Raw genomic sequence first — 55,000 nt, 5'->3', positions numbered from 1 at the left:
GAGCCGTAATTGAATAGTTGTAAGTGTACACCCACACTAGCAGCTTAACCCTCATGACTACATGAATTCCAGGCTTAACTCTATACACACTGGCCTGGTGGACTTGTTGGTGAGGTTAACCTAAACATGCCTGCTCCAGGAGACTGAACAAGCGTGCAGCGTGCTCCATGCACACATGTAGGAGCGCACAAAAATGGTCCTCTTCCATAATATTTATAACTTGCTGTTTTCTTTCCCCTACTCTTTTTGATCCTGTTCCAGGTTTGTGGCAACCAGAGGATATTTCGAAAGTGCTGGTTTTCCCATCTGTGTGACCTCGGAGCGCCACCACTTTCTCTGCCTCTCTCTGCCTCTCTCTGCCTCTCTCTGCCTCTTTCACTACTTCCCTCTCTCTACCTCTCTCTGCCTCTCTCTGCCTCTCTCTGCCTCTCTCTGCCTCTCTCTGCCTCTTTCACTACTTCCCTCTCTCTACCTCTCTCAGCATCTCTCTCGTTCCATCAATCAATGAAGATGAAGTAAATTACTGTCTCACTCTCCTCCCTCTCTCCGCCTCTCTCTTTCTTCTCTCTCTCACGCCCCTCAGTCATGTCAATACCAATTATAGGAATAAGAGTTACTCGACTCATGCCATTTGCTGAGGATGATAACAATGAAATGGATTGTACTGGATCGTAATGTGTGGTGAAATCAAATACAGCCAATCCAACAGAACTGAGCCGTGTTTCTGACTGACCCTGGCGACAGAGGGGCAGAGGAGGAGGAGGAGGAATGATGGAGAACCTGGTCCAATAACGCCTGCTCTATGTGTCTCACACAGGAAGAGGAGGAATAAATAGAGAGAAAGAAAGGAGGGGCCGAAAGGCAAAGACGGAAGCGTAGAAAAGAGGGAAAGAAGGAGTGAGGAAAGGGGTTGGAAGATTGTTATTGGAGCCGTAGAAGTCTTAAAGACTTCCAGATGTGGGTCTGCCCTGCTCTGCGAGAGAGAGAGCACGAGAGAGACAGAGAGAGAGAGAGACTAAGGGAGAGAACGACATAGAGAAACCGAAAAAGACAGAGAGGGAGAAACGGTGAGAAAGGAGAGGGTTGCCCCTGTCCATGCCTGGTCTACCCCTTTAGCTGATAGATCACCACACTGCACCCTCATTTCCCCTTGTTTGGTTGTTGAACGGGGTGTGGGGGAGGTGTAGGGGGCGGGAGGGGTTGTAGGGCTGGTGGGCGGGTAGTGGCTGTGAATGTGTAAGGAACACGTTGTGAGGTGAGAGAGTGGTGTGTGTGTGTGTGTGTGTGTGTGCGTGCGTGTGTGCGTGTGTCACAGGGGCATGGTATTGCTCCTAAAAAGAACTAGGTGGTCAAGAGAATGGACTGTTGTTTTTACACACGCTGCTGGTTCTCAAACACATGACCTGAGTCTCAGAAATAGGCCTCTCCCTTTCCTGACCTGCCTGGCTGACATCTGCTAACCCAGCCTGGCTGAGAATAGAGCTGGGCTGAAGAGAAGCACAGGGCAGGGCTAGTGGAGAGTCATGTGGCACACAGTTGTCAAAATCAATTGATTAACATTTCTATTCCATGCACTCTACCTGTAAGAGTTCAACCCACACGCAATTGAAATAGAGTCCAATTGTTTTTTGTCCCTGGAGAAAAATACCATATTTGACGGTAACAGTACATTAAGACTGATAATAGCTTATCTCATCATGCATTTGCTCTTCCACAGTTATTACAATACATTATGTTTAATCAATGAAACCAGTGTCAACCTGCTGCAGTGTGTGAGAAAGGTTTGAGAGAGGAAGACAGAGAAAGACAGAGTGAGAGACAGAGAGATATAGCGAGAGAGTGATAGACAGAGAGAGAGAGAGCATCTGTGTGTCTATTTGCACGTGCCAGAGAATGAGAGTGTTTTCGTCCCCTGCTTAGTTTTCTCCCCCTGTGCGTTGGCCTAAGCTGCCTGGGATCAGAGAGGAACAAAGCTCTATTGTGTTCCCTGTGTGAAAACCCTGCTCTGGAAAGCTGCTGGTGGGCACAAACATACCTACCACACAATGTCCCAACATCACCCCAACCCCGGCCCAACACTGCCCCAACATTACTAACACTGCTCTGACGACGCTGACCTGGCCGATCGTTCATCATCCGACTGGGAGGGGCAGAGAGTCATAGACAGGTACTGAGGAGAGGGGGGGAGAGGGATAGAGAGAGGGAAGGAGACAGAGGGGGGAGTGAGGAGAGTTGAGCAGGGTGCACAGCAGGAGGAGACGGGGGATTAAGTCGAGGTGAATGGAGGAGAGGGGGAGTGGAGAATGAGGAGAGTGGAGAGGACAGCAGGAGGACAGGAAGTGAGGTCAACGGAAACAAAGAGGTCGGTGGACAGCAGGATGACTGACCTGCCACCCATGCTCCCCTCAAACACCAGTCTACCTATGGACAACCAGCAGGCCAGGAAGGACACTTCCTGCACCAATCCTGACACACTGACACATTCCTGTCACATTCCTGTCACACTGACTGGTCACACTTTCACTGATTGACAGGGTCTCTTGCTGACTCGGATGAGCGTGGATCAGAGTTCCCTACTGACTGACTGACTGACTGACAGGCCAATCTTTCATGTAGCCTGTTGACATGCGTTCAATGGTCATTTCCCCCCGATAAATCCATGGCATGTGTATGAAGAGAGAAAATGCTAGCTTTGTTCAGATAAAATCCTGTTTCACTGCAAGTTTTCTTTTCTGACAGGGTGAATTAGTGTGGGAACATCAAGCCCTCACACATGAAGGAGAGCCATTGTGTTGTGCTGCAGGTCGGACCAGAAGCTTTTCCACACACACGAGTGCAGTGAGTGTGAGTGAGTGGAAAGTGGTGCAAGAATTTCTGGCTAGCAAGGATCGAGGGAGAATATGGCAGAGATATATGGGGTTTTTTATGTAGAAAATGCATACAGGTGTGTGCTCACTCACACAACTGCACACACACACACACACACACACACTACCAACTTTATGAAGCACCATAGGACTTATAGTCAAATTTGGCAATCATTTGAAACATGGCAGGCAGAAAAGTAAGCAGTCATTCCCTATTCTTACCGTTGGCGTTCTTCCCGCAGATCAGGTGCTCATAATGCTGCAGAACTCCCCACAGCTCGGCATCATTGTTCACCACCCCCTCCAATGCTTCTGCCGACACTATGGCAGACCCCAAGTCCGGCCCGCACTGCCCCCGCTCGGCCATGAGCACTCGCGCTCCGATCTCCTCCACCAACGCCTCCATGCAAGCGGTCAGACAGATAGCCGCGTACTCGTGAATGCGCACCGAGATTCGGGTGTCCACCATCCAGCGGAAAAACCGTCCCACGGAGAAGGACAGGCCGCAGCGAGCAGACTTGCCTTTGCGGAGCAGCTCCCCGGCGCTCATGCTATACATGGAGATGGCCTTGACGGTCGCCGTTATGCAGTGGTCGGCCAGAGCCCAGCTCAGCACCAGCCTCATGGCGCTCTGCACCTCGAAGCGAGTGCAACGGCAATGCATGACACTCAGCCGCTGAGCCTCTCTCGAAATGCGGATCAGGGATCTGCGAAGGAGGATGGAAAGTTTCCGGACGGCCTCGGGAGAAAATGTCGGCGCTGGTGACCCTTTGGCGACACCATTCCCGGCAACTTTACGCAGGATCTTGCCAACCTCATCTTCGGTCCAGGGGAACTCCTCGAGGTCGGGTAAGCGGGGGCATTTGGAGAAGATGTCCTCGGGATCTTCTGGGAGGACAGTGTTGACCGTGTCCCAGCTGTTATTCCTGCTATTCATGGAGCCGGAGTAGTACCACCAGTTGCCCCGATGAGGGGCCGTGATGAACGGCTGCGAGTTGGACTTGGAGGAGGAGAGGCTAAGTGACTTACAGGAGTCTCCGGCTCCATAGCCCGAGTCCAGAGTAAGGTCCTCCAAGGTCTTCATGTGGGAATTGCTCATCCCGGCCATGATTTACAACTCTTTTGGCTACGATGTTGCAGTAAATAGTTTATCTGAGTCTGCGTTACCGACTCACGAAACTGGCCGTCAAGCTGGTTCAACTGGTTAGGCAGAGCTCTTGAGATGAGACATGTTGAGATGTGCGTCAGGCAAGCACAGAATGACACCTATCAAAAATATACACAAAGTTGTCAACTTCGCCTATCAACATAAAACATAACATAGCACGACTAATTAGATAATATGATAAGTAATAGGCTACTCACCACCTCTCCCTGCGGTAGACGAGGCGAAATCAAAGATGTCAACTTTTTCTGCACCTCTCAAGCTCTGGAATCCGAAATGAAGGTAAAGTAGTTCGCCTTTTCCTTTAGAGGAAGTCCATTTGAGAAAACCAAGGATGGGACATCGATTCAGAGAGAGGAAAATAGTCTGATAAAGTCTTAACAATAGTTTAAGCAACAGCGTGAGATTTCCCCTTAACCACTGCGCGTCAGCTCAGTACTGAAACGCTACAGATGTGAGGGGCCGGACTGTGTGATTATAATACCGAAGCTGCCGACGGACCAATCAGGATCCGATAGAACTCTGCGAACCAATCCTTGCAAGTTTGACATTTATCGAAAGTTAAGGTAAATTCCCAGCTTGGAAAATCTTGATGTTTTGTAAAGCTTTGAATTTAATGCAAAACATTTGAAATCCATGACCCACATTTTCGATTTAATTGAAAACATTGTAAACGTATAACACACATCATGTAAACGTGTGAAATATTGGTAAACCGCGGCTGTAATGCCTGAACCCGAGACTGTCAGAAATACAGAAACAACATCTCTAGCAGTTTTTCTCTCGGGATATATATATATTTTTGCTTATGTATTTAATTCTCTCATTTAGCTAATGGCCAATGGGGAAGTACTGCTGGCTCGGTGTTTCGCTGCGTATTGCACACACATTAAACTCACTTAAGTTATCACTCCATACAGACTTCAGGGGGTCTTGGCAAGCTTCCCAAATATGAGCAGTTCCCTCATCCAAAGCCTGGTATAAATTGAATTAAGAAATCCCTTGGCAGGGAGAGTATGTTGGGTAAGAGCTTGTGTTTGCCTCAGTCAGATAAGGCTCTGGTTATAGTCCAAATGTATATAAACTATTTGTAATCACACATTAAGAAAAGTGGTGTTTATAAGGAATAGTAATTTATAGGCTATAGGCTAGTTCACATGCAATGGCCACTGTCTGTGTATACACTCAGAGCAGCAAGACTGTATGTCACCATCTTTTCTAATACCAGTCCACCATTGGCTGCTGGCCAGCTGGAGTCGTTCAGGCAGGCTTAACGAGATTCAAGAAGCAATCCCTGTTAAGGAATTGATCCAAAAGTTTCTCCAACTTTTGGAGTTTGTTGATTCTGTGTAAGTTGTTCCACCACAGTTGATAGGAAACAAACCCAAACGAGGTGTGTGTGTGTGTGTGCATGTGAAATGCTCAAATGTGTGCCCATCTCTCTCAATAGTCAGCATGTGTTGACTCACAGGGAGACAGGTTGGGAGTGGCCCTCTGTACCTGGCCTCGCTCCAGATTCTTCCGTAATAGTTCTGTACTTGGTTCACACACTTCCACTAGGCCTACTTGGTTAGCACCTCTCCTGTTTGACGTGGTTAATCAGTCAGCCAGACCGCAGCTGTATAGCTGGTCTGATGACGTCACAGAGAGAGGAGAAGACATGAAAAGATCACAGGACGGCAGCGCCTGTCTCATGTAGACCATGACTGTGGACAGCAGCACTTACCTCACTCATGGCGTGCTCATGGAGGGTATGGTGCATTTAAGACCAATTCATCCAGTCTGGAGGGAAACCATGGAAAACTAGAAGCAACACACAATCTGCAGCTGATCAGTCTGTTCCAGAAACGCTCTCATCAGATTAGCTGGGTTTCTAGGCAATTTGATGTTGCCTGTTATATTTCTATTAGCTTGCGTTGGGTATGGCTCAGTGTTAAAGGATTTGATTTCACATCAAGAGTTTCAATTTTGAATTCCCCCTGTCCTTTGCTTTGGATACAATTGTCTGTGTTGGCCATGCAAGAGGGGGTAGGAATAGTCTGTGAATGTGTATATCTAACAGAGCAGCCAGCATGCCCAGTCATGTTTACCTGGCTGCCATTGCACTGAGCTGATAATGGCAAGAGCTGATTAGGAGAGTTTGCATACAGTCAGACATCTGAAATTCCTGCTGGTGTGTGTGTGTTTGTAGAAGATATGAGTCTGATTTGATTATGGTAAATAGTATTGTAATCAGATGCTTTGTGGTCACCCCAGTGTGGATATTACATTACTGTAGTATGTTCACTCATATGTTCTTACACAAAGTTGCAACACTGTAAGAGGCTCTTTAGCTTGACTGTCCTTGAAGGTGAGCATGTTGGGGTGTTGGAGGGCCCCACTGTGGCCTGAAGTGGAACTGCGTGCCAATAATGTCTATTCCCAGTACTACAGCTGGTGTAGGGACCAGGTTTTGACCTATGGTTTTGACAGGTGTCATAGTAATAATAGAAACCACTATGCTGTTACAGGCCACTGTTCTTGAGCATTCCTCTGAGAGAACCATCCAAAGAATTTTAAGACTTTAAGCATAAAATTTTATTTGCAAAACAAACAAAACCAAAAAAGGATAAAAATAAAAATACAATACATTCTTAAAAGTTTTTCTACAAACAATTTCACAGAAATTACCTTGGAATGCCTATTCCTGTTTTAAATTTATATACTCATATACTCCGTGTTTTAATATTTTTTATTTAAATATTCCTGCCTCCATGGTAAATGATGTACAGTATAGACCTTGCTTTCATGAGAGGGTCAAAGAGAGCTTTAAACAATCATAGTCAAGAACCAATCAGTAGTGGCCGCCCATATATGTCCATGGGCGAGCCTTCCTGTCTGTTCCTGTCACAATAAGAGTAGCATTTAGGTAAACAGGAGCATTAGGCCTGGCCCGCAGCTAAACTACTCGGAGCAGGTGGCCTCTTGCAAGACTCCAGCAGCTGCCAGAATATGTCCCTCACACCCTCTATTTACCTCTCTCCAATTCTCCCATCCCCAGAGCCTGGGCAACCCTAGTCCTCACTGACACACCCATCCATCCATCCATTCGTCCATCAATTTGTCCAACCATCCATCCGTCCATCCATCCATCCATCCATCTATCCATCTACCCATCCTACTCTAAAGAGAATCATTTTCCTATGTACATATCCACTTATCTACAAGCTTGAGTACCAGAAATCGTTATTTCCTCTTCATGGCTGTCCCTGGCTGTCTCCTTGTCACAGCTTACATCATGTCTGTCTGTTCCCAAGCCCACATAAAAGGCACACATAAGTGAACTAGCGTACCCTCTCTCCATCCCACTCCATCTTCATAGAGGCCCAGGGTTTCACTCAAACACTCTGGAATGATGCCTTTGTAAAGCAAAACCCAAACCAAACTCAACTCCACACATGTTCAATTAAAGGCATGAATGTACTAAAAACAAATCGAATATTATGATGACTCGGTCCCCTCTCCTAATACAGTCGGTTCTTGTTTAGTTCCAGTTGCAGTCAGCACACAAGGTTAGAGGTGTTCAGAGAACAGACCATCAGCAGGATCAGAGAATGAGGAGGGGGGAGGTGGGGGCTGTGTACCAATTCAGTGTTTAAGGAAGGGGAAAAAAAGATTAGTGCTCCCGCCCCCTCCGAAATATTAGTGCATTTATGCATCCACACATCAGCGAAAAGGTTTAGCAATGTCAGCTTTTCAATTAGGGCAGCCGACCCACCCGGAGGACCTGAAAATCAAATCAACGTAAATAGATCAAGTAACTAGAGTGATGGCTAGCCTGACCGAAAATACAACAGCAGCAAGGCTACAAGGCTATATACATTGCTTCAACACATACAAATACCCGACTGACTCAAACAGAGAAACGAGAGATAAGCCGACTGCAGGAGACAGAAAATCGAGTAAAGTAGATCAGAGCAGAGTAGAGCAGAGGAGAATGGAACAGTGAAGAAAGAGACAGAGAGAGAGAGAGAGAGAGAGAGAGAGAGCAAGTAACAGAGGAGGAACAAGGTAGAGAGAGAGAGAAACAAAGACAGAGAATCGAGACAGAAAGAGATGACGATTTATGTATTTCACAAAGTTCTTTGTAACCAGATGCTTTGTGGGTGTGGAGCCGCAGTTGTGTCCAGTGTCTGTGTTCTCAGTGATGTCCACCTTCTCGAGCTGCCTCCGGAGACACCCTGACGCAGTCGGCCGCCGTCGTTACCGGACGTCCAGACCTCAGCTGCTAGGAAATGACCTACTGAGTGGTCACCCCCAAACAGAGCTGCACCAGGACAACAGAAATCCCGTCGACACTCAGATACTCTGTTCTTAGCCCAATGCAGAGGGAGAGAAAACATACTGTTGTACAAACTCTCGTTTTCGGGCATGTGCACACACACGTACACACACACAAGCACGCACGCACACAACAAAACTCAAACACCATCTGTGACCCTACAATTGTTTCCTCTCCAGGGCGTTTTATAAAATCTTAGGTCGGTCCAGCCCCTCAGTAGGAAAAGGCGTTTTCTCCCAAAGACAAACAAACAAACAAACAACAGATTTTCCAGTCTGTCAGGAAACAGTGCACCGAAGAGGACATCTGCCTCTGTAGATGTGTTAGGGAGACAAGGCCATGAGTCTGCGTGGACAAGGTTCAGGCACCAGTGTTCAGACTCCCAACCGGAGACCATCCCCAGGAACGTGAGGGGGGCCTCGGACAGACAGAAAAAGGCGTCCCTGAAAGGTGCCTGTCTCAAAGGTTGAGTCAAGCAGCCAGGGAGCTCCTTCAGGTCTCTCTCACATACACACAGTGGAGCTGTAGCTAAATGAGTGGGTCCTCCTGGCCCACGGAGGGCGCTATCCTTTGGGAGTCTTCTTGTTCTGGGTGTTCCACATGCCACGTTTAGAGTGGTAGTAGTGGAAGAAGTTCCTTAGTCGGAGTCTCTCCACCTCTAGACCGTTCTGCAGCACCCTGAAAGAAAGAAAGACAGAGAGAGAGATTGAATGGTCAGGAGATTCAAGAGACCTTCATCCAGTCTGAAGTGCAAGACGATAGCATGTCATGTGACGACATCATACAAAGACCCTACATTCTGTGCTCTTCCATTGTGACGGTTGCTGGGTTACCTGTCCAGTAGTTCCCAGTCCTCTCCCCCCCAGCGGTCCTTGAACTCCTCCGTGTTCATCCCTCCAATCTTGTCAAAGTCGGACTTATAGATGCCAAAAAGGCCAAAGCCATTAACCTCCCAGTAACCTGAGCCATGAAACAGAGGTGGACAAAGACAAAGATTTCAGCAATAGACGTCTGTACAATATGTGGGTGTGTGTACAGTATAAGTGTAGTTGTGTATGTGTGCACATGTGTGTATTTGTGTACGTGTATTTGTTCCTGTGTGTGTGACTGTGTGCGTGTATGTGAGAGTGTCTATGTGTATAGTGTGTGTGTACAGTACGTGTGTGTGTGTGTGTGTGTGTACCGTCGGGCTCCAGGGGGGAGCTGCCACAGCCCAGTCTCATGACGATGGGGGCGAAGGCCAGACGCCCCTCCACACAGTGCTTTCTGATGCTCTCCAGGATGTTGGAGGGGAAGTGGATGTGCAGGTCACACAGGAACACGATGCTGTGGTTGTCCTGGCAACACAAACACACACACATTCAGCTCTGTATGGGATCAATGGTTTAAATCACTCAGTCGATGGCACTCTGGCACTCCTATTTGTCTGTTTGCCCGTATGTGTGTGGGCCTGGGTGACTTTCTGATGAGAGGAAGAGATGGGAAGGATGACTATCAGAGAGCCATCGTCCTTATCTACTCACAGCAGCCGCGGGTCAAATACTAGTGCGTATCTGTGTGTATGTCAGTGTGTGTGCGTGTGCGCGTATGTGTGTGAGTCTGTGCGTTCGTGTGAGACTGTGCGTTCGTGTGAGTCTGTGCGTTCGTGTGAGACTGTGTGCGTGTGCCTGTGTGCCTGTGTGTGTGTGTAAGTCCGTTTACGTGTGTGGTACTGATCAGAGACAGAGTGTCCTCAGCAACTCCTCCTCCACACCCAGCAGCAGTAGGTCATCCCCACGTGAGTGACACCACGCCATCCCCGTCAGACAGACCCACTCTCAGACACCAGATTACTGTCTGCCAGAATCCTCCCCGCCCCGCTTCGTGTGTGCGTTTGTGTGTGTGTGTTTGTTTGTGTGCGAGTGTGCGAGGGGCGGGGGAGGACAGATAAAGAAAGTATACCGCATGTGGCAGCTATGACATCCATAATGACAGTCAAAAGTCAAATGACAGGAGACTGTCACTGGCTCCAGAAAGCTCCAGCGCATTACACAGTGAGAGACACACAGATGAATAATTCATGCCCTGTCTGTGCATAAGCTTCTGGTGTCGGTGGAGTGGTGTCAACGAGAGCTCAGTGCCAGTAACAATGTTTGGGTAAAAACATGGTAGGCTGGATGTTTCGGTTGTCGTACCTCTATTGTGTCCACTCCAATCTGTAGACCAGCCGAACGTTCAAAGTTCCCCTCTCTCCTCAGATACTCATACCTGGCGCGCGCACACACACAGAAACACACAAACACACAAGCACAGTTGTTGTGACTATGACATTTGGGCAAGGACTTCATACACACATGCACACACATCCACACCCGTGCGCGCACACACACACACACACACACCTGGGTACAGTGCTGTCTCTCAGGGCCTGCTCTACATCCATGTCTTCGCTCTCAAAGTCGACAACGATGATGCTGAAGTTGTCGTCCTTGGTCTCGCGGTGGAGGTCCTCCATGTCCGAGATGAACTGCTGCACCCAGCGAGCCTGGTTCTTTACTGGAGAGGGGAGGAGGGGGAGGGAGAGGAGGGAGGGAGGGAGGATGCGGAGAGGCAGAGACGGGCGTGGAAGGGGAAAAGAGTGGAGTGGTAGAGAGATGGAAGGAAGGCCGAGAGTGGCGGTAGAGAGATGGAACAAGGGAGAGAGTGGAGTGGGGGAGTACAGGGAGAAAGCGCGGCATGGAGGACACAGGAAAAGGCGAGGGGGGAAAGGGAGGAGAGCAGGAGAGAGAGGGGAACGATCAGCAAGACTGCTGCCGACCTACGGATGAAGGTTGACAGGATCTCTGGTGCTGCTCTGCATTACAACGACTGCCGGACCAGCAGTAACGAACGCCCTCCTCCGCCAAACACCCCATGTCTTCCCTCCCCTCTCACCCCTCACCCACCTGGCACCACAAAGTGCACCATCACATCCCTCCTCCACTGCAACATGACAGGCTGGCACAGCAGGGGCTTGGCGTAGGCCGTGCCCCAGGGGGTGGCCCCGGGCTGGGCAGGGGCCCGGGTGGAGGCCGGGGGCGCCTGGGTGGTGAGTCCGGGCGGAGGCGAGGCGGGGGCAACGTCGGTGTTCTCCAGGCTGTCGTCGCCCAGCCGCCCGCGGTGCAGCAGGAGGTAGATGTACTCGGACAGGCGCACCACGCTGCGGCCCCGCTCCATCAGCTCCAGCTCCACCAGGTAGCGGTTCCCCCGCGCCGAGTCGCGCCGCTTCTCCACGTTGATGATGCGGAGCAGGGTGTAGATTCTGGGGGGGACGGGAACAAACACACACAACTCAGTAGTGATTTCACGGTTAATGGACTGGTTTTATGGGCTGAATAGGCTATTATGCTGTTTTTATGGTCGCAAAACATAGAGAAGCACCTCTCACTGATATCTATCTCTCATTCTCTTTTTCGGAATCCAAACCCCCCCCCCCCCCCCCCCCCCATCTCACCCTCCGTTGCGCTCGTTGAGTTTCTCCATGTACTGCGCCAGCACGTCCACCACCTCGCTCTCCGCCAGCTGCAGGTTCCCCGACACGTTGCAGCGCAGGTCGTTCCAGTCGGAGCGCAGCAGCTCAAAGTCCATGGGGTTGACGGAGAAGGTCCTCTGCCAGTTGATGCTCTCCTCCGCCCAGCCCGGGCGAGCCTCCGCCTCCTCGTAGCTGTAGTCCGACACCCCGCCCTCCTCCGGCTCGCGCTCCTGCTCCGGGTTGGACCGGTTTGGGTCGGGTTCGATGTCCGGGTCGGCGTCTGGGTCGGGATCGGGGTCGGGGTCAGGGTCTGGGTTGGGGTCAGAGTCGCGGGGGTGGAGGTTAGGGTCGGGGTCGACTTGCTGCTCGGACTCTGTGATCTCAGAGGTTCTGAGGTAGGAGGTGACCCTGGCCTCCACATGGAGGACATTGTCTGAGGAGTTGAAGCCTGGATGGGTGGCCGGGGGAGGAGGGGGGTCTCCGTGTGGGAGCAAGGGGGCCACAGTGCCGCCTCTGTTGGGCAGAGCAGCGACGTAATCAGCCTCTCTACCTGGAGCCTGGAGCTCTCCCCTCTTCCTCTCACTGCCTGGGGGTCTCACTGCTGCCGCTCTGCTGGCCGCCCGCTCCACCACACCCTGCCTGCTGGAGTTGTGACCGGGAGACTTGCCCTCTCTCGTGGGGGGTTTGGGCCAGAGCTGGGGGGCACTCACCAGGCCCCTTCCCCCTGCCCCCCCTGGCCCTGCCCTGGGTCTGGAGCTGAGGTTGACCAATCTGGTGGTCTTACCGTGCTGGTAGAGGAAAACTCCGGGAAAGACTTCTCTAGGGTGTCGAGACACCAGACCCCTCCTCTCCCGCTCCCTCTCTCTCCTCTCCTCCCTCTCCTCCCGCTCCTTCTCCCTCTCCTTGGCAGGGCGCGGCCTGGTGATGTAGATCTTGTTCTCGTCCTTCTTCTCCTTGTCGTTGCCAGGGGCTGCGTTGTTGTTGCTGCCGCCACGGAGACGGGTATTCCCGTGGGCGGAGTTGCTGAGGATCTGCTTGGCGCGGCTGGCGAGGGCGGAGAGAGAGCTCTTCTGGGGGAACAGCAGGGCGGACTTGCTCAGTTTGGGAGGGGTCTCGGCGCCCCCCCTCCTGCCAGGGCCGAGTTCCGAGGGCCCCGTTCGGATCCAGGAGAGAGAGCGGCCCCGCACCAGGCTGTCCGTCTGGGGGGGCAGGGCCTCCTCTGGCCCCTCGCTGTCCCCATCGGGGGCCCCAGCCTTCCTGGAGGCGCGGAACCCCCTCCGCCTTTGCCTGTCCTCCTCCGCCGGTCCATCTCTCGGGGGGAAGTGTCGTCTCTCCCTGCGGACCACCACGCGGTTGACCTCCTCCCCCTCCCCCCCCCGCTCCGGGGCGGTGGGGTCCGAGAGGTGGACGGGTCTGGAGGTGTGGCTGGTCTGGCTCGGGCGGGACGTCCTCTTGGGGGGCTGGGTGCCCACGATCTCGGCCTCGTCCTCTGGATCCACCCCTTCCTCCTCTTCCAGGAAATCTGTCGCGGGAAAGGCCAAGGGGGACACGTTCTTTCGTTGTGAGCGCAAACACTTTAAAGCGTGGGAGTGCGTGCACAGTCATGTGCGTGAGTGGATGCGTGTGGCAGTTGTTCCCTGGCGCTCACCATCTGGGTTGGGGAAGAAGAAAGGCCTGTCGTCGTCGTCCTCATCCATCTTCATGTACTTGTAGAAACCAAACCTGTCAGGCAGAGAAGGACAGCGGAACACTGGAGATGAGCAAACACTCCCACACACACTCCCACACACACACACACACTTTTCTCTCGTAGTCTCCCCCCCCCCCCCCCGTTCTCTATCTCTCCGTCATCATAGACATATTTCGCCAGAGCAGCAGAGAGGTCCTTACTTCTCCAGGTAGATGGGCGACTCCCTGTAGAAGCACTTGTTCTCCCTCTCCATGTGGGTGAGGCGGGTGAAGTCGTTGGGATACACGAAGGAAAGGTACACCTGAGGGCGATAAGGCAGACGGGGTCATGACAAACTTTTCCTCCGACGAAGAGAGACCGTAGAGTGGTCCTAACCTGTCATCAAACCGGACCACAAATGGGTTTTCCTAGTTTAAGAACCTATGTGGTTTGGATGGTGTAATGACGTATACTGGTCTATAGGGGGCAGCAACATTCAACTTCCACTGGTGGTGGTTGAGGGGCTGTGGTCTGCAGCTGAACACAGCACAGGAGAGGAAGATGGAATAGACTCTGGAGGGCCCAGGCTTTCCTCTCATCTGTTCCCCTTCCAGCCAATCTGAATATGCAGACTGGTTAATGTGCTGCTTTGAGCAGAGTAGAGGGTCAGGAGTTCTGAGAGACTGCACTTTTAATGACCTTGCAGGGGCCAAATGTTAATGAGAAACCCCCATTAACCTTTTACCACACACACATGTACACCTAAAACACGCGCACACCCTCCCTCCCTCCCTCCCTCCCTCCCTCCCTCCCTCCCTCCCTCCCTCCCTCCCTCCCTCCCTCCCTCCCTCCCTCCCTCCCTCCCTTCCTCCCTCCCTCCCTCCCTCCCTCCCTCCCTCCCTCCCTCCCTCCCTCTCTCTCTCTCTCTCTCTCTCTCTCTCTCTCTCTCTCTCTCTCTCTCTCTCTCTCTCTCTCTCTCTCTCTCTCTCCCTCTCTGTTTATGCCATATGTCCAAAGTCCCAGAGGGAAGGAGCTAAGGGGGTCAGTCACTCACAAACTGCAGGCCCTGGTATCTGGCGATTGGGAAGTCTTTGACCACATAGGTGGGGGAGTAGAGACAGGCCGGTAGCACGTTTTGCAGACGAGAGGCCTCAATCATGGGGGCTGGAAAAAGGGAAGGGAGAAGAAAAGTGAAGGGAAGTAAGAAATGCGTGATAAACTAGATTAGACGAGAAAAGACTGGGAGACAGACACTTACTGCTGTAAAATGTGTCTCTGGGGTCTGGCTTCAGCATGTCAGCTCCATGCTGACTGGCAGGGCTGTGACCTGGGTCTTGACCCTGGCCTGGACTGTGAGCCTGGCCCCGGCCTCGAACCTGACCCTGGTCCTGACCTTGATGATCTCTGGGTGGGCGAATGTGACTGGCCAGAGTCTGGGGTATGTGATCCACACCGTTCATCTTCAGGCTAGACTCGTCTGGAGCACACATACAAACACAGACACACACGCAGAGACATACAAACAAAGGTGCACGCAAAAATGGTCACAAAAATGTGTTGATTATCATCCAGACACATGAACTTTAGATAACAGAGCTTCGGATAACAACCCACAACAACTCCTTTACCTAGAGAGGAGAGGAGAGGAGGAGAGAGGAGAGTTATAATTACACCAATCGATTGGTGGAAGGAAGGAGGGAGAGCCTGTGATTTATGGGGTGTCAACCGCAAAGGCCTGATGGAAGAAATACTTCATAATTAACAGGGAGGCCAGGATCCCTCTTCTCCCAGGAAGGAAGAGTAGCTCAGGTCTGAGCTGTGTTCAAGCCCCTCCTTTGGGGGTGAGTACGGCCGCCTGACTGGGTGGAAGTTCCTGACCGAGAGGGAGGAGCCGACCAGGGTTGGTGTGTCTCCAGCCCAGTGTGAGTGAGGGATGGTGGGGAGATGTGTGTGTAGCGACCCTGGACTGGTGATGATGGGCAGGGTGGAGGCTGTGCATGTGTAAGTGTGTGTTTAGTTGTGATTACTGTAGCAGCTGTTATGTTACTAAAGAACCGTGACCCATGGTAGTGGAAATATCAGATCATTTATTATGTTTGCAACACACACACTGTGTAAAAGGACACCCTGCACCAGACCAGCAGTGGGTATCCTAGCAACCTTCTTCATTTCCATGAAATTCTGTTACAAAGCTAAGTAATGAGTATGAGGCCATACATTCATAATGGAAGAATTGAATCCAAAGGAAGTAGTAAATAAGAGCGATGACAAGCATTGTAGAACGTTAACAATGCATGAAAAATATGCAGACAATTAGGTCTGTTTTCCAATGGACGTCTCGTGGAGAGTAGGGATCGTATTTTATGCTAATGTGATTGGGTACAGTGCAGTTATGTCATGGATGAGTTCTTGCAATTGATCTAGATCTGAACATGAGCATATTAAAGTCTGCACTGCCATGGAAATGTAAAAATGCCTTCTCTTTGTTTCAAAACGATGTACGTGCAATCAGGAAAGTATTTTGATATGGAAACGTTGTTGTCAAGCATAGCAGGCCATGATTCTAAAGACGGCATCAGGTTGTCAGTCCTGTCCAGCTACCATATCAATGGGGTCGCTATGGTAACGCAGCTAAGACCCAGGGTGGGGGTAACATTGACTTCATACAAACTCCCAATAACCCCCATCCATCTCTCTCTCTCCACTCCAATCCATACAAGGACCATTCCAGATGCATAGCTGGGGTTGTGAAGCCACTGTACTTTTCACTGTCTTTGATCAACGCCATTGATAACTTGATAAATGAGAGATTGTAAGCTGTTTCTGAAGCTTCTACTGACCCTGACAGGTCAGAGGTCAACATTACCCAGAGGGAGGAGCTTACTGCCTTTAAGTATGACCAGCTTACCAGTGTAGAGGGAGATGTAGGCGGAGTCAATAACCTCATACTTCAGACCAGGCAGGAACGGACGCCACTAAGAGAGAAAGAGGGAGAGCGAGGGAAGGGGGGGGGATAGAGAGAGTGGGAGATAGAGAGAGTGAGTGGCAGAGAGACAGGGGGGGGTGGGAGAGAGAAAAAAAAGCCACCTTAAAGAACATGGTTTGTCTTGTCTGTGAAGAACCTGTACCGGTCAGTTAGAGTGATGTCCTGCCTGCTCCGCCACTCAGTAATATTGATCCTGACACCACCACTGCTGACCGTGAGAGCGAGAGAGAAGACGAGGGGTCGAGGAGGACAGGATGGAGAGCAGACAGGGAATAAGAGGAGGAGACCAGAGAGGAACAGAGAGATGAACTTGGGATGGTGAGAGAGGGGTTGAAGGAGAGAACACAGGGGATAAGTCCGGGTGATTGGAATGAATCAGAGGCTTCAGGAACAGCGATAGACCACAGAGAGACAGGCTACAATTCCTTTAAAGAGATTCTGCAATTACCAAGTCACTTCTACTTACTCGCACTGTAATCATAGGAGACAGGTCATTTTCCACTGAGGGAACAGGAAACACAAATATACAACCTGCTCATACGCTGACAAACACACACACACACACACACACACACACACACAGACACAGACAAACAGGCGGTCACACGCACGCAGACACACACACATTCCGTCTATTCTGATAAACGGAATCAAATACACCTATGTATGTTGACTGATTAGTTTAAAGAAAAACAGACAGACACTCACACACACAGTGTGGAGTGCTGTACAGCAGGGCACAAACAACAGTAGCATTCAGCTAGTGTCTGTGTCTCTCCCGTCAAGGTCGAGTCTGCTTGTCCTGTGCCTTTCAGGGATCAATGGAGCTCGGCGCCCAAGCTCTCTGAGAACAGGCCAGGAGACACACACACGCACACACTGCACAATAGCACACACACACAGTTGAGCAATCACAACACATTAAAACACGTGTAAATCATTTCAGTGGTATCGCGGTACACAGGGAATGCTTTCATTCGCATTCACATGTAAAACTGTGTAACCATGCTGTGACATTGACACATGCGTGGTAACATGTCAGACTAAAGGTCTTTGATGTGACAGGCTGCAGCAAATGACTATTAACATTCACATGATGACAGCTGATCAAACCTGTGAACAGTAAAAACCCTTCTAAAGGGCACCCAAGGGTATATGCTTGTAACAGGTATAAACCACACAAAAAAAGATTTGCGTTTGGCGTATATATGTGTGCATGGGTTAGGGTTACATACTGTATGTATTTTGGTGTCTGTGTGCGTCTATTTGGGTGACTGTATGTGTGTCTGTGTGTGCTTGTCTATGTCTATGTGTGTGTGCATGTCTGTGTGTGTGTGTGTGTGTGTGTGTGTGTGTGTGTGCATGTCTATGTGTGTGTGTGTGTGTGTGTGTGTGTGTGTGCATGTCTATGTGTGTGTGTGTGTGTGTGTGTGCGTTTGTCGATGTCTGTGTTGTCAGACTCTGGAGGATGGACCAGGGGCCTGCTTACTGGCCCAGTAAGTTCAACAGAGAGGAAAGAAAATCAATATCTGAGGGGAAATAATAAAAAGTAACAATTGCTGAGCAAAATGGTGCCCTGCTGCCAGGGGTGTTTCATCATGTTTCATCAGGCCCCGTCCGCCCGGTGACATGTGGGCTTCTGATGTTGTTTGGGCTTTGCAGAACGAGTGTGTGATTGTGTGTACCATCCTCTCGGCAGTAGCAGGCCTGGTTTCACACTCACAGCCACACACACAAATCTGCACGGACACACCGACGCACACGCTGACAGACGCGCACAGAGGAACGCACGGCCTTTCTCTCAGAACGCCTTTCTCTTCACTGGGTTTCTCGCTCCGATGTTGTTTTTTCTCTCTCTCTCTTTCTTTCTTTCTCTCTCTCTTTCTCTCTCTCCCCCTCCCTCCTTCTCTCTCTCTCCTCCGCTCCCTCGAGGAGATGAAGGAGTTGTTAGCATCACAGAATAGATACCCTAATGAAAACTTTAATAAGAATGTCTAACTCTCTTAGTATGATTCAGCATTCTCTTCAGCTTTAAAAAGCAATACTAAACACTAAGCACCAGCTCTACCAGGCCCTATTAGATAAACAGTAGGAAGAAAAGCTTTTTCTTTGCGTATTCTTTACTTTTAGCAGGGGTAAAGAGAGGGAGTTTCTCTTTCTCTCTCTTTAGATCTCTCTCTCCCTTAATCGATGTATCTCTTTCTTTATCTCTTTCTCACCACTCCTTATCTAAACCTTTTCCTCTGTCTATTTTCCTATCCCTCCCTATTTCTCTCTGTCTTTTTTTCTTCTCTATCTCTCTCACATCACCTGGCTCCAACTATGTGCCCTAATTGGCATGGTGGCAGAGGCCTGTGGCAGAAAGAACAGGAGAACAAGACAGATGTGTCCAGTCATGCCGGAAGACCACACAGGACTACGACAATACTCTGTTAAACCAGTCAGAGAGAGACAGAGACACAGATAAAGTGACAGTGACAGAGAAGGTGAGGGAGTTGAAAGATGAGTTTCACTGTGCAGATTAAAACAGTAATGATGTGACATCCTTTTCATTTTAACTGACAAAACGGCGCGTAGCCTGGAGATTACAAACCAAATTTCCCCCAAATACACCCATGACATGGCAGCAAGTTCCTGGTTGTAACTGGGGAAAGAGGGAATGATATTTGAGGGGAAGTGGGGTACAGGGTTTGACTTAGTTTCTGTGATGAATTATACATTCAGTCAAAGTGTTTCAGACGAAGTGTTTTGGTCTGACAAATGAGTTCAAACAGAGACAACCAGTCATGGGGTGGTGCTCACACAACCAGAACAGTCTGGTATAAAAACGCTTGAAAGCTGTGACAGACCAAAGACTGTGAAGTCTGCATTACTGGTAAATTGCATTTCATATTTAAAGCACATAAATGCAAGAACATACATTCACATGTCAAAGGACTGAGACAGGAACATGAGATGGATGTTAAAGACATGTGTCTACGTTTAAGATGAGGTCATGGGTGAGGTGTGTACTATACGCTTTGGAAACACTAGTTTTACTATTGTAGCAGAGAGTCAAACCGCCAACACAACCATTTCTGATCCACTCAGTAAGACACAGTACTGACCACCAGGATGACTGATTGCATTATATGATGTCTCATACAATGCTACTATCTTCTGGATAAGCCTCAAATGGGCTGATGCCATACCTGGTGTTCCCCTCTCCAAGGGGGGGAAGAGCCAGCCAACGGCCCACCTTTCTCAAACGCCTGGTCAGGTAAACTGACCAATGAAAGTTCACCCTCAAAAAAGGGATACCCCGCATTTCTTGGATTATAAAAACCCAAGATGAACAATCACACCCTGCTCTTTCGCAAGGATTCACCGGAAGTGTTCGCGGCACATCTGACCTATCCTTCTCAATCAGCAACTCACTGGACCACTAGAAACTTGAAAGAAAGATTCCTTTGCTCTAACCGTTTGACAACGACAAACGGAACTTTGACTCTTCTTCTTCAAACTGACAACAGTAACTGCGATATTGCTACATTTCTTACTTGTGAACATTGGCATATTGTGATTTAATTTGTTACGTTTGATTTTAGTTTGCAAATGATTTAACCTAACTTTCGTTAGGATTAGTTAACATACTCTCCCATTGTTCTCCAGAAGCTTATCTCTCTCTCTCTTCCCCCTCCCCACGCGCTCAAAACCTACCATCTTGTACCAACCCTCATCATAGTTTAGGACCTACTGTATACAGTTCAACTCAACTCACTTTCAACTAACCTATAACTTCTCTGGTATTTGTTCATCCCAATTACATTTCCTTAAATAAATCACTGTTTATAATACTCGCGTTATCCCTCACGTTATCTGATCTGCTCTACTTTCATAGAAATTCACTAGGCCTACTTAAGATTAGACTGATTATTACGAAGGCTATTATTCAATAAGGTTTCCTCTGTCCCTTTAACAAATAAGAGGTGGTGCCCCCAAGAACTACATACTTTATTATAAATTAAGTATTGCTAATCTTAAACTAGCAAACCCCGCTACACTATTATGTCATGTTATAAAACTCACAGACTGCACCCCAAACATGAACAGAGATCAAGCTAAAACCAGGCATATTACATCTTCACAACCATAAATAAACCAGCAGACAGGACTGAACCAGCCGCAACATAAAAATCTTTAAATGTTTTACAGCTACCAGGTGCTAGGCAGAATAGAGCAGGGTGGTAAAACACCAAGGACCAAACATGTAACCTACATACAACATGCTAAGGGCTAAATTCAAACGAATACAAAATAAATATGTACAGTTCCAACTTTAATGTGAGCTGAATGTGTATACGATAGGGCTAACATGAGGGGCAGGCTGCCCGCTAGCCTAGCCTGGCGCTCTGAGGGTGGTGGAGATGGAGGGATAAGAACGCCATGGCGACAGGGAGACAGCACGGCTCCCATGACAGGGAGCTAGCGCTAAAGCTAAAGGGACAACGACACACCGTGTGCGGGGACACGCGCTCCCAGTGGCACCGAACGCGGTGAGACGTGTCCAATGAGATCTCCACAGATGGAGGGAGCAGGGAGCCAGAGGAGATGAACGACAAGGAAGAGGAGGGAGGTGAGGAGGAGGGTAATAGAGAGATGAGAGGAGGGGGAGGAAAAGAAGGAGGAGCGGAGGGTGGAACAGAGAAAGAAGGAAAGCATACTCAAGGACATGTCAGTAGAGCTGATCGTTTGGGTGTGAGATTCAGAACGAAATGAAGAGAAGCCCATAAAGGGGTCCTGTGTTTGGGACTGAGCCTGTGAAGCAGTGCAAGTGGCTAGATGAAGGAAATAAAGCCTAAAGGAGAGAAACAGGTTCACGCAGAAAATACATAGTTGGGTTCAGTAGTTCACTAACATATCTCGGCTGTGTGGTGGGAGAATTAGGCTGAATACAGATGTATGTGTGTGTGTGTGTGAGAGAGAGCGAGAGAGAGAAAGTGTACTAATTGGTGGAGCACTTCTAGAAGTAGCCAAATGGGAGTGATAAAGCAAGCAGCCCATTAAAACCAAACATGTAAATCCCAGACCTCTCGCTCTCCATAAACGTAGCAGGACTAATTAAGGTCTGGCTTCTTCTCTCTCTCCTACACCAGTCACTCTGTTTTACAACCAACAACTTCCTTCTCCCAGTCATGGTGGGGAGGGGGCCTTCAACAAATCTTTCATTGTTTGTTATATGTGTGTTTATGTAATGAGTCCCAACTGTTCTCACAGTTTTATCTATTTTAAAACGTGAAAAAAATATGTTTAACAGGGCTGAAAAGAGGATAGGATGTCACCCTAGAATGGACTAGGTGTTGCGTATACCTGGGGCATGTGTGTGTTTGTGCCATTTTTTTCAATAATTCTTTCATGAACCACCACAGACGTAGGCCTATCTTCCTCACTCTCTCTGTGGAGCTCCCTATCCTACCTAGAGGCTGAGTACTCTAACCCTGCCCTATCAAAGTATCCGCTTCAGATGACCTGAAACAAACATCTCTCTTTTTTTCCCTACCTCTCTCTCTCTCTTCTCTCTTTTTCCATCTCTCTCTCTCCATATGCAGTCTCCAGAGGACCTGTACATCTTTGTGCAGGCCAGCAAGCTGTTTGGGAAGAAAGACCAGTGGATCTATGCTATCTCTTCCCCAACAAACAGAAGTGTGCTTCTGCCAGATTTATCTAGGCTGAGGGCTAGTGGTGAGACAGCCCAGTCACACTAAATCTGCTGCCTCTGTCAAGGTGTGAAATGTATGCAGCTATTAAATCACAAGCAAGGGCCTTGCTAAGACAGTGTGACCGAGAACACACACACAGAAACACACACACACACTTGATTTGCAGTGTAGCTTTGTCCTTTTCCATTAATTTATTTATCACAGTTGAAACTAACTCTAATGGCTTTTAAGGCTGGTTTTCTCCCTCTCTCTCTTCTCCTGGCATGTCGTGGGAGGAGGGTAATGCCCATGTGATGTGCTATCTTTGTCGACATCATCACAATGTCAACACTTCAGAAAGGCTTTTGAGATTACAATGTACAACATCAAATGAAAGCTTTGCTTAGTTCCATTGACCAGATTTTTATCTCCCTCAGTCTTGTTTATTTGGTTCGCTCCCCTCCCCTCTTCCCAACTCTGCTCTCTTCTCCTCTCCTCTTCTTTTTTCTTCTTCCTCTCCCGTCATCTCTTTTCTCCTCCTCACCTCCTCTCTAACGCAGGTCTTTGTCTCCACAGAGAGCTGTCCAGCTGTGTCTGAGAAACCCATCATTACTAAACAAGTGTGGAGGCGCACATAAGCCAACACACAAACACACACACATACACACCCACACATTCATTCATACACAAAACACACAGCACATCAGCCACTCCCCCCCCCCCCCCCCCCCCCCTCATACATTCTAGATTGTCACATTGTCACGCCGCAAAAGGAACCATCACATGAGCCACAGAGAAGGGTGTCAGTTATGCCTTTACGGCGCCATAGCAACAGGGAGCACACCTGGGTCTGAATGGAGGCAGAGGAGAAGCTGCAAGAGTTAAAGAGGGGGGAGAGGAGCAATAAGAGAGAGGCAAAGAGAGAGGGAAAACCGACCTACAGAGGGCGAGACTGTGTGTGTGTGAGAGAGAAGAGAGAGAGAGAGAGAGAGAGAGAGAGAGAGAGAGAGAGAGAGAGAGAGAGAGAGAGAGGGAAGGTAGACAGAGAAATAAAGGGAGACAGAAGGAAAACACAAGGCTACTGGAGAGGTAGGGAGGGACTAGAGAGGTAATGAGAAAGAAATACAAGAAAGAAAGAAAGAAAGAAAGAAAGAAAGAAAGAAAGAAAGAGAGAGAGACACAGAGGGAGAGATCCGTAGAGCGAATAGTATATCTGGAGCCTGTAGCTCATTCCACAGAAACACCGTGGCATCCCTTATTCACATCAGTGCCCTCACAAACACACACTCACACACACACACAAATACACATATCATAGAGCTCAATGCTTATTAATAGTACCTTAGATACAGCACCAACCAGCAGATAATATACACTAGAAAAAGAACATAGAGATGGAAGGCTGAAGGAGGAAGAACGGAGAGAAAAGCAAAGAAAAATGATGATGTAGCCGAGGCAAGGAGACGGATGGCTTGAATACAACAAAGAGGGTTTAAAGTCCTGAACTAACCACACCAGAGACGTGGGCTCCACGCTATGACATCACAACAGGACCTTTGATCTTTCATTGGCTGAGGCCATGACCAGATGACCGCATGGTGTGGAGACAGGAGAGGAGAGCAGGGTGTGAAGACAGGAGAGGAGAGCAGGGTGTGGAGACAGGAGAGGAGAGCAGGGTGTGAAGACAGGAGAGGAGAGCGGGGTGTGGAGACAGGAGAGGAGAGCGGGGTGTGGAGACAGGAGAGGAGAGCGGGGTGTGAAGACAGGAGAGGAGAGCGGGGTGTGGAGACAGGAGAGGAGAGCGGGGTGTGGAGACAGGAGAGGAGAGGAGGGTGTGAAGACAGGAGAGGAGAGGAGGGTGTGGAGACAGGAGAGGAGAGCAGGGTGTGGAGACAGGAGAGGAGAGCAGGGTGTGGAGACAGGAGAGGAGGGTGTGGAGACAGGAGAGGAGAGGAGGGTGTGGAGACAGGAGACGAGAGCAGGGTGTGGAGACAGGAGAGGAGAGCGGGGTGTGGAGACAGGAGAGGAGAGCAGGGTGTGGAGACAGGAGAGGAGGGTGTGGAGACAGGAGAGGAGAGGAGGGTGTGGAGACAGGAGAGGAGAGGAGGGTGTGGAGACAGGAGAGGAGAGCAGGGTGTGGAGACAGGAGAGGAGGGTGTTGAGACAGGAGAGGAGAGGAGGGGGGGTTGGAAGGTAGAGGAGTAGCTGGAGCTACAGTCTGGCAGTTACTAGTCTGGCAGCTCACCACTCTGGTTGAAAGCTCTGGGCGGCAGTCCACCTCAAATATAGGGCATTTTCCTGCTTCGCTCTCTTCCCTCCGACAAAACACCTGGTGTGAGCAACAAGCCCCTCCCTCTAGTGCCCCCCCCCCCCCCCCCTCCGGTCAGTTCAGGTCAGGTCCGGTCAGGTCAAAACAGGTCGGGTCAGGATCTGACTGGTCCACTTACCCCCACCTCCACGTGGTCTGAGCCCTTGTCATCCTGCTTGTGGAGAACTTCAAAGTAATAACGTCTGGACGAGATGAGGCTGGGGACAGACAGAGGAGGAGAGAGAGAGAGACAGAGAGAGACAGAGAGAGAGAGAGAGAGAGAGTGAGAGAGATGGAGGAGAGAGAGATGGAGAGAGGGATAAAGATTGGTTAGACAGGTCAACTGAGCTGGACCAAGACGTTTATCATTGCGATGGTGTGATCATAGCTGAATCTGCTAAGGTAAAAGGAAGACAGAAGCTATTACACTGAACATCAACACACCCCTTCACACACATATTGCAAATTCACCCCCCCCCCCACACACACACACACAAACACACTCACACACTCACCCACACACACAGACACACACACATGTACAGGCAGTCTACTTCCCTCTCAGTGATGAAGCAGGGCCCTAATCAAAAACACATCTTCTCTAATAAGTCCACATCTGCTGTGGGGAAAGGCACAGAACAACACCACAGCGCTGCTCCACACTTCATTAGCTCTATGTGTGTGTGTGTGTGTCTGTGTGTGTGTCTGTGTGTGTCTGTGTGTGTGTGTCTGTGTGTGTGTGTCTGTCTGCATTTGGGTAGGTGTGTGTGAGTGTGCCTGCATGAGTGGGCATGGATACTCTGTATGTGTGTGTGCGTGTGTGTTTGTGAGTGATAAAAAGGTCTTGGGAGAACCCCTTTGAAATAACCATAATCAGGATAATGATGGCCATGTTTACTTGGATTTCATTATTGCTAAACAACACTGGCCCTACTGAGCATGGATAAGTCATCACTTATCATACAGTTTGTGTTTTATTAACAGAGATCTCTGTTTTTCATCTACCTCTCCTTCTTTCTGTGAAGTTTCCCTCCCCTCATCTGTGTTCCCTCCCAGAAGGAGAAAAAAAACTGGGATCCTGTTTGAACCTTTATCTACAGAAAACCCTGAATTGAAAACTCATTAAAAAAAAGAAAGAAACACACTCCTGAATATTCCGGAAGAGATTGAGATTGAAGGTGTGGTTTTAATACCGGATGGTGAACGTATGACAGTGATCCGTGATCCATCCACCAAACATGCAGGTCTCGATACAGAGCGTATGGGAGATCACTACAATGGAGGCTGGTGTCGGAGATCCACCAGCGTCCGCCATGTTGGGAGAGAAGAATGCTCGCTGGAGGGAGATGGTCACATAGCCATGCACAGGATCACAAACACCCTGCATCACACGGTCGGGCACCCAGGGTTCCGTATCCCATCATTCAGTGTTGAGGGGCGTTGATAAGGCTGTGAGGTCAATCGTTCATGAACAGACACGTGAGAGAGAGTGACTCTGGATCCTTTAAGCTTACAAAATGGAATCACAACATTGTAGCAACCCACTTCCAATCACAACAGTAAAAAACATCCACTCTCTCTGTCTCTCTCTCTCTCTGTCTCTCTGTCTCTCTCTCTCTCTCTGTCTCTCTCTCCTTAGTTTAGTGGTCTTATGTCAAGGTTCTAAGAGATCAGTTACTTGTCAGGTTTAATCTGGTGCCGTCTGGGAGGATAATCAAATCACTGTCCTGCTAGTCTGGCCAATGAGAACAGCAGGACAATATGTACTCCAGAGATCTGATCCACCAGAGAAACAATAAGAGGGCAAAACAGAGAACATACAAGATATCACACCACATCCTGGTGCTGAAATAAGCCTCTGTTTATTGATCGGTACCCATGCACGCACACTGGCTGGTACCTTATCGCCTTCATACTGGCTCGTTACACACGGCCCTGCAGTAAAACAGCCTTCCCACACTTCTGTCAGATAGGAATGACAGTAAAATAAAGGCAATTTACAGGCTGTCTTGTTAGGCTATGTCTGGATGAACCCAGAGACGGACAGATGTGTGTGAGAGTGCGTGTGTGTGTGTGACATGTGTGTGTGTGTGTGTGAGGTCACACCAGACTCTGAAGTGCGCCGTGCGTGAGGTGAAGAAAGAGGGAGGGATGGAAGGAGAGATGCTAAACAGAAACAGAGGCAGACAGAGGACAGAAGTAACAGGGCGTGAGGAGAGACAAAGATGGAAAGGTGCTAGAGATGAGGAGCAGGGAGGGAAGAGAGAGAGAGAAGTACAAAGGTTGTCTTTTGCAGTAGTTTTACTCAGTGGTAATAAGATGATGAGTCATGTCGGGGAGAGTAAACGAGTGCCTAGCAGTCTGACTAATGACAGTCTACGGTTCTTTCGTCTGTGACTAACCTGAGCAAAAGAGGGAAACTGTGAAGCCCTGTTCTCGGTAACATCGTCTGTGGAACTTCACTAACTTCATACAAGAAACTCCACAGGGTGTATACACACACAAACATACGTACACACACACACACACGTAGGCACGCACACACCTCTGACACCTTCTTTGCAGGGGCTGAGGCTTATGCCTTCCCAGCATGCACTGGGAGTGCCAGACAGACTAAGGAAGGGTACAAGCGGGACCCTGAGGTACAAACTCCGTCTTCTTTCTTCCCCCGCTCTCCCTCGTTTCTCCTTACGTCTATTCTGCACATCTCTCCCCTCGTTCTTTTCCGTCCTTTGATTTTCACTTTCCATCCAAAATCCCCCTCATGAATGTACGTCTCTCCTCCTCTGCCTTTCATACTTTCTCCCTCCTCCCTCCCCTCCCTCCGCCGTGCCCACAGGTGGAGTATAAATAAAAGACTCCATAGAGGGAGCACCCTACTCGCTCACACACTAATGATACAAGTCTTTAGACCTGCCTGGGGATGCTGAATATTCTCTCTTCTCTCTCTCTTCTCATTCTCTCATTCCTTTCTCTACCTCGCCCTCCTCCTGTCTCCTTCCATCCGTCTCCCGTGCACTCCCCTAATCCATCTGAGAGCCATCCCGCTGCTCGCCCCCTCCAGCCTTGATAAATCCTCTCTTGTTCTCTCTCTCCTCACCCTATGGTCCTCTCCTCTATCCCTCTTTCTCGCCTTCATCTCTCATTATGCATTTCCTCCGCGGTACACATTTCTCCCCTCTATTTCTCTCCTCATCAATTTCCCCCAGTTCTGCCTCTCCTCATCCCACGCCTCTCGCCTTTCTTCATCCTATCTTTCTTCCCTCTCTCTCTCTCTCTTTCTCTCTCTTTCTCTCTCTTTCTCTCTCTCTCTCTCTCTCACTCTCTGTCTCTCTGTCTCTCTCTCTGAGTGTCTTTTTCCTCAACCCTTTCTCAAATGTTCTCTCTCTGGCTCTAGAAGTCAAACAGTGAATGCCTGAGCCTCAAGCTGCCCACAAGGAGTGTCCTCTCAAAATCTCTCTATGAGCTAACTCAAAAGATCACTCTCTCTATTCAGAAGGCCGAAAAGAGAATGAATTGCTGTATCCACCAACAAGAACAAAGGGGACTTCAACAAGCTCAGTTAGAACGTGCAGTTCTTCACCAGTTATTGTGTGTGAACCATCATTCATCCACAAAATGACACATAAGAAAGGAATCTTCCGTCCTCTGTAGCGGCAATATCTAAATACACTCTACTGGTCCTCTGCTTTCGTCCGCCCTCCAACCCCCTGACGGACCACTTGAGGACCGTGATCTGGCAGGTCGGTGATATTTGAGCCTTAGCTTCAATCAGAAGTCTTTCTGGTTGCCATCACAATCTTTCAAGAGCTCTTCATAGCTGCTGCTTATGGTCTGGCCTGCCCCCATCACTCCCACACACACGGAACATCATCCTTGAGGGCAAGCAGGCAGATCAGCCAACACACACACACACACACACACCCGCCCGCAGACACACACACCCACACAAGCTTTATTGAAAAGGCGGGCCAATTACCTTGATGGGCGACGAGGTCGAGGGTTGAAAGAGATTAGGCTGATTTAAAGATTCACACACGCACACAACCTCAAAGGGTGTTATGAGCCGATGTGAGTGCCTCTCTTCATGAGAGAGGTGAGCGCTCCATCTGTATTCCTATGATGTCATCCCTAGCATGGCTGGATAAGCCGAGGCATCCTTCCCCAGTCTGGATCCGGGCCAGCACTGTTTAAATGATTCAATTATAGATACCAGCCGATCTCATAGCTTCATAACTAGTCATTAAACGCCATTGTTGTTGAGCGAAGAGTTCACCCTCTGCTCTACCTCCCTCCCTTAGTCCCTCACTCTGAAAAACACTGGATGTCCTTCAGAGAGGTTCTTTTGTCCATCCGTAGATATACTGAATGCATACACGAGCAGAAAGACAGATCCAAATGTGCAAACTCGTACACACGGACATAAATACACACATGGACACGCATACAACATACGCGCTCACACGCGGTCCAGAAGGGTTGGTGCAAATGCCATTCCCTCCTGTAGCTCGACAGAAAGCTGTTCCCCCCCAAATGCCAGCTGTATCATCAAATACCACCACACATCTGATCTCAATCTCCATATCTCCCTCCGCAAATGTCAAAGGTCACCAGCGGCCATCTTCAAAGACATTCACCATCACCTCTAAATGTGGACCTTTTACACTCCTCCTCCACACTCACCTTCACACTGAATGTTCCATTACAACATTCTCTACTACAGTACAGTCTCTCATACAATGAGACTCTCTGAGACTCAGACTGTGAATTTGAGACAATCCTATTGAATCTGAAGGTGAGTGATAGTCAAACAGTCAGACAGGCATTCAGATAGATAGACAGGCAGACAGGCAGGCAGACAGACAGACAGACAGACAGGCAGGCAGGCAGGCAGGCAGGCAGGCAAGCAGACAGAGAAGAAGGCAGGCAGGCAGCATGTATGAAAGGATGGCAACTTGTGGAAAGATGGCAACCGTCACAAGATGGGCCGTTCCAGTGATGGAGGGCTGCACCATGTGCAACAAGACACGCACCATGTGAACGACAACTTGCCTTCCCATCAGCATTTGCTCTCATCATTAACTGTTACCATGGTAACAACTGTCCATGCACCACGAATGCTGGGAATGGGTAGAACTATGCTGACAGTAAGTGACCCTTTCTTGCTGTCAATGCTGCTCTATTAGGCCAACAGGCTACAGCTCTCTCTCACACACACACACACAAAACACAAAATAGTTTCCCAAATCAAAATATTCTTATTTATTTCTTTAAATATAACATTTTAAGATTTCCATGTCCTGTCTCCTGTACTACAGCTACTTCCTGTCCTCCCTGTCCTAGAGACTTTCTGGTTCTACCTGTACAAGACAAACTTCCGGTATACCTGAACTACAGCCTGTCAGAGGACCAGCCCTCATTCCCAAGCCCACACAAACCACCCATCAGCAGTAGCCTGGGAGAAACCACACAACGACAGTCCTCATACTCCACACACATCCACATTAAAACAGCAGGAGAAAGAGAGAGAGAGAGAGAGAGAGAGAGAGAGAGAGAGAGAGAGAGAGAGAGAGAGAGAGAGAGAGAGAGAAAGAGAGAGAGAGAGAGAGCGAGAGAGAGAGAGAGAGAGAGAGAGAGAGAGAGAGAGAGAGAGAGAGAGAGAGAGAGAGAGAGAGAGAGAGAGAGAGAGAGAGAGAGAGAGAGAGAGAGAGAGAAAGAAAAAGTGAAGATATAGAAAGATAGAAGGGGAGAGAGCAAAAGAGATAGAGAGCAAGAAAGAAAGAAAGAAAGAAAGAAAGAAAAGGAAAAAAGAAAGAAAGAAGGAAGGAAGGAAGGAAGGAAGGAAGGAAGGAAGGAAGGAAGGAAGGAAGGAAGAAAGAGAGAAGAAGATCCTACTCTTGCTTCTCAGAATGGAATCTGGAGGATCAGGGCTTGAACACACCTCTCCCTTGAAGGTGTTGAGGGCCAATGAGAGCCTTCCCCAACCCTACTCCAGTCCTCCTCACCCAGCCTACAAACAGAGACAGCCTCCAAGAATGGGAGAGAGAAAGAGCTCTGTGTGTAATGTTCCGAACATGCATCCACTGAGTGACTGACAAACTAATTGCTGTCACCACATGGTATTTCAATAAAGCCATCAGAAGCAGAGGCAGTTTTAAACAGTGCAGTGTTTAATAAATGTGCACATGTGCCCGTGCGTGTGTGTGTGTGTGTGTGTGTGTGTGTGTGTAGACCAGGCTATATATGTTCTGACAGAGCGGAAGGCAGCTCTCTCCCAACAAAAACAGCTTCCCTGGAGGGAGCCATTACAGTACTGCCAGTACGGCGCTGCGTGGTTTTGTCCCCCATATCACACACACGCGCACACACACCATGCTCGGCGACAAGCTTTACATTGAAATGTATCTGAACGACACCAACACGTTGGCAAAAACACACACCATCACGTCTATTACGTACTGGAAATGCCCGAGAGTTGGTGTGTTAGCATCGTTCTGAAAAAAGGAAGGAAAGGAACTAGCGGAAACATACACTGTGTTTGCAGAAAACAAGGGCGCTGAGTTGAGCAATTATTTCTGAGAAGAAACGAAGAGATTGGTTTCACTATGCGATGTGTCCAGTGCACGTTCAGGAGTGTGGACACCAATCAGTTTTTTCCAGACCTTTCCTCCTGTTCTCAGACGCGGAGGGGAGGGGGGAGGGGGGAGTGTATTATTCACATGAATAATACACACAAGTCAAATGCTTTTAACTGACCTTAGGGATCCTTGGAAAGAGAGATTGTGTGTCTGTCTGTGTGTGTGTGTGTGTGTTCCTTCTTATCTGTACCCTCCATTGGGCTGTGGGAGATGCTAGCTGTTCTGCCATAAAGGTATTCCCCCCCAGGCTCCTACTTCTAGCAGTTATCCCACCTCAAGTGACTGCTAGTGAATTTGTGAGTATATGTGTGTATGTGTGTGTGTGTGTGCTTGTGTGTGTGCACAGGTGAGTGAGTGTGTGTAGGTGTGCGTGTGTATGTAAGTTGATGCTAGAATATTCAGGAAACTGTGCACATATTCACTTAACCACAGGAAGTGTGTGAATTATTTATAAGGTACAGAACGCAACAGTTAGATTTCTCCCACCTTGCACTGAGGAATAAACACAATCGCCAATCGCGTCATACTGTAGGAGATAGCATTCTGCTGAAATTAATATGCACTCACTCTCTCTCTCTCTCTCTCTCTCTCTCTCTCTCTCTCTTCTCTCTCTCTCTCTCTCTCTCTCTCTCTCTCTCTCTCTCTCACAAACGCACACAACGCACACTCACAGCCAGACAAAGCACACACACACCACCCATTTATCAAGTGTCTAGTCAGCACTCAAGCCAACCACTTCCTGTGGCGTGCGTGTTAAAAGCCACTTGTGGAGATCCTGTTTCAGCAGAGGGAGGTAGAGGGCCCGACAGGCCTGACTCGCGTATGAACCACAGCCGAACACTTCACAGGAAGCACTGGAACAAGCCAGCACTCCACGTGGAGTGCTGGAATGGAGGGGTGCTTCAAAGAGGATGCAGAGAACAGGAGCACCAGCAAGAGGCTGGAGGAGAACGGGACCAGCTGGATGAGCACCGACAGTACGATTGGGCCTGAAGCCATTTTCTGGTTAAATAGCTATACCAAAAGTGTGTGCGTGCGTGTGTGGGTGGGGTGCGTGTGTGCGTGTCTGAGGTACTTACTGCACAGACTTGGAGGACTGGGACCTAAACTTGTTGAACTCCCCAGGAGCTGTCCACTCTGTCCCGAGCTGCAACACACAGAGAGAGAGACCCAGTATCAGAGGGGACGGAGAGAGGAAGAGACGGAGAGAATAGGAGAGGAAGAGATTGAGAAAGACTTGGATGAGCGAGAGAGAAAGACATATCAGTTGTGCCAGTAACATATTGCAATATGTTAGCAACATATCCCCAGACTCATGCAGCTGAACAGCTGAAACAGGGGGAGGAGGCTAGGGAGGGAGGGGAAAGCTGCTCTCCTCCCCCTGTCTCTCCTTCCTCCTTCCTTCCCTCCCTCCTTCCATCCTCCCCCAGTCCTTCCTTCCTTCCTCCGCCCCCTTCTTCCTCATCCCCCCCGTCCCTCCTCCCCCCCTTTTCAATGAACAGATGGATTCTGAGGAAAATAAGGCGGCAGAGATGAGGAACAGAGGGTGAAAGAGCCCCAGGCCCGGCCTCCATTCACACCCCCCGCCCCCAGCCTCCTCCCCCAGCCTCCAGCTACATCACCAGCCTCCAGCTACATCCCCAGCCTCCCCTCACATCTCCAGCCCCAGCCTCCACCTACATCCCCAGCCCCAGCCTCCACCTACATCCCCAGCCCCAGCCTTACATTTTACATTTACATTTAGTCATTTAGCAGACGCTCTTATCCAGAGCGACTTACAGTAAGTACAGGGACATTCTCCCCGAGGCAAGTAGGGTGAAGTGCCTTGCCCAAGGACACAACGTCATCTGGCACGGCCGGGAATCGAACTGGCAACCTTCTGATTACAAGCCCGCTTCCCTAACCGCTCAGCCACCAGCCTTCCCTCACATCCCCGGCCCCAGCCTCCCCCTCACACCCCCGGCCCCAGCTACTAATGAGAAGCCCTGCTGCCTCTGATCCCCTATAAAAGAATAAGGCCAGCAGCACAGCGGGAGTGCCTTAATTGTTTGTGTTGGCCATCTTTCTGTTTGGGAAGCCGTGAGGCTCATTGTTGCTGGAGCAACTGATCATGATGGCTCACAGTATGTTCCAGAACAGCTTCTGATTCAGGATCTCAGAGCTTGTTAAAAAAAAATATAGAATACACACACATACAAAAATATGATACACATGTAGGCTTGTACACAATTTTCCATTGATGTTACAATTACTTTCTTTCACATACACACACACACACAAACACACCAAAGACTGACACCATACCGAGGGGCAACCTTTGCATTTAAATATGTCTGAAAGAATGCAGCACCACATATTAGACTGTGTTTACTGGCATGGCAACAGAACGGCTGGGGTATACACAGCAACTGACAAGCAAGCAGTGATGTTTGGCCAACACACACTGCTCTCCAGACCAAGTCAAACTCTGTCCAGGCTGTGTGTGTGTGTGTGTATAGGTGTTTGTGTGTGCATGGTTCTGGTGTGTGTGTATATGTCTGAGTGCCTACCTACGTTCCTGTATGTGTTCATATCGGTGTGTGATTAAGTTTGTGTACGAGCATGCATACGTGCGGGTGTGTGTGTGTGTGTGTAGCGGAGTACACAGTGTACCAGTGTCCATTCACACCAAGCCCTCCTCATGGCGAAGCAGCAGTACATTTCCACAGCGACGTTTCCTGTTGTACCTTCTCGTGCTCAGAGCCAGGCGGGGGCCCTGAGGCCAGATGGACGAGCCAGTTCACGCCTCAGCGGCCTCATCACTCCTCTCTCCTCAACATAACCCTCCGCCCTGGCTCTACCCTCCTGCTGCATCACAGGACACGCATGCTGTTAGTTCTTTTGCATTCAATATCTGAGATTAGTCATCTGCAAGACAAGCAGTGCTAAAGATCAGAGATATAGTTACCACAACACACACACAATATGAATCACATTCTCCAAGTTCGACTACTACCAAAGCAGCAGGTATTATCAGTTGCTGTGAGATGTACACACACACTCGCACACACACCTGCAAACACACGCACTGTTTCAGTGAGAGTTAAATTTAGAAGAGAATGAGTCACCGAGATACAGAATGTTCTCAAGCGTGGGAGAGAGGTCAATTAGTCAGAAAACAGGTGAATGGCTGACTGCAAGCCTTGGAAATAGGCAGGGGGTGTTACAGACACACACAAGAACATGTCTACTTCACACACCAATACGAGACCTGAAAACCGTCATACACACAAGTGCACACACACACACAGCCAGATTTATACTTAGGTATGCCCTCCTTCTGGCTGTTAGGCTGTCACATTGGCCCATCACCTGGGGAACAGCGAGGTTTCCACAGAACTGACACAGACAAACAAGCCTCTCTCTCCTTTATCCTGCTCCTCCTTTCTCCCCCCATCCACCCGCACTTTCCCTGTTTACCTCCTCACTCCCTGGATGTCCGTCTTTCGATCTTGATCTCTGTGCTTCCCGCACGCTCTTTCTCTGTCTCCCTCTCTCCCGCACACCCTTTCGCTCTCTGTCTTTGCTCGCTGTCTCTCTTTCTCTGTGGTGTGAACTTTCACCTAACAGGGGATTACCTAGAGAAAACTCATTTCAGGTGCCTGCTGACCCTGAAACACAGCAGAATGTCAGAGGGCCAGAGGAGTACAGATGCTCCAAAGGCACAGAGATATTATTGGCTTTTTTTCCCTTCATTTCTTTCTCTCCCTTCTTTTCCCTTTGTATTCCTAAAGTGCTCTCAGGTGTCTTTGAGGGGAGGGAGGACGAGAGAAAGAGCAAGTGTGATTGCAGAGGGTTCTTTTTCTCCAGAGATGGAGGGGTATGCCCTTCAATGGAATAGTTGAACACCAGTATGACCTCAACTAGGTACAGACATAAACACACTCACACATACATCACCCCCCCCCCCCCCTTCTGTTGTCTCTCTCTCTCTCCCTCTCTCCACCACCCACCACACAGTGTCAGACCGTGTTTCTCCAGTTAAAGTGTGTAAAGGGAGGATGTGTCAACAGAGAACAGTATGACCAGGTAACCCCCCCCCCCCCCCCCACCCCCCCCATGTCTGAGGATAGTCTGCTCCTGTGTTCTGTCCTATTGATCACTCCTCCCTGACCAGCCACTCGGGTCTGGATCTGTATGTGTGTGAGTGTGTGTGTGTGAGAGTGTGTGTGTGTGTGTGTCAGTGAGAAGAAATTCTGCTCTGCTAGACAGAATCAATACCACTCTGCTTTAAGTCACACAGCAGGGTTTACTCCAACTAGCCCCCCACACACACACACCTACACACACAGGCCCATAACTGTCTGATACTTCCATGGCACTCTCCTTAATCAGACGGCCCTTGCTCCCCTGGGTGGCAGACCCTGTGGGACACAGCTAGCCCATCTGACTGAGGGAAATCTTATTACAGATTAGCTGTGGGCACACAATGAGATTAATGCCATGGACACACTCTGCCCTCTCTCTCTGCCCTCTCTGCCCTCTCTTTCTCTCTTTCTCTCTCTCTGTCTCTCTCTCTCTCTCTCTCTCTCTCTCTCTCTCTATCTCTCTCAAACACACACGTACAAGTGTGATTAATGTCACAGCGGGGTGATAGAGAGGGCTTCTATTACACAGATAAAGCCCCCTGATGGTCTGAGGTCTAATTGAGTGAAAGGCCAAATGGGAGATCAGAAACCAAGAGCAAGTTGCTAGAACTAGGAGCTAGGTACAGGATCTCAAATCACCATAGAAACCATAGAACGTCGCAGATTGCTGACTCTAATCCTTCTGATGCCTGTAAATGCCATGCACAGTATAGAGCTACTCTATGGTAAGAATTAGTAGAGCTCAAATTGTTCGGATGTAGGCTAATTTGTTATATTTTCTTGATATATTCTCCACACCCTGCCTACAGTAACGCTTCAGCTGATCTCATATAACTGAGCCTGAGGTGGGAGAGAAGTCATTACTGAACTTGTGATATGAGTACAAGATCAGTGACATCTGATAACATCTATGTTACTCAATCTCGCTGCTTGTAAGAGCAGAGAATAAATTATTGCTTGAGGGAACATTTGAACGATTTTATAATACGTTCCTTCATTTTGTGATGAAAAACCAACCGTCAATTTTTTGACATTGTGTTAATTTAAAAAGAAGATAGATATTTATTAAAGCTGACTGGCAAATAGGTGTTTCGAGGAATAATTTGACAAATCGTTTAATAAAAATGAATAATGTACACACTTCTAATGTATCTTTCCTTATTATTTGGAGAATTAACCTACAGTCAATAAATAAACCATTATTGTTTTCAAGTATGAGGTGTCTCTCTATCTCTATTTTACAGTTTTTGGAGGATGGCGTGTTGGTTGAACACTCTTTTCTGAGTGATTAGCAGGCTTGTATTTATCCACTGGCTGCCAACCTAAATGTCACATCAATATTCCAGACTGTCCCCTTCCCTTGAGTATTCATGGCATCATGCAGGCTGTTTGAATACAGAGGGTTCTGGTTCGGTTAGTTTACCGTGCAGCACAGTAGGAAAACAGACCACACCTGGTTGCAAACAGACTGGAGATTGGAGAGATTTAAGAGATTTAATTGGAGAGATTTAATTTTAATCAGTAATGTTTTAGCAACTGAATGCATGCTGATTACCTGGTCCCAGACACAGACCTAGAACCAGACCTCAAATGGACTCAGACCAGAACCAGAAGCTGACACAGAACCAGTATCAATAGAAGAACCAGAACCAGACCCAGAGCCCAAAACCAGACCCAGAGTCCAAAACCAGACCCAGACCATACTCAAGACAAAGACCCATATCCAATACCAGAACCAGAACCAGACCTAATACCAGATCCAACCAGACCAGACCCATACCCATACCCAGATCCAGGACCAGACAGGCTAACTCAGTGGTCTCTGTAAAGCATGTCTTGAGGAGGCTTCTTGGCAGGTGTTGCTCAGGCTGTTCAAGGGTGCCGGAGGTGAGGCTGGGGGTGTTATGGTGTTGTTACTGGTGTGACAGGAGGCCCCAAGGTGATTACAGGGGGCCAACAAGGTACACCTGCCCCTCCCCTCCCTCTGCTTCCTGAAGTGTCAGGCTCGGAGACAGGCAGCTTACTGAACCAGCTCCAGGATCGGTCCTGCTTACCTCACGACCAGATCAGCGTGGCTCTGTTCGACTCGTAATGTGTGTGGCGAGGTCACGCACTGCTTTGCACTGCCCCCACGTAGCGAGAAGGTCCTGGGTTTGATCCCCGCGTGGGGCCTGTCAGTGCTCAGGGGGACTATCTCACAGGCCTTTCTGCATGAAATGTACATGTTCTCCCTCAGGTAGGGTTTGGAGGTCCTTACCCGTCCTACGTAGACCAGGAGCCGGGCGTTCAGAGGGCTGTCGTCGGGGCTCAGCCACAGCTCTGAGTTGTCATCAGAGGACACCGAAAACTGGAAGTCACCTGCAGGAGTATGCACACACACATAGGGTGTCAGAAGGTGTGTGTGTGTGTGAATACTGTATGGGTTTGAGTTTATGAAAAAAAAGTATTTGGGGCTTGAAGAGACATGTTGATGTGTGTGAGTGTTTGTTTGTTTGTGTGGGTGCGCATGTGTGTCTATGTGTGTGTGTGCGTGTGCATGAGCGTCTATGTGTGTGCGCGCGCGTAAGCATGTTTATGTAAGTAAGTGTGTGTGTGCAGCCCTAAGTGCGTGATCATGGACAGACTCTCTCAGTCAGTGGCATCAGCGCGCTCCTACAGTCAGTCAGTCCTCAGGCTTCTCTCTCCACGGGCGCAGCAGCTAACCCTGGCTGTCTCTGGGAATGCGTGCGTGAGGATACGGGCTGTGGTTCGGAGGCTATTTATACGGCTGACCCCCCTGAGTAGGAGACGGAGGGGAGACAAAACAACAAAGTTGCACAGCCACGGCCCTGAGTAGACAGAGCTGTGAGAAGCAGACACGCACGCAGTCACGCTGCATCGTATCTCTACATCGAAGAGAAGCCAGTCTCTTCATTCAGCGTTCAACGGAATACGATTACACCGCTTTGGTGGTGCGTACTTGCATTGGACCGAAGCGTTCCCGAAATGACACGGATGGCGATGGAGGCGGTAGGAGGTGTTCGTAAACAAAACCACCGGATGAGACTGAGCCTTGGTTGAAGGGTGCACGGGACGAATGCTTGCCCAGGGGGGCCTCGGTCAGGCATCCGCTAATTGCTGACTAAACAAGCACTTGATTTGGCCCACGGGCATTATGGCTAGTTGGGTGAGGCAGAAGAGTGCACTTGGATTGTGTGATCATAGAGGAGGAAACAAATGACATTTAAGGAGAGTACTTTGCACGTGGGTTTGGGCATTTGCTATAGGGCTATCTGTGTCAGGGCTGGCAGGTACAGGCTGGAGGGTGCAGGTCAGAGGACATGTTCCAGGACTGCTCTGCCGGAGGGGGCACGGCCTGGGAGGGGGCACGGCCTGGGAGGGGGCATGGCCTGGGGCTCCTACTGTGTCTCACAGGAGTGGGGGAGGTAGGGAGGGGGGCGCCTCACCGTCTCTGTAAGGGTGGATAAAGCCAAAGATCCGCAGGCCATAGTTCTTCCACTTAGGAGCCACTGCCAGCTTCTTCACTGTGGTCCTCGTCTGCAAACACAATAATTAGGTTAACACAAAGACAAACGGACAGACATACAGACGGGCAAACAGACAGTCAAACACACAGACAGACAGACAGACAGATCATCAGAAAAACAGACAGACAGACAGGCAGGGTAAACACATAAGCTGACAGACAAAAAGACAAACAGGCATGAATAAAAGGCTTGCAAGATGAATACATCAAAACAAAGATGCACACACAAGCACACACACATCTGTAATACTCACATGTGGGTACAGGGGGAAGTGCAGGTTCTTCCTGAGCTGGCCTGTCGAGGAGCCACACCAGTCCTCAAACACATGCAGGTTGGCCTGACCTTTGAACTGCAGAGACAGGAACAAACACAGAACATAGACACAGTCAGAGCTTGTGACAGCAGAAATAATACTGTCTCTGGAGTTACATCCAGATCATCCTCACAGGAACATTCATGGTTTATAGAAGAAACAACTGTGACAGTTTTCCTCAGATGTGGGTGAAATACATCAAAGGGAGAGAGAGAGAGAGAGAGAGAGAGAGAGAGAGAGAGAGAGAGAGAGAGAGAGAGAGAGAGAGAGAGAGAGAGAGAGAGAGAGAGAGAGAGAGGAGGGGACTGGAAGCAGGGCCTGAGTAGAAGTAGTCTAAACCAGTTCATCAGGAATAAGCTCTGCCCCAGAGTTTGACATTTGTCTGGATTACAAGGAGAGAAGAGAGCCTGGCGGCAGGACAGATGAAGGAACTCAGAGGCCCAGAGGAAGGAACAGAAACACCAGGAGACTTTCTTACGAGACATATCACTGGGACACAACACGCACACACGCACACACACACACGCCTCAGGCCAATCAGAGTGTGATAGGGGAAAATGTGAGAATGGATACACACACAGGACGGAAATGCATTTACTGTACATGCACGCACACACACACACACATTTCTTTCCATCCCCTCACAGCATGCGGTAGATGCACAAGTTCACTGTCAAACTCTAGGAGATTGTCACAAACTGCAACCTTCAGCCAGACTGGAAGGGGCACGTACACAAACGCGCACACATACTGTGCTCACGCAGAGTTGCTCACTGCAAACCAGCACCCATCAGGGGGCCTTCACAAACACAGAGCCTTGGTACCTTTCTGCTTGTCACAATTCGTACACGACCTTGCATTTTTCAAGTCCTTAAGCACTTCTCAAAGCTCATATAGCTTTTGTGCTCATACAGATTTTGTCTGTATGAGGTTTGTCTGCTATTTCGGTCAGAGAACGCCTGTAGACACACACGCACCCCCTCTCTCCACCCCCAATCCCGCCCCCCCCCCCCCACACACACACTCACCCCGTCGAAGGGTTTTTCTCTACCTTTCAAAGTCCTCAACTCCAAACCGGATTTTTTTCAGCCGCCTGTTAGCCGTGAGCGTGTGACGTGTGGGTGGCGGTCTGCTTGTGTGAGAGATTAGCTGATGCTGCTTTCTGAGATCTCTGTCCGGAAGCTGCACAGACCTGCCACTCAGGATTATGATGGAGCTGACTCTCCACACAGATCTGATAGCAACTTTACCCGCAGCTGAACCAAGCTCGTCCGCACACACACACACACACACACACACACACACACAAGACAGTCGCTCACAGAAACACACATACACACACTTTTTAAACCAGTTACATTACGTAAAAAAACATAAACAAACTGCACACTACAGAGAGCAGCATTTCAGTGTTTTTGTGCCCACAGGTTTGAGAGGAAATAGCAGTATCTGAGGTTTGTGTGAGCATAACTCTAGGGCCAGTCCCTGCTGGTGGGCGTCACATCCGATTAGCATCAAGCAAGAAGACTCATAGATGGTCTGACCAGGGATCTGCTTTTTGTCTCTAGGCTACAGGCCCAGTATGCTAATCCGTTAGCTAAAATCCACATGTTAACATCAATGTACAGGCCCAATACGCTAGCCCACTAGCTAAAAAGGACATGTTAACTTCTATGTACAGGCCCAGTAAGCTAATTTTATAGCTAACCACTACATACTACCATTAACATGAGTGATTTGCTGACCAGACCGGTCTGTCTAAATCAGTAGTGCTACAACCCATGACTACGGTTATGGGTCTGTGAGTCTGTGTGTAAACGTGCGGTGAGGGATTTGACAGTGAGCACGTAAGACTAACATGCTCTGAAGATTTACAGCGGGACAGAGAGATGTGGTAGATGGGGAGAGTAACATCTAGGGAGCATCTAGGGAGAGACGGGTGAGAGAGGAGGTGAGATGAAGGGGCCGTGTGGGGAAGAGAAGAGCGAGGGAGAGAAGGATGTTTAAAGGGGTAGGGAGGGACATGGGGTCCAGGAGACAGACTGAGCTCATGTGTAAATATACACTACGTGGGGCTTTTAATAGACCTCCAGGGGGTTCTCAGAGCACAGCTTTTTAAGGCTGCAGGCTGAAGGTGTTTACTCCCACCCATGTCAAACATGAATAAGCCATGGTCCTTCCTCAATCAGCCCCTATGTACTTCTAGCCAGACCAGAGGACATATTAAATATAAGAAGGCTGCTGCCTCAGTCAGATAAAAAAAAAATTGGAGCAACACCATTAAGACCTGCTCCATCAAAGTTAAACTTTGATGGTGACTATATAGAAACCTGGCAGTTTTTCTTTAATCTTCCTTCCCTCCTCAGTGAGGAGGCCCCTTCTCTTTTTTCCTTCCCTAACTCTTTTTTTGGGCCTTTCCCTGACCACTTTCCCCGTCCCCCTCGTTTCCTCAGTCTCCTCTGCCTCTCCACCTCTCTGTCAAATCATGGTGCCAGATCATGTCTGTTCTTATTCTCCGTGTCTATACTCTCTCCCAGATCTCGGCTGTCACCTCACAGCCCTGCCTCCGTCTCTGAGGATGACATACGGCCACCTTGTCTAGCCAGCTACTGTACCACTCACTCACTGACAACAAGGAGGGACTGTGTGTGCGCGTGCGTGTGTGTGTGTGTGTGTGTGTGTGTGTAAGAGCAATAACACACAAAGACAGTATTTTTTCAGTTTCCCAGCTCCCATTGACAGATTTAATTGGGTTAGGAGTGGGGGGCAACAACAGACATTACTCTTCATTTTCCTTTCTTGACTCTCCCTTTTATACCTCTCTTCACCCCTTCCTCCCTCTACTCTCTTCCTCCCTTTCTCCTTAGTGCTGAGAGACAGACTCTCCAGTCCAGAAGAGAGACTCACGTCTGGAAAGGTAGACTGGTTCAAAGGAGACTCACTCTGTACAGGTCTGCAGGGAGAAGAGAGGAGAGGAGGGCTGAACTGCTGTGTTCACACCCCCCACACAAGGAATCCCTTTCTCTCTCTCTCTCTCTCTCTCTCTCTCTCTCTCTCTCTCTCTCTCTCTCTCTCTCTATTCCACCTTCCTTCAATCTCTCTCTCTCTATCACACACATGGGTGATCTCACTGGGGTGTGCCCTATTTATAGCCCTGAGCTACAGCACTGTCTCCTTTCTCTCTTCCCCTTCTTCTCTCTCCTATCTCTCCCTTATTTCCTTCAGCCTGCTGTGGGTTCTGCAGATAGAATATGAGATCGAGGACAAGATGGAGATGGGGGAGATGTATTTCTCTTTAGTTGATGTCCACATTCAACTGTCTGTTGAAGGCTTAACTGATAATACTTCCCCAGAAAATTTCTCTACCCTTCCCTGTCATGGACATCTCATCTTCCTCCTACTCTCTCCTTAGGACTGAGTACATGTTACTTACCGCCCCCCCATTCTTTCTGCCTCTGTCTCTCTGTCTTTCTGTCTCTGTGTCTCTTTCCCTCTGCCTCTCTCTCTGTCTATCTCTCTCTCTCGCTCTCTCTCGCTCTCTATCTCTCTCTCCCTCTCTCCCTATATCTTTTACATATCTGTCACATCTCACTGGCCTCTGGGACACATCTTTCTGGGAAGAAAGAATGCATCATGGGAGTGTGCTGGTAAGATGGCACTGACTAATGGTAGAGACACGCCCCCTGTGACAAGTCAGTGTGTCGTCCCCCCCCCCCCCCCCCCCCACGACTTTTCCCGTCAACAGCACATCTGTGTATATTATATACCCATTTAATTTCCTCCTTGGGGAAGGGGGGGGGGGGGGGGGGGGGCTGAACTGCACAGTGACTGAGACAGAGACAGTGTAGCCTGCTAATGTGCCAGGTAGGGGTTGGAAGCGGATCGTGACGGATGAAGAGGTCAGACACATGGTCTCCTCCCCTCACGGTGCCGCTGAAGAGCGGCACAGTGTGCATGTCACACTGCGCACCCTGAGGTCTTTCCAGAAATCCCTTCCTCCCTTCTCCTCCCCTGCCCTAAAACTGGTGGTGGGGGAGTGAGGGAGAGAGGGAGAAAGAGGGCGGGAGACTGTAGAGGAGATATGGGTGAAGGTAGAGGAGAGATGGACAGAGAAAGATAAAGCTAGCTCATTTCACACACACATGCAGTGGTCAGACAGCTAAGGACAGAGAGATAAATGGATGCAGACACTCAGGGCCCCCATCAGCCTTCATAATGACCCTCTAAGATGGCTGCTCTTTGACTGTCCTGCTGTACAGTATACTGGCGCGCATTTTAGGAGACATGAGGGGAGTGAAAGGGGAGAGAGAAATAGGGAGAGAGAAAGAGAGAGAAAGAGGCCTGTCACTCACAGTGATTGCTGTCAGGACATGCTGTTATCCATCCTCCCCTAATTGGCCAGCCTACAATCACTTCCTGACACAGGCTCCAATCACAGCCCTGGAAATAACAGGCTGCCCAGTCGGCCCTGACCAACCCCTCAATCTACACACAACACCCCCCCTCCACCCACCAATGAGGAGGACACACACACACACACACACACACACATGCTAACACCCACTCCCAAACCCACACAAGCTACATTGACGCCAAACACTGAATGTTGGGGCACAGTGTGTGGGAGTGATTCATAATAGATAGATAGAAATGTAGGTAATAACAGCACTGATAACTTTAATCATCTGTCTGTCATCCAGACAGAGGTCAGCTCCTCCTATCTATGTATGTCTGCTATGCTAATCCCTGGCCACCTCAGCTCACCTCTGATCTCATCATTAGTGGCCAACTGGAACCTGCTGTACATCAACAGGCCAAAGTCCCAGCATAGGGCTCCTCATTACCCTGACAGCTGTGTGTGTGCTTGCGTGTTCTGTGGTTGTGTCTCCAGAGTGTGTGTGTGTGTGTGTGTGTCTACCGAGTGTGCCTCTTGAGTGTGTGTGTGTGTGTGTGTCATGAGTTTATCTCCTGTGTGTGTGTGACAGTTGGCATACGGCAGCTCTCTAGTTGCGTGCATGTGTGTGTTTCCGAGCAGCTGACAGTGCCAGCCTGCTGCCCTTCAGACCTCTGCCACCTAGCCTGGGCAACTGCAAGTCTGTCCGGCAGGGTGGGCCAGAGGAGTAGGCTTCAGTTGCACAGCTAGAGAGGAGGGCATGACAGAGGGAAGGGCAGGGATGGGGATGGTATGGGCAGGGCTGGGCCGGGTAAGGCTGAACAGAGTTGGGAGGGGCCATGGAGAAAGAGGAGAGAAAATCTGAAAGAAAGAAGACCGGTGCGGGGTTTGAACAACGGGTTGGCGCAAGGGCATGAAGGCGCATGTTGATTTAATTGGCAGTCAATACCATGTCTTGTTGCTATTTAACAAAATGTACCCTGTTGAAGACTTCCAATAGCTTCTTTTCTATCCTACGCTACTCCAAGACATCTCCCCCCCACACACATTTAAAACAGCATGCCAGCTGTGCATGTAACTCACATCACACTGTAGTTTCCGAGTGTTTTTTTCACTTTGGGCCAGCTATTTTGGCGTCGTGACTTGACATGACTTTTCACCTTCCGAGTAGAAACACGCTCAATTATTCTCAGGGCATCCTACGCATTTAGAACCGAGGCTTTAATATTCATCCAGCAGATGTTGTGGGAGCCAGATGGTCTGTGGAACTGAGTGAGCAGCAAACACGTGAGCAAAACCCAAACAGCCAAACAGACAGCATGGGAGAGACCCACAGCTCGTGTACTCGCACTGGGTTTTAATGACAAATCAAACTCTAACAGCTAGGACTGTATACGCCCTCAGTAGTCAACCCACAGCATCCATGGATCCTCTGAGAGTTACACAGGCAGGAGGTGGAGGGAGGATAGAGATAATATCCCAGCAGAGAGGAAATGGGATGATAGAGGGATGATAGAAGAGAGGAAGAGGGATGATTTCACAAGATGGAGGAATAGGAAGGATAGGAGGATGACCTTATGCGAGGGAGAGGATATGGGGCGAAAGATGATAGTGGGGTGATTTCAAGGGAGAGAGAGACAGATACATATGAATAGCTACACATGCAGACACAGATCATTATAATACTTTTTATTTAGTATCCCGGAACAAACTCATGCAAACACTCCAACCCACACACACACAGTACCACATACTCACTCATACACACACAAGTCATTCAACTCTGCACAGCCAGTTAAACAGAAAGTTTCTCTTCTTATCACAGTTTCTGTGCTTAATTGGCGAGTTCCAATTGTTGCAGTACAACTCTGCGTGTAATTGGGTGTGTGCGAGTGCGTGTACGTGCACACACTGGAAGCTGCAGTAGGTATGAATCAACACCTACGCCTCCAGGAAATTTAGAAAGACGCCATTTATAAACAGTGAGTTTAAGTCGCCATATTCACAGTATGGTGCATAAATAGATAGAGAACATTTTCTCAAGTCGGCCATTCCTGTGAGGAACTGACAGCCCTTAATGTGACCTAAAATGTCAATTTCATCTTTAACTGACAACAGCAAGGGAAAACGAAAAGGGCAACTCCTCCTGAATTAGATTCCTGAAACACCAACGGTGAATTAATACCAAGCATGTAATGAAGAGCCTCAAATAAAATCTATTCCGCAAAGGTTAATTACAGTTTTACCAGGTGGTATGAGTGTATGAGTGTGTGTGTATGTGTGTGTGTGTACTGTTGGCCAGGTGTAATTTGGTAAGTAAAGTCATTAGAATATCAGAAACACAAAAACATTCTGTTATTCCTCCCATCCTGTTAGCCTTTTAAACGATCGACGTCAACCACCGAGAGATGCTTTTGAAGGAAAAACGTACAGAAGAAAGAAAGGTAGAAGGAAAGAAACACAACAGAAAGAACGATTCAAACATTTCAAAAGAGAGCCAATTGTTAAGCAGTATCATGCAGACTTGCCTCAGGTTTCCATGGCAACTTCTTGTGGCGCTGGCTAAGGAACTTCCTGATGTGGGCGTGTTCCCTGGCATTGGCTCCACCAATGATTGGCTCATCTTCCTGCAGGGGGACAACAAGCAGACAGGTTGTGAACTACTGTAACTGCTCACACAGGACCAAGAATTAAAGGAGAGGGGCGACAGAGGAGAGAGGGTGTCAGCGATAAGGAACATAAGAAAGAAATGAAGACGGTCAGTTACTATGGAGTTCACAATCTGCTCAACTAAAAGCCTGACATGTAACAATGGACTTACAAAAGCAGTCTGAGGCTCACCAGACATGACTCCTCCTTCCATTCTCCACAGAAGTTACATAATTCATTTGACAACGTATTGAAAATAAAGCGCAATCCTCTCTTAACTCATGTCAAGCGTTTACAACATAAACGTCTGCATTATGCAATCAGGCTAAGTACAATCTATACTAGTCTGTCGGCGTGGCGTGCTTCATCCTGGCCTGGCCGGGTCTGTGGTGATGTGGGTGCTAAGTGGAGACCCCACCCAGAGACGGACAGAGGGGGATCGGTCTGAGAAGCACCATGATGACTTGTAAAAGCTGCGTTCCACCGCAAGTCCAGGGAACGGGAACTCCCCAGGACTACTTTTCAAAGAACTAGAAGGTTCTTTCAGGACATTGTTAACTGTGTTTCCAGGAACTTTCCCCAGAAAATTTGGCAAATTAGACTGCTGACGTATGGACCCTACGCCATGCAAAAGCGACAGACAGGAGACAGGCATCATTATTTGTGACACTGCAATAACACAAAACATGGAGGAGATTCAAGTCATGCTGCTGTAGACTGTGATGTACTGCTTGCACATGGGGTTATTGAATCAGTCCATCTATTTCATGTTCTCCTGTTTTCATACTGTTGTGTGTTTGCGACCACTGAAAAATAATCAAAAAATGGGGGTTTAAATAGTTGTATGCTGCTGCGAGTACTCAACCAATCAAATGTTCCCACCCCCAAAGTTCCTGTATTTTGGAAAGTACTAGGCTACTCCCGGAGCAGGGACTTATTGGTTCCTGTTTTTTCCTGCTGGAACTCAATTTAGACCCTGGTTCCTGTGGTGGAAACGGGGCTTAAGATCTTATTTTACGTTTTCCAACCCTAATCCGACATCCTCCAGCCATCCGGCTCTGCCTGGCTCCCTAAAGGCCGAAATGCTCTCTACTGACGTGGGGTTTAGTCTCACGCTCGGACCGCAATAACACACCTCTTTCTCCCTGGCACACTACTGTAACACTGTGGTAGGTGGAGACAGAGAGATAGAGAAACAGGCAGGTAGGCAGGCAAACAGACAGACAGACAGAGAGAGACACACAGAGAGAGAAAGAGGTAGAGAGAGAGAGAGAGAGAGAGAGAGAGAGAGAGAGAGAGAGAGAGAGAGAGAGAGGGACTGGTCCAGCTGTAAGAGGATGAAAAGTGGTTGTTTTCCCCCTTGGAGGCGGAGACGCTGAGCCATGTTAAATGAGAGGAGAGCTTTCTCCATTTAGTGATGCTGTCAAGAGCAGGTACATATCCTCTGAGACGCTCTTTAAACAGCCCTCACACTCCAGAACAGAGCTACAGCTTTGTCCCCTGTTTGAATCAGAACCGGAGAAATGAAGAGGAGACAGAAGGAGGGAATAGAGAGATGTGAAATGCCAAACTTTTGATTAGCTGCCTTCCATGGGAGCGAGGGAGACAAGGGAGACAGGCAGGGGAGGGGGGGGAGACAGGCAGGGGAGGGGGGGGAGACAGGCAGGGGAGGGGGGGAGACAGGCAGGGGAGGGGGGGAGAAAGGCAGGGGATGGGGGGAGACAGGCAGGGGAGGGGGGGAGGGGGGGAGACAGGCAAGGGAGGGGGGAGACGGGGAGGGGAGGGGGGGAGGTAGGGAAACAGGCAGGGGAGGGGGGGAGACAGGTAGGGGAGGGGGGGAGGTGGGGAAACAGGCAGGGGAGGGGGGGAGGGGGGGAGGGGAGGGGTGGAGGGGGGAGACAGGCAGGGGAGGGGGGGAGACAGGGAGGGGAGGGGGGGAGACAGGCAGGGGAGGGGGGGAGACAGGGAGGGGAGGGGGGGAGACAGGGAGGGGAGGGGGGGAGACAGGGAGGGGCGATAAAGAGGAATAATGATGGATAAATGTGACAGCAGTGTGTGCTCTAATCTGCCACCAGAGGCATTGAAAATACCAGACAGGGAGACACACACATCCACACACATTCAAACACATCCACACACAAGCACTCACACATCTCTCCAGTGAAGGGCGAAATGGCCATAAAAACATCTCCACTACTGTATTGAAGGAAAAGAGTGATTATTAAAGTTGTCCTATAGAGACCCAGAGGAGAGCTTAGAGGCATGGTGGCCTGAAGAATACAATTCCTCATAAGTCGCTGCCTCAGTATCTAATGGAAAATAGTATTGATCAGAACCTGATAATAAAAGTAAATTGAGTACAGTACACTGAACTGAGGTACAACCTGTTTCATACCTAATCTGGATGGGGTCAATGCATTCTTGTTGTACAGCTACCATGTTTGTCATCATGTATGGTGTCCTTCAGACCTCTCAGCACTTAACATTTCAAACATCAATTCAATTCATAGCTATTACCTGTGCTATCAGGCCCCAGGGCAAAATGCTAGCCTTATCATAGCTCATCTCTAATTACTGTCCATGCTGAAAGGCCGTCAGAAGAGATCATGCATTAAACATCTTGGTGAAACTCATAGAGGAATATCAGTCATGTTGTGACTGGACTACTGATTAATTCTTCATTTATATTAGCATTTTACCTTGTTGATGTGAAATCAGCAACTCTGATAAATGGTCCTTTATTGAAAAGCTTGTGTGAGATCCATGATATGGGCACTGCATCAGCTTACCTCATCAATCTTTTATAATGAGGTTTCAAAATGGTTCCTCCTGTACTCTGTCTGTGTCTCTTGCCCCCCTTTAATCTATCAATCCTTCCATCCATCAATCACAACCCCCACCCACCCCTCCATCACAAGCCCCACCCACCCTTCCATCACAACACACACCCACCCCTCCATCACAACCCCCACCCACCCCTCCATCACAACCCACACCCACCCCTCCATCACAACACCCGTCCATTCGCCATTTTAGTATGTGTTTTTAGTGTGTGTAACCCAGCTCTACTCAGTGTGTGGTGTTTGTGTGTGCCTCCCCGCCTCCACCCAGCACATTTCAGCCAGGCGGGAGGTAATGACCTTGCTGCTCCCAGCAAAGAGAAACAGCTGGAGTCAGAGCACCAGAATACCAATGAGCTTAATGAATCTCTCTCGTTAAGCACAAACAAGCACCAGGCGAATGGACCGGGGAGGAAAAGGAGGGAAGTACAGGGAGAACAGGGAGAATGGAGGGAGAGGGAGGGGAGAGACCGGAGAAGAACAACAGGAGAATAAAGATAGAACGGGAGAGAACACAGGTAAAAGGCGGGGGAAGATGATTTAGAGAAGCGGGAGACGATAGGAGAGAGAAGGCGTATGTGCCGCTCCTAGCTCGACACTGTCCCCCCCATGTTGAGCTCGGTCTAGCCATCGACTCCACTGCACACCAATCATATTTTCAATTCCCGTGACCTGCATTGGGAGAGTTAATAACCATCGTCGAGTCATTAAATTTTTCTCCGGCTCTCATCTCTCATGGTGTCCACCACAGGGCAGCACGGTGTGTTCTCTATTCACCGTCGTAGACAAACACCTGGGCGCTGGTCTGTCTTCATAGTGCGCCCCTGGGTAGATAGCAGGGCACAGGGCACACTGGTGTGACTTATCCACACTCTCGTTCATGTGCTTGGACACTGGCAGTAGCAAAGATTCATGATCGTGAAACCCTCGTACATTACATTTATAGCAGACGGGAAAGAAAAAAAGTTCCATCGAACGTAAATTTGATGGACAAAAACATTTTCGGAATATAAATACCACAAACTGGGAATGATCTAGAACACACAGCGGCAGCTAATCACTCCCATTCGGGCAGTGATGTCACGGGGAGTAAGATGGAGGAAACAGGCAGGTGTTTCATGTGACTGTGAACGGGATGTGGCGATTTTGCAGACTGCCAGGGCGAGTCCCTGGAATGGCCTCCTCTAGCCAGACTGGTAGAAGAAGCGGCCCTCTTAATCCCAGATGAAAGTCCCACAGTTGAGGCAGTAATCTCAGACTACTGAGGACCTCCTCCTCCTCCTGGATTCGACAGAAACCAGGATAAACACACCTGTTTATATAAACCAGGCTAAACACACATATACTATTGAGACCAAGCTAATCAGACCAGTCTGTCTGCTATAAAGACCAGGCTAAACAGAGCAATCTCCCAGCAGCTCTGTAGAACATTCTCTCTCTCTGTGTCTGCTCCTATCGGGAACAGTTTCCAGACTAGAAAAAATAATATAAATCTCACAAAAGGCCATGTTGTCCTCTCTGGGTTCCCAAAGTGACCAGAGGTTACAGCTGGAGCTGCAAGATAAAAAACTTAAGACCGTCGAGAGGGAAGGTCAAATGATTCAAGAGACCAAAAAGAAAATGAGAGGTTATCTTTTTTTTCTTTTTCACCCTGTTGAACAGGGATGTCTGATACTGCTACACGTGAAGCTGGAATTCGTATCTTCCTTAGACTTCCTCAGAGTTGGGGAAGATACAATTGTAAAGTTTTAGATTGCTGAGCAAAAGAGTACAAAAGGGAAGATACGAAGTAATTGTGCAATGAGGGAACATTTGACGAGTACAAATTGCTGTGCTTCACAAGTTGACTTCCAGGAGTCTCTTTTGTTAACGGGCAAAACAGTGAAGCAGCCGCATGAAGTGGAACTCATTATGCTCTTCAAAGAGTTTGGAGAGAGGGAGACAGAGAGAGAGAGAATAAGAGAGAGGGAGAGACCGAATAAGAGAGAGGGAGACAGATAATAAGAGAGAGGGAGACAGAAAGAGAGAGGGAGAAGGATGAAATAAGGAGAGAATAAGTGAGATGAAGAGAAATGTAAAGAGTGGGGGGGGGGGACAAAATTCATATTCATATCAAAAGAGGCAATCATAGCCCATCTGTTGAACAAACACAGTAATGCCCAGGGCGGGTGTAGTCAGAACACATCCTGTGCTGCTTCTGGGCATTGGAGGTCTCATAAACATGCTGGCGACTGTCTTTACCCTTTTTGACCGTTCTATATGACACTGCATCCATGACCAAGCACATCTTACACACAACACGTAAACCACTTGGACTTTACCAAGACACGCTCCCAGACCCTTTCACCATGGAAACGGAGGTCTGGAAACAGGGCCATGCCCTGCTGAAGTAACTCTCCATCAGAACAGCTCACCTTTCTGGTCCCTCTGCACTGCCACCAAATCCAGCAGGATTTGTAACTGGTGGTGAATTTAATTAATCTGACAACTTTGATTAATTGGATCTTTGTGAGTGTGTGTCTTTGTGTGACTTTGTGTGTAGTGTGTGTGATCAGTGAGAAGAGAGGGACTCTAACTGCATATCTTTTTTATCATTCCCTATTCTTATCCATTTAGAAAAGCAGAGATAGAGAGAGCAAGAGAGAGAGAAAGAAAGAAAGAAAGAGAGAGAGAGAGACAGAGAGAGAGAGAGAGAGAGAGGAGAGAGAGAGAGAGAGAGAGAATGAGAAAAAGAGAGACAGACAGAAGTAAGGGGGGTCGGAGAGGTGTTCATTGACTGCTGGTCTTAAAGGTAATAATGACGGAACAGTGATACTTGCTGACGGTCAATAACACTGTTGGTCAATACGGCCGAGTGTTTAGGACAAAAGCTCTGGAAGTTCTGTGGTGTCAGGAGATCAATTCCTACTTCGGTGTCTCCATTCAGCGGGCTCTGCGTCTGGACAATAGCAGCTGACATCCTGCTGGCATTGGAACAACACCAGGACAGAGCTCTCTGGGATCTATAACCATCCCAAATTCATCCATCCTAACTCCTTCTACACCTTCATCCTGTCAACACCCAAGCCATGCTTAACCCCTGCCGATCTCATTACCAGTGGCCAGAGTTGTGGATATTTCCACATCAGTATTCCGAAGGTGACCCTAGGGGGATTACGGACGAGCTGGAGGGAGCGAGGGGAAGCGGGGAGGGAGGGAAGGAGCGAAGGGAGAGAAGTGGGCGGAGAGCTGTAAGGAATAACAGAGAGAGGAAGTGAAATATGAAGAGAAGGATCTAGAGGAAGGAGGGCTGGTGGTCACGGAGATGTCTTGTCATCAGCGTTGGGCTGAGAGCGCCGTGGCCCTGTGATTAGCTCTGATTTGTCTGTGATGGGGTCCATCTGTGCTGGAGGTTTCAAACCTGTCAATCATCCCCCCCGGTGCTGCCACCCCCCCCCCCCCCCCCCCCCCCCCCCCCGAGCCCTCAGTGTGATCACCGCCATGTTTGTGCTTGCATGTGATTGCACCAACTCAACAAGAAAGACTGAAAGAAAGGGAGAGAAAGAGGAGTAGGGGGAGAAAGAGAGCGGAGGGAGAGGGATAGAGAGTGAGAGAAAGAAAGAAAGAGAGAGAGAGGTAGAGAGAGAGAGAGGGAGAGAGAGAGAGAAAGAGGGAGAGAGAGAGAAAGCCAGCAGTAGACCCATCGGAGTGCAGCAGTGGATCTGCTTATTAGCGTGAATACATTCAGAGAGCAGAGTGAATTATGAATGAAATCCAGGGCAGAAGGAGAAGCACATTCACTGCAGGAAAATCCTAAACTTGTACTGAGCCTCTGGCTCACACTGAACTGTCTTAACCTTCACTCAAACCAGACGCACACGCACACACTCTCTCACACACACACACACAAACCACAAACCACACACAAGCTCAAATCTCCAAGACACGTACAGCTGTTCCTCACTAGTGTCCTGGTTCATGTTCTCTCATTACAATGGAGTGGATGAAGTGTGTAAAAACACTGGCAGCTGGACTTAAAGCCCTGGTATTACAACCTGCTCAATAGTCACCAGTACACTGTCTTTGTGTTTTTGTATGCTTATGTATTTGCGTCTTGCTCCATGGCTTAACAGAGCTATAGTGTCTACTGCTATACTGTCCGTATTAAGAGAGAATACGCTGAATAAGGGACAGATTCTCCGGTTCTCTGTGCTTTCCGTCTTGAGAGGAGAGGTTAGATGGGTAGGGACCTGCGAGGAGTCAAGTTTCTCTCTACCCTTTGTCTCAAGTGGAGAGGATCGTTCCATGGCTGCCGTCCAACTGCTGGAGAATCTCTGACAATCCTGCTGTGCGCCCTCGCTTTGCCCTCTGCAGCACCTCCAGTCCATGTCAACCTTTGGCAGGGGAGGAAAGGAGGAGAGTGCACCCGAAGAGGAAGCCACACTCCATTTTTTATCTTATCTCTGTAAATAAGCTCTGCAGTGTGCCAGCAAAGCCTGCGGCGAGAAGGGATGACTTCTCCCTCTTTTTCCCGTCTAACCTTTTCATCTTCCCCCTCTTTTCGCCGCTCTCCCTTTTAACTCCTCCCGTCACAGGCCTGGGGAGCGTTCAGAAACCATCTCTCACCTCAGACTGAGACGGTGCCACGCCTCGACGTGTGTCTGTGTGTGCCTGTGTGTGCTTGGGCGTGCGAATAGTAGCTTCTTTCTTTTCCTTTGCCACAACTTCCCCTCCCCTCCCCCCCCCTCTCCGCCGCTCCCTCCGCGCGTCTCTCTGTAGGTGTATCAGAGCAGAGCAGGAGGATGAAGACAGCGGGGGAGGAGAGGAGGGAGTCGCTAAGCAGCACGGAGCTGCTTCTCCTCCCCCCCTTCACCTCTCTCGCCATCCCGATTTGGCCCCCGTGCACCAGATCACCGCTAAGTCCACACAGCCACGTGTTGTATCTCTCTTCCGGGATCTTCCGGTCAGACGCTCTGTAGGTTCTTTTTTCTCTGTAGGACTTTTGTAAAGTGCTATTAGTGGATGTGTTTTTGTTGTATCTTTGTGTTTCTTTCTTTTGTGTTGTTTGTTTAGGATTTCTTGTTGGTGTCTGTGGGGTCATGTTATGATGATGGATGTTTTTTTATGGAGCTTAGTGTACTATTCAGCCTTCTCTTGAGAGACCAATGAAGGTGTGTTGAACCTCTCTTTCTCTCTCGCAACCCCTCTTCAGTGTAGTGTATATTGCCATCTGCAAACATCCCTTCAGTCCTCCATCTCCTAGACAACAAGCGCCACAGAGTAATTAAAAATGCCCCCGCTGCTTTGTGTTGAATGTCCCTGTCAGGCCTCCGTAGACACAGCAGCATCGACCCTGCCACACGCGTCAGTATGACAGCCTCTCCCTGCGACTGCACTGCAGGTGCACTAACCCACAGGCAAGGTTACATGTGTGGTGGATGAGACTGTGGTTCCTATCCCTGCTTCAGGCTGGAGACGGTTGTGTGGGGGAGAGTGGAGGGGGCTGTACAAACTCTGCAGAACCAGAAATAGACCAACTTTCATCAACCGCTCTATTCGATTCAGCATGGCAGCTTTGAATGTTTTTTCTTCCCAAACTCATCCTCTGCTTTCTTCACTTGTTTCCTTCTACATTCTCCAGTCAGCCGTCCTCCCGAAGGGGATGAGGCCTTTGCATATTTTACAGCCTCTGTGGGAATGGATGACAGCAAAACACATTCAAACACCGCCACCCAAACATACACACACACACACATCCATACATCTGCCCAGACAAAGAGAAGCAATCTAAAGATCTCCCTAGGATACCAGAGCATCCATTACTCATGTCCCTCAGCTTGGTCTATACAGTAGTTCCACCTCTACCTTTCTACTGCTACTCCACACTGCTATCTTGTAGTTCTACAATTCTCTCTCTCTTTCTTTTTCAGACTTCCTCACTCTCACTCTCTCACTCCCTCACTCTCTCTCTCTATCTCTCACCCTCAGTCTCTCTCTCTCACTCCCAGCTACACACTGTTATCTCACTGTTCTACACTGCTCTCTCTCCC

The 55,000-nt window shown here is 49.1% G+C and overlaps 2 protein-coding genes across 2 annotated transcripts in view; both read right to left on the bottom strand.

The window, feature by feature from the left end:
* Positions 1-4,438, bottom strand: part of abtb2b (ankyrin repeat and BTB (POZ) domain containing 2b) — a 38,206-nt gene extending 33,768 nt beyond the window's left edge. The window contains 2 exon segments of the mRNA XM_067234305.1: positions 3,090-4,133; positions 4,233-4,438. Coding sequence (XP_067090406.1) covers positions 3,090-3,975 — 886 coding nt within the window. The 5' untranslated portion in view covers positions 3,976-4,133; positions 4,233-4,438.
* A 4,411-nt stretch (positions 4,439-8,849) lies between these two features.
* On the bottom strand, positions 8,850-46,345 carry b4galnt4a (beta-1,4-N-acetyl-galactosaminyl transferase 4a). The gene is made up of 20 exons (XM_067234200.1): positions 46,304-46,345; positions 46,011-46,109; positions 39,030-39,125; positions 38,696-38,786; positions 37,507-37,607; positions 32,202-32,269; positions 24,624-24,702; positions 16,421-16,487; positions 14,771-14,989; positions 14,567-14,676; positions 13,734-13,834; positions 13,492-13,565; positions 11,826-13,365; positions 11,453-11,633; positions 11,278-11,344; positions 10,735-10,888; positions 10,528-10,600; positions 9,537-9,690; positions 9,187-9,313; positions 8,850-9,031 (listed from the first exon to the last, which is right to left on the bottom strand). Exons 1-20 carry the CDS (start codon positions 46,343-46,345, stop codon positions 8,917-8,919), a joined length of 3,558 nt encoding a protein of 1,185 aa, XP_067090301.1. The 3' UTR covers positions 8,850-8,916.
* Positions 46,346-55,000: the final 8,655 nt, after the last annotated feature.

This window comes from Osmerus mordax, chromosome 4 (assembly GCF_038355195.1).
Source record: "Osmerus mordax isolate fOsmMor3 chromosome 4, fOsmMor3.pri, whole genome shotgun sequence".
NCBI lineage: Eukaryota > Metazoa > Chordata > Actinopteri > Osmeriformes > Osmeridae > Osmerus > Osmerus mordax.
This window is presented reverse-complemented; position numbering and strand designations above follow the sequence as displayed.

Bases quoted from the DNA above. Each gene is read 5' to 3' on its own strand.
- b4galnt4a (XM_067234200.1), bottom strand. From the start codon at position 46,345: ATGGAAGGAGGAGTCATGTCTGGTGAGCCTCAGACTGCTTTT. The intron at 38,787-39,029 runs GTGAGTATTACA...TTGTGTTTGCAG, and splicing joins ACTTCCCCCTGTACCCACAT to ACGAGGACCACAGTGAAGAA. The intron at 14,990-16,420 runs GTAAGCTGGTCA...TGTGTGCTCCAG, and splicing joins CTACATCTCCCTCTACACTG to ACGAGTCTAGCCTGAAGATG.